We start from the raw sequence: 71,626 nt of genomic DNA, 5'->3' as shown, positions 1-71,626 counted from the left end.
AAATACTAATTCTCTCGATAAATATTAAACCCATTTATATTTGGACCGAGACTATTAATTATAATATATTTTTAAAATATTTTCTTAGCTAATAGATATGTTAAGTTATTAATATGCTCCTATAAGTCCACCGGCCTTGATTATAAGTAGCAGTTGTATTATCTAAAAAAATAAGGTTAGATTTTTTAAAAAGCAAAATAATGATCAAGAATATTTATAATTTAAATGTAGAAAATAATAATGTATGCAGAAGATCAACAATGGAAACAGTGAGTATCTAATATAACTAGATAAAAGAATGAAGAAATGAAATTTTTAATTGCAATAGTGTCTATCTTTAGTCCATCAATCATGGTACAATGAATCCATCATAATTTATTACTTTCTCGACATTTGACACTAGCAATCATATGTCATTACTTACATACTCTATATTGCAGTTTTGCAGATAATAAACAAAAATATCCAACTTTTGGACTTAACAATTTCCAACAGTCTCGGCGACCTGTACTTTATTATCGAATATACAGTATATTTTTCTCTCGTACGGTGTATAGGATATTAGGATAGCCAATAATTAAATAATTAAAATTTTGGAGGTTGTGCAGTAAAATAACTCCACTTTTAAATCATTCTAAGTAGGTATGTCAATCGGGCTAACCCGTTCGGGTTCGGGCCAGCCCACTCGGGTCGCCGGGCTATTTGGGTGCGGGCCATTCGGGTTATGGATTTTTCGGGTCATAAATTTTCAACCCTCACCCTAACCCGTCGGGTTTCGTATCAAAATTTTGTTCTATAAAATGATTTTAAATTTTAGATACTTTTTCCTTTTTAGTTTAGAATCATATAAAATATTCAAATTTTCATAATTTTCTTCAGTAATACTTGAAAAGAAGCCTTTCATCTCAATCAACTACAATATAAATTAAAGCTTGTGTTCGTGTCATATCTTACATGAATCATTATTAAAATGATAAATATATTAAGATTTTGATAGGTTAGTTCTTAATTTTGTCTTGATTGGCTTTGGTGGTGGTAAGACACTAGTGGCAGATGATGGGACGGTGCAATGATGAGTTGAGATGGAACTTGAAAGCTGATATTGTGGGATCGAGTGGAAAAGTGCAGAATGAAGATTGAATAAGTCTAATGATTATGTATTAAAAAATATAAAAAACCCCTAAAACTTAATATTTTATAATTAAAACTCACAACCCATTGGGCCGACCCACAACCCGTTCGGGCCAACCCGTTTAACCCGCCAACCCATTCGGGACAATCCGTTTAGCCCGTTTTGTATTCGGGTCATAAAATTACAGCCCTAACCCGCTTATATTACCGAGTTGTTCGGGCCGGCCCACAGATTTCGGATTGAATTGATATCCCTAATTCCAAGCATTAGTACAGAAAATGAAAAGTTTTGGAAGAGGCTCCTATTATTCTATTTTTTGGACTATAAATATCCACTAACTTCTTTTTTTTCCATTATATTCTTCACTATCTTTTTCCATTACTCTCCAACAACATGGTTTAAATATGAAATCATTTTGCATGGTGTTTTCACCTTTTGTCTATTATTAAAGTTTGTTTTGCGTCCAAAATTCGCTCAGATCAGTTTATGCACTCCATTTTTTTCATGATTGTGTTAATATATTTGTTGTTGTTGAGGATTTTGATCTTACGTCTTTTGATATATATTTATTACATTAGTAAATGCCTCTTCTTTTTGGTTGTGAATCACTCATGATTACTAGTTTAAATGAAACATTTGATGGATGAAGAATGCAAAATTAGGGCTGGGGAATTATACCGAAATACCGAAATATCGGACTTATCGTACCGAAAAAAATACCGAAAATACCGTTTTTTCGGTATACCGTAGTTTTCGGTACGGTATGATACCTTACCGATAGAGATCGGTACGGTAACGGTATAAGATTTCCCATACCGCGGTATACCGAAGATTCGGTATGCCGGTATATACCGGTATACTGAAGATTCGGTATATACCGATGCTTCATATATACCGAAGATTCGGTATATATATTTATATATATATAATATAAATATATATTTATATATGTTATATTTAAACTAAATTTTAAAAATAAGAATTTTTATTATACAAAAAATAAAAGAATCAAAATTGGGAACCCTATTTTTTGAAGTAGTTGAAAACTAAATTTTTTAAAATATTTTGGATATAATAGATTTTTTCACGGTATAATGGTATAACGGTATGCCGTACCGCAAAACACGGTATAACGGTATATCGGAATACCATATCGCAGTTCGGTATACCGCAAAAGTACGATATACCGAAATGCGGTACGGTATTCCAATAACACGGTATGGTAACGGTATGGAAAACTGCCATACCGAATTTCCGGTATACCGAACTCCGGTATACCGAAACTTATGGTACGGTATCGGTATGATTTTTGTCATACCGTAACTTTCGGTACGGTATACGGTATGGCACTCCCGGTACGGTATACCATACCGAACCACCCCTATGCAAAATGAGCTAAGGTAAAGGCGACAGTATGTCAAATTATATGTTTGCTTACTTTTTTCCTATGTAAACTTTATACATCTATTTTCATTTTAGGTGAGAGAATGTAAGTCAGTTTTAATGAAGTTTTTTCATCATACGATACAAGATTGAAAGTGATCAAGAGATAACCTCCCCAACTCATCTCCTACAATTTCAAATGAGTATTTTAAAGATTTGGTGTCTTCTTGGAAAAGTGGTGGCAATCATTTCCATTTATTTTACGTTACAGAAAATATTTTACAAAATATTTTTTTTCATTCTTTTTATTTTAGGTGAGTGAATGTAGATCAATTTCAATAAAATATTTTTTTTTGTGCTTAGCATAATTCTGATTCTATAGTAATATTATCATTTATTTTGCACCACTTTATGCACTTTATGATAATCAATCATCACTTTTAAATGAGAGTGGCCCGTGTTTATAAAATTTATGAATGTATTTATTGTAACTTTTGTTTATAATGCATGATAATCGTAGTAATTACTGTTTTTAAGTTATTTTAATTGATTAAATTTGTACTTTTGTAGCATTTTATAGTTTTTCATTCTTTTTATGTATGGATTTTTATATTTTAATTTAAAATTTTATTTAGGATTAAATCAAATATAAAAAATTAAATGGTAGTAGTATTTAACATGAAATTTTATTTAATTTTTAATATTCATCTAAATTAAATTTTAGTAGTAATAATAATAATTTAATTTGTACTTTATAAATATTAAGTTTTATACAATTTTATTTGTGATTTATAAACTCTGTGTAGCTTAATATTTTACTATCATTTTATTTATTTAAATAAAATGCATTTTATAGAAACCCAAGCCCTATGGAGGATTTGAATAAATATAAATATTCTAGCAAATCTTACCATTATTTAAATTAGGATTTAAATTTATTTTCTTGTGGGATAATATATAAAATCGCCTACTTCCTATTTGATTGGGAGAAATTATTATTTTATTATGCTCCGTGATATTTTATTCTACTCCGTGAAATACCAAATTAAGTCATAGGCTAATTAAATAGGCTAGATTTCGAAATTTTTCCTTATTTCTCCCCAAAAATCACGCCAACTCTCTCTTCCATATCTTCTCAAATCTTTCATTTATTCTTCCATATCTTCTCAAATCTTTAATTTATTTAATTAAAAATATTATATATTGCACTCTATAAATGCACGAGAAACCCTAAACCTAAATTACAAATCACACGCCTCCCTCACTCTCTCAATTTTTCTTGAGAATTCAAGTTGAATCCCTTGAATTCCAATTTGATTACGTCTTGTGTTGCGCCCACTTGTGGAAGTCGAACATTCCAAAGTCATAGTCAAATTGGAATTCATGGGGTCCAATTTGAACATGCATCTGCTCCGAAAAAATGGCCATGCAGTCGGTGCAGCCTGACATTGACCGCAACCCTCACACTCTGAGATGATTCGGAGTTGTTCATCTTCAGTCAGAAGCTGCCTAGAGCGGAAGGGGCGTGTAGGGGGACTTCCATATCCAATTGGTTCTTCAGTCTACTAACATATTCCTTATAAACAGTTTCATATTAAGATAAGCTACACAAAAACACATACTGTAGTCATGCAAAACACATTCCAATCATATACCCTTTTATTTTTATTTACGCCAAATAAAAATACATGTACACACTCAACTTTGATGGCTGATGAAGGTATGGAAGATTGCTGAGCACTTAGCAACAAGGACGGAGACAGCCGGCGCCGGACCCATTTATGTTTACGAAAGATTTAATTTTTTATTTGTATTATGAGATTAGAGAAAGAAAGGAGGAAGAGGATGCGGCGCTCGTTTTTAGGTTTTGATCAATTGGGCCTTTTAAATGGGTTTTGAATTTTGATTAATTTAGTCAAATCACCCCAATATTAAATGATTTGAAAAGTTAATGAACCAAATTGGTTTTGAGATTAATTACTTTATTTTACTAAAATAATTAAATGGTTTTATTTAATTAATGTCTTATAATATTTAATTGGATTCACCTAAATTATACTAACATCAAAATTAAAACAATTATTCGAATAACTTACTATTTGAAATACATAACATCAAATTAAAAACCAAATAACAAAATTTCAACAAATAAATTAGTTTTTATGCTAATACCTCTTTTTATAAATGTATTTCTGTCTAATACCTCATTCAACTTAATTTTTGATTTCTCAACATTTATGGTTGCTTGTTTTCATATTTCAAACAAAATAGGGTATCATTTTCTTCTAAATTTGATTGCATATTATTTACAAATCTATCAGAATAATAAATCAAATTAATTATAATATATATAATACGAAGTATTAAATATTAATAATTATTTCAGCACCGGCTAATTTGTATTTCTGGTTCCGCCCCTGCTTAGCAATATGAATGGTTCCATGGTATCAACATTCTTTCTGTAGCAAGAAGCAAAAATGAATAACAAAGATAAATTAAAAGCTTCATCTGTCGAATGAGAGTACTATAACATTTAGATTAAGTGAAACTGACCTAGAGTGCAATCTTTGATCTTCTAATGTACAGTAAAACCTTCAGCTGTCAAATGAGAGGTGGAGTGTATAACTAAACATTTAAGATTAGGAGTGTGATATGTGATTTTCTGATGTGCAGCTTTCCTACTGATATAGATTTTATTAGTTTCCTCATTCTTTTACTTCCAACTCAATATCCACAATGAGTTTTATTGTGCATATTTAGTGTTTTTTATCAAAACAATAAATCTACGTGACTAAATTTTGTAAAACAAAAAATTAATTTATTTGAAAAAAATAGGCTTATTTATGGATTTAATTAAAGTATATGAATGCATATATAGTACATAGAAAGTGTATAATATTGTGGTCATATATTTATGATTTGTGTATAATTTTTTTTATTTTTTTGGAATCATAAATGTAATTAGTGCATATTTTTTTTCAAATTTTAAAAAAATAGGAAGGAAATTCAAATAAAAAAATAAAAAAATATGATTAAAGACTAATAAGTCTTTTTAACTTGTCCACTTACTATATTTATTATTTTAATATATAATTAATACATCAAATTTTTAATATAGCCTTATTTTAGTTGTACAAAATTTAATTGTTTATCATCACTCTTTTAAAAAAGTGGAACCACCTTATATATAAAATGAAAACCAAAATTCAGTTGACATTGACAGTTCACTACGAAAAAAATAAATATGTTTATTATACCGAAAACTAACATGTAAAAAGACAATTCAAGTATGCTTAGCGTATGTAATGACTAATGACAACACCAAAATAATAAATAAAACCGTGCCTTCTTAAAGAATATAGTGATTGTACAGTGGACTAAGTCACTGACCGTTTCTCCACAAATACATCCGTAAACATAAAATACATAAATACTGTATATTATTACTCTAGTATTTGAAATATGTGATCCACCGCGAAATCCATAAATGGCCACAATAGAAAACTAATTTCCCTGAAAAACAGTAGAAAACAAATACTACTACTCCAGTACTATTAAACAGAAAATAGTACCATGTCCTATTTTGGGTGAAAAGTAAAATAAAAAAAAGGATATGTATTTAAAATGCGGTAAAAGTACTAAATTTTTTGTAAAATTTAAGCTTCATAACACATTTTTGACTTTGTTTCTTTTCCCATTGCAGCCCAGTGCCCACGGTGTTTACAACTTTAGTTTTTGCTAAAGCACTTTTATTTCATCTTTAAAATATACTTTTATAAGCAAAGAAAAGGAAATCAGGGGTTATAAATACGGATATCGTTTTAATCATAAATTAGCACAATGATCTGAATATCATAAATTTCCACCTAAAATGAAACTCGATTAGTCTTTGGTTACGCAAAAGGATAGACTGTAATGCGATGCTCATTCTCACATAACAAAGACTTCCCATTCAACTGATTATATCCACTTTTTATAATTATATAGTGGTAGTACTTATATAGTTATGTTCTTCATTTTCTTTTAGGAAGTTTAATTCTGGTTACCATTAATATATGTCATCGTCAGCTCATGTGGCTTTAATCCACCATTTTCCCAGATCTAGATTGGGTTTGGTCATCTTGAAATTGGATAGCTTGTGTTTTGAGATGCTATTTTTTCTTACTTCGTCCCTTTGTTCCTCATTATGTGTCATGGCGTATTTTTTTAGAGATTGTCTCAGTTTATTTTTACTAATTTCACTCACACTTTATTAATACTCCATGAAAGTTCATATAAAAATGGAATTTATATTTTTATTATTTCACCACCTATTACAGTCTTTAAAAATTCACGTCGAATGAAATTATGAAATGATTAAGGAAATATACGTGAAAACGAAGCAATTTCAAGTTGAAAGTTGAAACAGTCAATGAAAACTTAAAGAGTAAACATGTGCCAGGTCAAATGAGACATATAATAAGACTATTGACATTTTTGAAAGAAATTAAATTCAATTTTTGTACTATTGATTTTACTTTTTAAGTGAATGGAGTATTATAGAATATAGAGGAATGATCTCATTTGCAATAATTTGGTGAGGAAATAGGGATTAAATTTTACTTACTGTAGTGTGTAGTTGTTGCAGGACTCAGCGGTCCATCTCCAATCCATCCACACCAATTAGTCATACAGTAAAAGACTGAGCCCTGGTCTCTGTTTGGCATCATCCTTTTTCCATTCGCTGTTTCGCGATTCTCCTGTCTTATTTGACGCTCTCTCCATACATGACGCTATTCCTCCTCTATATTAATCACTTCCCCTCTCAACCGTTCGCCAATCCTATCCCATTCCACTTCATATTTCCAAATCACTCTCTGCAACACGCATATTTTCTTCCTATTTCTCACTCTCAAACTCTCCAATTCCAATGGAAGCGCTAAATCTTCTCAAGTTCTGGACCCGAGCTGACGTCACAGACGGCGAGGACTCCCTATTCGACTTAGATTTCAAGTCGCCGGACGGCGGTTCAGATTCGAGGAAGGATATTCAGTTCATTGAATCTCCGACCGATGTTCATCTTCCGCAAAGCAAAAACAATCCTTTCTCTAAATCGAAGCCGTTGTCACCTGTGACTATCCTCCGATCAGCTCCTAAGTTTCAGGTCTTCATGTTAGGTTTCAGGAAATCGTCGAGAAGCGATACCAAGGCGAAATCGTCGAAGCTCGACCGGAGCAACAGTTTGAGAAGCAAAATGATGAGACAAAACTTCGATTACGAGGAGAAGTCCGTACCTAAGTATCTCAAGTTGATTAGGCCGTTCTACGTGAAGATCTCAAATAAGGTGAAATCGACCGATTCCGCAACTCCGTCGTCTTCTCCGGTTAACTTGATCGGAAGCTTTAAGATTGTGACGCGGAATTTAGGAAAGAGTCGATCGGCTTCGGTTGGAGTTGCGCCGCCGTCGATCCGCCGGAGAGACGATTCCTTGCTGGAACAGAACGACGGAATCCAAGGCGCCATTCTCCATTGCAAAAAATCCTTCAATTCTTCATCCCAAGGTACCTTCATTTTTCATTTCACTTCAATTTCCTCTTTTTCAAAAATAATCTGGTACGAATTCAAATTGCTAATCATTATTCGATTAATTTTATTTCAGATTATTCGCGATTATTTAGAGCTACGAGCGATCCATCACACGAGAAACTAAGAGCAGCGTCGAGAAATTCATTCGAGGAGCAAAAACGGTGCAGCATTTGAATCGCAGTACAGTAGCGGAAAACAGAAGCAGCGGGAAGATAGTTTTTGAAAAGTGAAAAAGTGAAAAAGAAAAAAAATTGAAATCGGGCAGTCCAATTAGTATACCAATGCATAGTTGTTGTTCTGTAACAACTAGTAGTAAAACTAAAAAGTAACTGATGGCCAAATATTAGAGATGCTTAGTGTGGCTAAACTTTTAAAAGAATTTTAAATGTCATGTCCTGCAATGTAATTTTATGGACTTTTCTACTTAGATCACGATCGCTTCATCGTTTGTGTTTTTGGTTTCACGTTACAAAATGTCACTTTATTTTAGCGCATAAACTTCAACTTTTGGCGCTAGTTTTAACTCCTTGTTTTGACGATGAATTCATAAAACGAAACCCATGGATTGAAAAACCGTTGTTAATCAAAAAGTAGAGGAGATTCATGGCTATCACTAGCAATGGACCGGGAATAAAGAACGAAAATAAATTCCAACCAAAGTTGGAGCAGAGTAGTCGCACAGTTTAGTTAGTCGGTCACACCTGCTAAGGGTCGAATTTAATGCAGTTTTACTTGCTCCAATTGACATTGGATTAGGTTAGTTGAGTTCTCAACGACATCCAAATCTATCTTCGTGATTTTAGAACATGTATGAGAATGTTAAAATTAAATTATTAGTGTAAACTGAAGTACAATTTTAATTTTAATGTTATGTGAATATTAAATATTGATAAAACAGGTGATGTTGGTTCATGGATCCCATAAGCAGTGTACAATTTTAATTTGTTGGTGCTCTATAGAATTCTAACAACGAGTCAACGACCCACATTAGTCCATTACTAAAAACAAGCAATTGATTTACAGTAATGTAGTAGCGTAGACTGAGGGTCGTTGAAAATGGGTTATGCTTAAAGTCAAACAAAATGTATTAAAGGTCATATTAAATTATCACGTTCCTCGATGACTCTTTGTAATACAATATTTTTTTATTCATTTATTCAAATTTATAATAGGAGTATCAGCTAGTACTATATTTCCCAACTAATCAGACCGTGTTAGTGGGCTTCTCAGATTGAAATTATTTGAGGGTTTCTTTTAGTTAATGAGGCCCAACAAACTATTTTGAACTATGTTACCACTTACCATCAATGTCTGTAATAACCAAATTGGTTAATCATCATCTCACCGAATTAGCGAAAGAATGAATATAAGAAAGCCTTCTCGACCCATGGCAATTAGCTCTGATGCATTGATGCTTAACTCGTAAAAAAACAAAGAAATCATGGGGACTTAATTTGGAGAGTACCCTAAAATAAAATTATTCATGGGGACTTAATTTGTATCCGAAATTAAATTTGTAGTGTGTTTGGTTCATGAGATTCAACCCCACAACTCAATCCTAGATGAATAATCATGTGATAATTAGTCATAACTACTCTTGTGACTAAAATGATATCACAACTCAATTTTAGATTGTATCTTAGTATTATTTTATCTTACAAACCGAATACCACCTAAGAATATAAAATTAAGAGCATAAAACAAGGTAAATGAAAAGTTAGTTAAAGAAAAGAATTAAACTGAAATGATGTCCAGTAACGGCCCAAAAACCATGCCATGCAACAGGCCCACTTGGGAGGGCCCACTACAGTCTGATAAGGCATGTGGTGGCCACCACTCACCTGCTTCCACGTCACGTCAAGAACTTTATGATTTGTAAGCACGTTCAGTTCAAAGTTTGAACTGCGACGTGACGCCGTATCATATCACTCACTCTCTCTCTCCTCCACCTCAAGATTCCTATATACTCACCGCCCATATCTTATTACACAATATTTTAATCACTAAATTGGATTTTTCAGCCTAAACAAATCTATAATTTGGGTTTTTTTCCAGTCAAAAGTCTATATAGATTTAATTTTGGGTGATTTGTAAAAAAAAAAAAAAATTATAAAATTTGGTCGAATTCTGATTAATTCTACTCTGCCGTTCATAAAAACAGATTCAATTGTGGAACATATTCTAATGAGAAATGATATGGTAAGAGAGAATGATAAAGAGAAAGTACTAAAACACAGGAGAGAGGAAAAAAAGTGGATAAAATATGAGAGATTTTTTTTTTTCATTTTTAGAAACGGGTCTCGTGAATATCTCAAATAGCAAAATGAGACTATTTTTCGTAGAGAGGGTGAGTATAATTTTAGAAAATTGTCGATTACTATATCATAACTTCAACATTTTTTCAATTATCACATAATCTCATATTTTAAAGAAAATATGAGATTATGACAAATACACCGTAAAAAATACTACGTGCACAAAACGTTGTAACTGCACGTCTTTATTTTTACACATATATATGTTACGTCAATAGGTTTAGACACATGTAATATGCCGAATTTTTTGTCATTAGACTATTAGAAATATGATAAATTTATAATATGGAGTAAAGATATTATTTTAAAGTTATCAAATCGATGAGAATTTGACTGAACGTGAGTAATTTTTTTTTTTTTTTACAATTTACTTTTTTTTTTCATATATAACATTTTGTAGAGTAATTTATCAATGCAATGTTTGTGTGTATAATAAATTAATAATGGTCTTGAAATGTACTCCATACGATTAAATTGTTTCAATATGATTAAATTAACGAGATTACTCGAGCAATCACATAACACAATCTTATATAATCCATCAAATCTTAAATTGTTTCAATATGATTAAATTAACGAGATTACTCGAGCAATCACATAACACAATCTTATATAATCCATCAAATCTTCTGTACATGTAAATATCTTGTCTATATTTTAAATGAGAGGAACGAAGTTTGTTCAAATATTCAATTCATGTCAATGTCAAATTAATGTATTTGCGGTTTGAATTTAACTAGAACTAGAATTCGCTACATTCTACGGATATACATGCCTTTTTCACTTTTCATTCTATTTAGTTGAAATTTCATTAATCTATTTTTACTTTAAAAAAAAAGGTAAATCGGTCGTGATCTACTATGAGGAAAAAACAATTGACTACAGGTGCATAAGAAAAAGAGGTTCGGAATGTAACGTCCGTTAAAGTCGTCGCAGATTTGGAATTTCTGTTCTCGATTTCCGTTACTCCGAAGCAAGCGGCTCGGATTAGCCTCAGCAATCCCAAATCCAATACCTTTCTTAAAACCCTTGCATTTCTCATTCTCCTTCTCTCTCACATTTGAAGTGAAAATAGTGGGAGCGCAGTGTATCTAGCGACTGAAGCCCTACTTTTCCGCGGCGGGGATTTGAGATCGAAGTTTGGAATCAATGGCCGATCACGACGCTGAGCACGAGAAGCACGTATCTGCTGCTGAATCACTGATCGACAAGATCACGGACAAATTTCACGGCAGCGGCTCGTCGTCATCTGACTCCGACGATGACGGTGACCTCAAATCCAAGGCATCTGCCATGAAGGCTAAGATCTACCGTTTGTTCGGCCGCGAGAAGCCAGTGCACAAGGTTTTGGGCGGCGGAAAGCGTATGTTGTTGCCTTTCCTTTTGTTATTTTTCATTGTCAAATGTTTCTATTGGTTGATGGATGCGCAATCTCGGTGTGTTCAGATTTGATGGCTCTGCTAATGTTGTTAAGTATGAGATTTGTGAATGTAATATATGTGCTTATATGAACCTGAAATTCAATTAGGGATGATGAAGATTTGCTTTGAACTTGTTATGAGTGGAATTTAGTTTATATTGATTTGTTAGATTGTGATCTCTTAGGTTATTTGATGATTTGGATTGTATTTTCGGTTAATCTGTTATATTGTGTTATGATCTTCAGAAAATGATCATGGATATCTGTCTGATCTGCTATAACATTTGTTTAAAAATTCAGGCGTTTGAGAATGTAGAAAATAAAGCATTGCTTGCATACTACAATTACTGATCTATTATTGATGCACCTATTTTTACTGGTGGCAGCTGCTGACATTTTCCTATGGAGGGACAAGAAAGTTACTGGTGGTGTGTTAGGTCTTGCTACTGCAATTTGGGTGCTTTTTGAATTGCTTGAGTATCACCTGCTCACGCTAGTTTGCCACATCCTGATTCTTGGTTTGGCAGTCGTTTTCTTGTGGTCAAATGCATCAACCTTCATCAACAAGTATGGTTATTTATGATCCCTGGTTAAAAGTTCTATTCATTTTAAGTGTTCTTATGTCTTACTTCCTATGTAACTTCTCAGGTCCCCGCCAAAGATCCCTGAAGTTGTTCTTCCTCAGGATGTTGTCCTCGGTGTAGCATCAGCCCTTAGGACAGAAATCAACTCACTTTTTGCCTTGCTTCGAGTTGTAGCATCTGGGAGAGATTTGAAGAAATTCCTTGCTGTATGTATCTGAACGCTCTTGCTATAGAGCATAAGTTTTCTGTTTTGGTTAATCACCTGTGTATTGGCCAGCTGTGACCAGAATATACCTCATGGCTTCTTAGTTTGTTATGATTGTGTTACTGGAGTAGTTTTTTAAGGCTAATTCTGTTTCTTTGTTTTGGTTTTCTTCTAAAGTTCACAATTTTTACCATCAATCTCTTGCTGATTAGTGTATTGCATTCTGTCATAATAGGTGATTGCTGGCCTTTGGACTGTGTCAATTCTTGGATCCTGCTTCAACTCCCTTACCCTGTTCTACATATGTAAGTACCTGGCTGTCGTTTATCTCAGTTACTGATACTTTCCAAGTATAGTGATCCAGCCAACATCTGCACTACCTCATTTTGTTTTCTTCTCATACAGGTTTCGTTTTGCTGCACACGGTTCCAGTTCTTTATGAAAAGTACGAAGATCAGGTTGATGCTTTTGCTGAGAAGGCTGAGGCCGAGTTCAAAAAACAATATGCTGTGTTTGATGCCAAGGTTTTGAGTAAAATTCCAAAAGGCCCTCTTAAAGATAAGAAGTTCGCTTAGAAGATTCCTTTGTGTGAGGTGGTGCTACTAGGTCTGTCTTGAAAGGCTTTGTATTTCCATTTCCTTTCTTGTTGTTGTGGCTAAGTTGTCTGATGCCTGATGGAACCCGTGTTTGGTCGTTTGCTTTTTTTTTTTTACATCCGGGTTCATAGTTTAAAATTTGATTTAGGCGGTTTTGAGCTTGTCTTGCTCCAGTGTTTGGAATTATATTACTTACAATTATGGATAGTCCAAATTTAATTGCCATGATGATTGATGAGTAGCAGAACTGTCTTTACTTAGAAAACCAAGAAATACTTTTACATCGCCTCTTTGCTAAATACAGTAGTACTACTATTTTGGTTACCAATATATAACTGTGTTGAATTCTCCAAGAAACTGAATTGGTTTTGTTCTAATATCATACTCGTGACTCGTGAGGAAAGGGCGTCGGTGTGCATTTTCCCCAAACACAAATTTCATATATATAATCAACAACATACGGAGCTTATGATAAAAGTATAAATGTATTCATTTAACAATGATAAATTAGTTTATTGAATTCGTCTGTGACTGTCAACTAACTACTTGTCTTCTACTATATTAACATAGCTGAGAGCTTAAGAGGAGACAATGGATGGCAGAAGCCTACTCTTTCACAACATAAAATCTCCTGTGATAAATTAACCCTTAACCCAGACAATGCGAAAAATACCATTGAATGAGATGCTGGCCTCTCCAAAAACCTAAAAACACAATTTACAACATTTCATAACATGGTGTTTATCAGCTAATATTGTCTAGGATAGGCCCATAGCCTCAAGGCAAACTCATCATCGGTATCACTGTCACTATCTGAGGAAGACTCAGATGACACAAAGCCATTTAAAATGAAGTCATCAATCTGAGATTCCCATAAAAACATTTAGTTAGATTTGGTTTTGTGACAAAAGTTGAAGTTAGAAGATGAAAGAGTGAAGCATGTGAAGAAACAAAATAGCTCAACTGAAGTTAGAATTTGGAATAGAGAGTGTTTTTGAAGTCACCTTTTCTATAGATATAGGCATGATTTGGTGCTCTACTTCATTTCTTCTACCGGTCTGATTGGAACATCTGTTGCGATTAAGCCACACGATTGAATGGCAACTTGAACAGTATCCTGTACAACATCCCAGTTTTTCATCTGAAATAAATAAAAAAAAAGTTCAGTATTAGAATGCGATATAAATGGATAAGACATCGTTACATTGAAATAGGACCACGAACAATCCATATAAACACACAGAGGCATGTGTGGGTTGGTGCACATACCAAAACAACAAGACTGAAATTCCCATGTAGGACAATTTCCACATGTACGAAAGGAAAAGAAAAACTTCTATTGATAGATACCGGTCATGTTCACGATTGAATCTCATGGAAATATATTCAATTCTTACAGTACTTGGAGTCGAATATTTAGTAGTAAAAGCATTTGAATTGGATCGACAATGTTCACGTTTTCTGTCTAATTCATTGTTTTTTGTTAGATTAATCTTCTCAAGGACCTCTGGATATTTTTAAAATCTTCATCTAATCGGATACTTTTATCAGTAGAGTCAGTCACTATCGTTGGTTGCCACCCTTTGTAATTAATATTATGAACTTGCTTCCCATGCAACTATTGTCAAAAGGACCAAAACAGACCAAGGAATCACATACCTTTATAGGCCGCTTCAAATGCAAATCTATAGTTAACACCAAATGATGTAATGCTTTCAATCTGACGCATCTCATTTTTACTCGTTCCAACTGTTTCAAGTCCCTTGTTCTTCACAATATTCTCACAATTGCTAAAGTAAGTGTCATACAACAATTTCCATAGACAGTTGTCACCAGCAGCACCATTCCATGACCTGTAAATTGACCCTCATATGAGAAGCCACTTCCAACATGCATGACCATCGTGATGAGGGTAAAAGACGAACATAAAAAACACCTTGAGTGATGAGTAAAGGAAGTACCGGCAGACTGCAGAAGCAGAAAGTAGAGATTTCACATCTAAGAAGCCAAATATGTGTACAAGAACATCCTGAGGAAGCTGATCTATAACTGGAACACAAGGAGACAACTCAAATACAATCTGGAAAACGGAAAACCATACAAACAAAGGACTGATAGTTGATGCCCATTATACCGTAACGCTACAATCAAGAATGTTGCACAGTAGCTACATTAAAGGTTAACTCTTCTCTTGGCCCAATACGTGAAACAAATCACAGGTTAATATTTTACGAGAAGGCCAAAACTAAGCTAGTGCATCAAGTGAGGAGGCCTTAGGATCAAATAAATGAATTTATGCCTTTCGACTCGAAGTGCACACGATTACTGCATTCTAATGCCTAGAGAGGGATCAATGGATCAAACTCAACAGTGTATCTACACATACATCGATCAGTTCAACCTAAAGATTGAAGTAATTAATTCACAACCCTAGATCATTCTTTTAAAATCATTAACCAAAAAGGAATTAATTTCCACACCAAAAACAAGATCACAATTTACAATACAGTGCAAACAGCAACAAAGCATTTATCCCAAATAAGTCGAAGTAAAGTGAAAAAGCACCTTCTTCTTTATTTGTCTTGGATTTTCTCTTACTTGCAACAACTGCATGCTTGTGTTCCGTGACAGCCAATGCTCTCTTTTGCCTCGGCAAAGCAAATTCCGCACTTTGCAGAAGAGAATTAGCAGCTGAAATTGCTGACTGCGTCTGCATCCTGGATTTTCAATCAATAAATAATCCAAATAAAACAAAAAAATGCACAATTCATAAACCTAAATATCACAAAATCTATTCCCCCCATATTTAGGCTTACTCGGGGAGAAGGCGGAAAGCGAAAATTGTATCCTGAAAAATGAGCGATTGAAGATTTTTGGGGAACTTAGAGTAGGCATTTTTAAGAAGGAAGCTCAATTGTTTAGATGCGAAGAAATATTGGGAGGGTTTGGAGAGGCATTCTTTGATTGATAAAGATTGGTATCGATCAATTGGGTTGTTGAATCTCCCAGCTGCACAAGCATTGATTTTTCGATTCCGGATAACCATCTCAAAACTGCAGATCTCCAGATTGGGAGAAATTGACAAAAACAAATAATTCACAGCCGTTTACTGAGGAATGGACGATTTAAATGGGCTTAATTTAGAAGATATATTATTTCTTCTTCATTTTCTCATACTCTGCTATTCATGGAAAATAAACCGATTTTTGAGTTTTTTTTTTCATTTTTTAAAATATTGTTTCAAAATTTCTGCTATTTATGGAAAATAAACCGATTTTTGAATTTTGCTTGGACTTGAACACATAATATCAACTCCTTTTCCACTTCACTCCGTATTATTATTTTAAAATATTGTGAGCATTAATTATTATTATATATTAAATCAATTTTTTTCCACCAAACTAATAATTCATTTTAATTCTATATTTCTTATATTTTAATTATACTTTTACAATCACTTTACAATATAGGAGTTTATAATTATACAGAGTTTAATAGTTTTTAATATTGACTCTGTATAACTAATCATTTATAAATTTAATTTTATTTATCTAACCAATTTTATTATTTATGAAATTCTAATATTTTTACTTACAACTAATTATATATAAGGTTAACGTTTTTTAATATACAATTAGTCATATGTAAATTTAATATATTTTATATTTAAAATAGTATAACAGTTCGACCAGTGATTAAACCGGTTGGACTGATTGAACCGTGAACAAGTAGCTTCTCCGCTTCGTTCACCAATCCGATTTGTAAAACATTGGTTGGAAGTATTAATAATGTCTACTATTAATATTTTTTATGTATGCTACAAATCTGTACTTGAAAGTTGAAACTAATACAGAGATGACATTTACTATGCAACTTTTCCTTAAAAGGAAAATATACAATTCTTCTAAAATTTCTCCATGACTCGAACTTTGATGCGAAAAAATGTTGTATGATCTAAGTTATGCTTCATCGGTAGAAGAAACATCTTATTAATTAAATTATACTTAATTGGTTAAAATAGTGTAATTTTTGTTTGGTAATAAACATCACCAAAATGGATTATTCACGTTTTTAAATTTGAAAATAGTGATTATTCACATTGCTAAATAGCAGAAAATATTATTCACATTCACATTGCTAAATAGCAGATAATATCATTCACATTCACGTTCACATCTGATGTTAATTCGGGTTCTGTATTCAAAATCTATATATATAAATGTGATCTTGGCGGTTGCTGGTTGGTGCTAAGTGTTGAGCCAGAGTTTTGGGGCTGACTCGAAGCAGAGAGAAGTCGCATGAGCCTGACTACGTTTTATAGCTGAAGTGTAAGGATTAGTTGTCACCGTTAGATCCTTTAAGTAAGATGGATTAGATCTCGGCCGTTCATTGTTTTTCCCTTTCTCGCTAAGCTGATCTTTAGAACAAGGGTTTTCATTCCCAATTTTTGATTGTCTCTGTATCTCTCAATAAAACAAGATTCCTCTTCCTTCCATTTTAGATTTTGTTCTTGATTTCACTTGTTGCTCAATCGATTCCAAACGTTCTCGCCAACAATAAATGTACTACTCCAAATTATTTAAGGAAGAAAGGGCTGAAAGATTTGGTAAGTACATGTTGTAAGCTACGCATGGAAGAAAGGGCTGAAAGATGGAATTGCATGGCTTTGGATTTACACGTGCTTTACTAGGTGTATGTGAATTAGCCCTTTTACTAAGCAGGGCTACACCTTGTCTTATGATTTTCACACTAATAGTATTTTTTTTGTGTGTGTTGCAGAAAAATGATTTTGGTGACTAATAACGTAGCTTCAGTAGATTACTCTGTTTCACTCCAATTAGTAGTAGCACTCATACTTCATCTCATTAATTCCATGTGGCTATTAAAGACAATAAGAAAAGAAAAAAACTAAACACAACATTAATAAAAATAACTCTATTAAAAGTTAACAATTTTGATACAACAAATAAAAACAACTTAAATCAAAGAGTAAAATCAACGTAAATCAACAAAAGTAATGAAACCCTATACAATAATACATCTCAACGCGAATTCAAATTTATCAAAGGCGACCCAAGAATCTCTTAAATTTCTCAAACCAAGGCAAGAACTGTGGTTGCTCTAGTCCCGAAGTTGGAATGCGAAGAAGAGACATTGCACAATTATGCAAATTAATCAAGAATAGGACACTAAATAATTATGGAAATAAAAAATCCTAAACAATTTTGCGAAACTCTGGATCAGGAATACTTCCTCCGTCCGCGAATAGGAGTCCCGTTTTTTCATTTTGGTCCATCCGCGAATAAGAGTCTCGGTTCATAATTACCATAAATGGTAAAGAGACCTACATTCCACCAACTCATTCTACTCACATATCATTTAAAACTAATATAAATAAGTGAGATCCATATTCCACTAACTTTTTTCCACCCACTTTTTTCAACATTTATTAAAACCCGTCCCGGTTCCATAAATGGTAAAACGAATGGGACTGCTATTCGCGGACGGAGGGAGTAACACGCTAATCCATTTTGGGCTTTTAGTATGTTGGGCTTCGAATGTAATAAAAATAGTAACATATAATTTGGGCTTTATTATGTGCAGTATATTTTATTACCTTATCACACTCATACACATAATAATGTTTTTTTTAGTTAAAACATATGAAGGCCTGCTTTATTTTTATTATTTTTTTACATAATAGATAGTATATTTAATTGTCAAAATGAAATTTAGGCAAATTTTGGAATTGTATATATTGCGTAAAAAAATCTATGGAAATATACAAGAGTAGTATAAAATGCTGATGTGTTTTTATTGCATCAAATGTGGAGTATCATTTTCAAAATAATAATTAGGAATAAATAATACTATAAATAATGCAATTAGGGTGTTTCCTTTTTTAGACAACGTTTAATTCAGGAGTGCTTTTGTAAATATCCCATAAAGATATGCACTTTCTAATTTTAGAAAGTATATAAAAGATGAGAATCATTCTCCACTAATAATATTTTAATTACTTTTTCTCTCTATCTCTCTTTTACTTTATCAATTTTGCATTAAAATCCGTGTCAAATCCAAAGTGCATATTTTTTGGGGACGGAAGGAGTATTACACAAATTGTTTGGATTGGATATAAACAAGCAATCAATTAACATAAGTATGTGTTTGAATTGAAGTTTACCTTTCATTTAGATAAGAACACAATCATTATGTAGAAATGCTTTTCTTATTTTTTGATTTCTACTTGTGGCGTTTGAATTAATGGTATGTTATATACGGTCCTTAATATCATATGTTTAGTTTGTTATTTAAAGTCACACTATAATAGAAAATTCCAAAACTATTCTCTGACTTTTCTATATTTCTAAGACTGAAGGCTGTATTAGTAAATTTCACATAAATTTAAGATTGATATAGTGTTGCTCATATTATTATCACTCAATTTTTCATGATAATAAAACACCCTTTTTCAGCGGAAGGGATTACCTCATACTTTGTATGCTACATTTCTTAATACACTACTAATAATTTGACAAATGGATCTTATTTTATAGAAAGAAAAATGATTTCCAATACAACACACATATTTCCTTCACGGTTCTCCATCTCTATCTCTCTTCTATATTTAATTGAAATAATTGTCTTAACATTTGTTAACAAAAAAATATAAATTGAAATAATTATCTTTAACGTTTGTTAATAAAAAATGTAGTAATAGGTTAAATTTTACTTATTTCAAAAGATTATATAAAAGAGTTAAATTCTTTCAATATTTTTTTACTTTATTAAAATAACTTAGGAAAAATTAATATTTAAAAATAGACTAATCTTTATGATATAACTCTCTATTATCTTTCTCCTCTACTTTCTCTGATATTTTAAATCTAACTACTTATATTATCTTTTCTCAATAAAATAAAAATATAATAGAGTCAACTAATTATTTCAATTTTTTAACTAATTAAAGTTTTACAATACTTTTATGGAAATTTTATAAATATTTATAGTACTGTTTATTGAGATAATAGTTATTTAAATCTAAGAAGTTTTGTCAAATTCTAATTAATTGCAATCAAAGTTTTTTTAGTGATATTACAAACCAAATTATTTCAATAAAATAAAAAAAGAAAAAAGAAAAAATCATCTTTTTATAACTTTTTGAAATACGTAAAGATTTGACTCTTTTTATAATTTTTTTGAAATAAGTAAAATTTGACTATTTATATTTTTTGTTTACAAGAGTTAACATAATTAAATATAGTAGGGAGATAGTGCAGGAAATAAATTCTGAAAATAATTTTTCTTTCTATAAAATAAGATTCATTTGTCAAGTTATTAGCAGTGTATTAAGAAATGTAGCATACAAAGTATGAGGTGATCCCTTCCGCTTTTTCAGCCTTAGTTCAACGGACCCTTGCCCATTGAGCGGGTCTCACAGAAAATTTAACCAACATATCAAACACTAGATTGGACCATTATATGCACCTTAAATGTACCTCAATATGATTTATTGATTTATGTTTGGAGTTAAATTCTTTGAAAAATAATACTCTTTCCGTCCCACAATAATTGTCACTTTTATTGTGGGCACGAGTTTTAAGAAATGTATAAAAAAGTTGGTTGGAAAAGTTAGTGGAAGTGAGACCTCTTTTTTATATATTTTTTTAATAAAATGTGAGTGGAGTGAGTTAGTGGAATGTGGGACCTACTTACTATTTATAGTAAAAATGAAGTGTGACAATTATTGTGAGATAGACCGAAATAGAAAAGAGTGACAATTATTGTGGGAAGAAGAAAATAATAAAGTTAAAATGAAAAGAAAGTAAAGTAAGAGAGATAATAACGTAGAGAAATCTAAAAGAGTTAACACTTTTAACTCAAAAAGAAACGCCTCGTGTAATAATGTTTTTTATTTAATTTAGTGATTATATGAAATTAATAATGTGAACAACTTTTAATCGCGAGGACTAACAATAGTTGGGTGACAAATGAATCTTCACTAAAAACTGAGTCTTTTTTCAGGACGATTTAGAGTATCAAACATATTTACCAAATCTTTACCTACATTAATTGTCTTGACCAAATATTTAATCACGTTGTAATCGCGGTCACTATTTCTATTTGTGTCCATGTTTGAGGTCATGCATTGCTTATAATCCCAATCGCGACCATGTTTGGCAATTACTAAATGGACCATTAATATGGTCAACCCCATTAACTAAGAATGAATTCACACCTCATTTATCTATATCTCAAAATCTCTTTATGTTGTGTGTTTGTGTGTAGTTTATTCTTTAGCAGAAATTTATTTTGTTAATTCTATTGACGCGAAAGCGAAAGTCTATGGGGTCGCTTCTGCAACTGGATAACCAGTACCGAAAACCGTCTTTACATTGGATGGTTTGGTGTTTTGATGATCCCTACCTTATTGACCGCAACTTTTGTATTTATTATTGCCTTCATTGCTGCTCCTCCAGTAGATATTTTTACAATAACAATTTTATCCATACAGGAGTATAGATTTATTTTATGATCTGAACCGTTAGAAAATGTCAACAGATAACAAAATAATAGCTATAGAAAATGTCAACACAACATCAACCTTTGACATTTTTTGTTGCTATTATTTTATCATCATTTTCTAATGATCCAAATCATAGATTGGAGTTTATATAAAAGTTTGCATATTTTATATATTCTATTATAATAAATAAATTTAATCTATTTTTTAATGAAATGTATAATTATTCTTATCAACCAGACATATAATCTAAGCAAACAAAGATCTGATTTTAATTGTATTACTATTATAAACACATTAATATTATTTGCATTGACAAAAATGCTAGTACACAAATAGAGTAGATAATCAAAACCGATAAATGCATGCGCCTATAAATTAGCGTCGACTTGTGAAAGACACACTCCCTCTATCTCTGATTCTCTGCAATAAAAGGGAAAACCAAATCCTTTTGTTAATGGAGCAAGAGCAAGTGATTATCGTAGGCGCCGGGCCGTCGGCCTCTCCGCCGCCGCGTGCCTCCACCAAAGCGGCATCCGCGTTCTCCTCCTGGAGCGCAGGGACTGCATCGCATCTCTGTGGCAGCAGCGCAGCTACGATCGTCTCAAGCTCCATCTTCCCCGCCAGTTCTGCCAGCTCCCATTCCTCAATTTCCCTAATCATTTCCCTAAATACCCTTCCAAACATCAATTCGTCTCCTACCTGGAGGACTACGCCCGCCATTTCTCAATCCACCCCCAATTCAATCAGACCGTTCTCTCGGCCCGCTTTGATCCAGCGGTCGCCCTTTGGACCCTCCAAACAATGGGTTCAACCTACGTGTCGCGCTGGCTCATCGTGGCAACTGGGGAGAATGCGGAGCCCGTGATTCCTGAGATCCACGGGCTGCACACGTTTCAAGGGCCCATCATACACTCGAGCGCGTATAGGTCGGGCTCTGAGTTTGCCAACCAGAAGGTGCTCGTTGTCGGCTGTGGGAATTCCGGCATGGAAGTCAGCTTGGATCTCTGCCGCCACCACGCTTCTCCCTCCATGGCCGTCAGAGATTCTGTCAGTAATTATTCCTACCAACTTATCATTACCTTTTATGGAGTATATTCACATTTTTCTTTTATTTTTATTACTACTTGTTTAGGTTCACATTTTGCCGAGGGAAGTGTTGGGAGTTTCGACGTTTACAATGGCGATGGTGTTGCTGAAATGGCTGCCGTTGAAGCTTGTTGACAAGTTTCTCGTCCTCGTTGCGAATTTCACCATGGGAAGCACCGCTAGATTGGGCCTCCGCCGTCCCAAAACCGGCCCTCTTGAGCTCAAGAACGCCACCAGAAAATCACCCGTGCTCGACGTTGGCGCCTTCTCTCTTATCAAATCCGGACATATTGAGGTATATACATATATATAGTCGAGTCGAGTGTCTAGAAATATCATTCACCTTCTATATCTCTCATAACTTTTTAATAGATAGTGGAAGGAGTGAAGGAGATTACAAAAAATGGTGCAAGATTTAATGAAGGCCAAGAACGTGAATTCAATTCTATCATTCTTGCAACGGGGTATAAGAGCAATGTGCCCACTTGGCTAAAGGTTGTTCTATTTATTTATTTCAAAACGTTTCGGCAAAATAGTTTTTTTTGTCATGTCTTACTGTCACTACTAAATATACACATTTTTATTTTAATTTTAATTTTTATCCATATTCAATATGGAATTTTTTTGCGTATTTAAGAAACAATAATTGTTGCTACTTAATTTAATTGTTTTGGTGATAGGGTGAGGATTTCTTCACAAAAGATGGAATGCCCAAGACACCATTCCCATATAGTTGGAAGGGAGAGAACGGATTATATGCAGTCGGGTTCACGGGAAGGGGGCTTTTCGGAATATCATCAGATGCCATTAAAGTTGCTAAAGATATAGCTGATACATATGATACCAAGAAATATTCAGCCAAAGAAATTAAGTTTGGATATGGAGTATTTTGATAAAATCTCTAGTGTGGAGAATTTTCTTTTATTCTTTTGTTTAGGTTTCGTATTTTGCCGACGGAAATGTTGGGAGTTTCGACGTTTACAATGGCGATGGCGTTTCTAAATTTTAAATTCAATCAAAATAAATTATAAATCAATTTTATTTTATTAATTAAATTGTCGCAGAATGATATATTAGTATGCAATGTATTTTAAATTAACTATAAGTAGAATATTAATATGAAATATCGATAAAATTTAATCATGTATGTAGGAGTACACAGTTTCTAAACGTTTAACAATCTATAGATAATTGGTTTGCAAGGCGAAGGACAAGATGATATCCATATTTTGAATCTTAGGTCAGGTTCAGTTTGCAAAACAAAATAATATTGAGATTGAATATGTGATAGGTCAAGATTGAATATTAGATAAAAAAAGATGTTTGGTTGGCCTGACAATCTTTCTATGATTAAAAATATATTTAATTTATAATATTCTTAAGTATATACTAATAATACACTCTTAATATTTAATAAATCTTCTATTATACTCCCTCCGTCCCAGATTTGTAGTAACATTTTTGCCATAAAAGTCCGTTCCACATTTGGAGTAACATTTAGAATTTACCATATTTACACATAAAATTTTACCCTATTATTCACTAAAATTACACCCAAATGCCATTATCTTTATTAAAATAAATCAAAACAAAAATAAAAAAAACCAAAAAGTCAAAGAGGGACCCACCTTCAACTAACTCACTTCATTTATTACACACCCCATCATCTCACTTCATTTATTACACATTCCATCATCTCACTCCACTATCTCATTTCATTTATTACACACTCTACCTCTCACTTCATTAATTACACACTCCACCAATTCCTTAAAACCCGTGCCATAACTAAATGTTACTACAAATATGGGACGGAGGGAGTATTATTTAATTTAATTTAAGATATTGACAAAGTGCCATGGGTTAGTGTGTAATTTAGATAAAATATAGAGGTATGATTGAAAAGTATAAAAAGTTAGTGGGTGAAGAATATTCTTTTGGGTTTAAGTTTAGTGTAAATGGTTGGAGCATAATCAATATTTAGTGTGAGATTTACACTAAAATAGGTTTGAGTTTAGTGGAATGGTTGGAGATTGATGCACTAAGTATATAAGGTAGATCTAGTATAGCTAAGGGTCAGTATCGGGATATCGAACACTGGGAATAAGATTGCAACTGTCTATCATATACTAAGCATCATATACTATTTAGAGACACGGATTTTCAGTTGGATTATTTAAACTAGACAGAAATAAATAAACAAGTAAAAGCAAACATAAAAACAAATATAATACAAAACAGGTTAAGGAATGCAGAATTTTAGGAACCACAATCAAAAGCTAATATCCAAAGGACTTCCTTGAATTACGGTCTCTAGAGTTACTAAGCTATCACGTATGTAAAACTATATTTTCTCTTGAAGCATACAATTTGTAGATTGCTACCTAGAACCGAAGTGTCCTTCCTAGAACTAAGGCAACAACTCCTAAAAGCTCCTAAGATAAATTTGCTTCATTCAAAGGCTCAAATCTCTCGATTATATTGGCAAAGACATCAATTTCTCCTCTTTCAAATTAGACTACTCACTTCTCAGTTCTTGTTGTAAAATCCACATGCATTCATAAGATGGCCAATCAAACAAATGTATAAGCACAAGAGAAATTGAAATAACTACAAGAGCTAACAAGGAAAAACAATTGAATAAATAACTTATAATCATAGCATGTTACCAAAAATTCTACAAAATATGTTTAATACTCATAGACAAGTAAAACAACAAAAAGTACTAGACATGAAGTTCTCTTGCCTGAAGCTTTCTGCAAAGCTCCGCTCCAATGGAAGAATAATATGTGGAATATGGGATGGAAGAAGTATAGGGATGGAGAGGATTGAAGGCTCTGAGATGAATATTATGAATTAGGTTATGTGGTATATATAGGCTTGAAAAGGATTTATAATTGGTAAAAAGTATCCTCCAAGTAATAGAAAAGATAGTAATTTCGAATCCTACAATTAATAGGAGAGATTTGATATCACAAGGCAACAATTTCTTTCCTTTCTTCAATTTTCGCCTAATTTTGACTGCACTGCGCAACGTTCGTAAAATGGCCATAACTTTCTCCACAGAACTTCGATTTAGATGTTCAAGGTACCCACGCGAAGCTCTTTCGAAGATGAAGAGAATGGTACTCCCTCCGTCCCAGAGAAGATGTCACACTTGGGAAATAAAATGGGATTTTAGGAGATATTATTTTGTGTGTTAAGTGGTGAGAGAAAATATAATTTTATAATTGATGTGAGAAGGAACTTTTTCCAAAAGAGGAAATGTGACATCTTTTGTGGGACAAACTAAAAAGGAAAGTGTGACATCTTTTGTGGGACGGAGGGAGTATGTATTAAGAACTGATTGGACTTCAAACTCGTTGGCAGATGGGCTCGAACAGAGGCTGCTGAACCTTGACACCTTTTTTTGCACATTTTTCTATCTTTTTCTATCATTTATCAACAAACACATCAAAATACCAAAATATATAATATGTGCAATTTAAGAACATAATTTGCAAGATTAACATTTAAAATGACTCAAATCTAGGCCTTAAAAACATGCAAATCCCATGTTTATTAGAGATGGTCTTAGGCCCTCTCGTAACAAATTTTCAGTGTTTGGTTTTCCTTTGTGGGGCTTATGTCGGCCTCAGACAAAACAAATTCAAACATCGCGGTACATTATTAATTAGTGTCTTGGTATTAATCTAAAGAACTCAATAAATCTTTCAATCAATTGCGAGACACACATTTATGATTAATTTAGTCAACTTCATAATATTTTTAGTCAAATTCTCCTATACATTAGATGCATATTTATTTCGAAATAAATCGTGTTATATGATCTATTTATGATTAAAACTATTAAATATTGATTAAATCTAAGGTGTCGTCGTACCTTATTGATTAAATATTAGACACTATCAAATATTGATTAAAACTATTAAGTTGTTATTTAATAGTAATTTTAATAATAAAAAAAAAATATTGATATTTAAAAATTAAATTTTAAAATTTAATTTTATAAATTAAATCTAATATTGAAATAAAGAAACAAAGTGAAGGATGACAAAAGGGAAGAAGAATGATAATTTTGAAATAATATCAAATTTAGTACATTACTGAAATAATATCAGATTTAAAATGTAAAAAGACCAAACCCTCCAAACCCTCCAAAACCCCCCTAAAAGAGTATTTTCATCACGAAACAATGAAAAAAGACCATTTTCGAGATAAACGCTTAATCCAGAGTTGTCTGGGGATATTTTAAAAGTCCAAGGTTTATTGGCAAGATAAACGCATAGTCCAGAGACTATTTTTGTAGTTCACTCTAAAATTCCTAGCCAGTAACCATTTAAAAAGATCTTTTAGAAAAAAGTGTCATCAGGTCAGCTGATTTCTTTTTTCCCTTGCATTTCAAGATAAAAAAATTCCAAGTTTCTATTAAGCTTCACGTGATTGAATACCTTGGGGAATTGTAGGCAAGAAATACATGGCACCGACAAAAATTGTTTGGAATACTAGTGGAGTACTATTTTTCATAATCAACTAGAACTGTCTTTTATGTGTCTATACCTTGTCTCTTTTATTCGGTGGGTGATTGGTTCGCCACCATAACATCACTCATTATTTTCCAAAAATGTAGTAATATATAAAGATCCGATTGGGAGTGCGGAGAGAGCGTGTCATGCATATTCCAGAATCCTGTGATTGCGATTACTAAAAAGCGTTGTGTACCTTTTAATGTGGGTCACCTATATATCTTGATATTATATATTTTTAAAATGTTATACCTAAAGCTAGTCATTTTTATTTCTGTCAATCTTTTTTCTTTATTATTTAAAGTTACTGTAATTTTTAACTATTTAATTTTCTTTATATATTTAAAACTTATAATTTTATAGTAGAAACTTTTATTAAGTTAATAGAATTCGAACTCTGATGCATCCGTCAAAAATATTCATGATTCTAATTGGAAACAATTTTCATTCTTATTTTTAAGGAGTTCTGATAATAGCAGTTCAAGATGATCATGAACAAAGTGGAAAAAGGTGGGAATCGAAGCATGTGTTGGCTCTAGAGAGTTCAAGTCCATAGTGTAGTGATGGTTTGGAGTGGTTAGGGGTCAATCAACAATTAAATGCTAATCGAGTTTAGTTATATATATAACACTTGGTGGCCCATTCGTTCCCACAAGCTCAAACCATGCTACCCTACTAATCACTTATCACGGTGCTCAACATCCCACTTCAATCACACTATTTATATAATGGGAATTGGACATCCAAAGTTGATGCATTGCTCATCGACACAATGTTGTGCCTAAAGAGTGAAACGCTGTCGCACTACGACGACTTTCCTACGTATTTCATATCATGCGCATCAAGGGAGATACATGATAGGTGAGGCTTGACATTCACCGAGTCGGCGATCTCCATTCGCTTGCGTCTCATAAATATGCGACGATGATAAGGCTAATTTCATGCATTGGTTATGTAGTGAAAAAACATCACATTTCTGCTGGATCTAACAAGTTTTGTTAAGCCAGGTGTGTGTGTAGCGCTAGATCCAGGAGATGCTGGAGGAGGATATCTAGCGAGGAGCAGGAACGGAATCACGAGGAAAAGCTAGAGGAAGGAAGCCAAAAGCTGAGGGCAATCAAGTCAATCAATACCTCGCTGGGCCCCACCTCGAAGCTTATAAATAAAGGAGTGCGCAACAAGAATGGCAGATCGGTTACACTCCACACACAGTCACGCTCTTAGCACACACACTAGGGATATGGGAAATTTGGGGTGGTTTTCGTTTTCAGGAGTCTCGTATCAGTGCATCACCGTCCCTTGAGGGCGAAGAAACAATTGTTCTTTTAAAATTTCTGTTTGGTACTCAGTTCAGTCTCGAACTTCACGTTTGGAAGTCGAGCTTGTTGTTTTGTTGCTGAATCAGTTTATCCGTTCTATTTACATTTGATTTGCTTTGATGAAGTTAGATTTCGTGTTGATTATTATGATGCTTGCTATTTTGGTTTGTTTATTTGAGATGTTCTCTTGAATTTGTTGCTGAATATTTTAGGAGATTCGAGAATCGTGGTATTGAAGTTGTGTTCGGTTGGATTTTTGTTCTGATGCTTGGATCCGGAGTGGATTTAGCATCCGAAGTGTGGATCTGAACAGGGGAGGTGAAATTTGTGCATGAGATTATGGGGATTTTGTTCTGCTTGGTTTGCTTCGTCTAGCAGTTTAATTTCCGTCGTTGTTTAGTTTTCTGTTAAGATTATGCCTCCGATCTACATCTGAGTTTGTTTTTCTTGATCTCTGCATTTATTTGTGTTCGTTGAAGAAGATGAAGTCATTTTCAGTTGATGCTTTAGTTAGTTAGGCTGCAGATTCGATTCTGTCCGTACTTACCTTTTTCAGAGTTTGGTCCCCACTTGTTTTAATCTCCTTGGTCTAGAGATGTTCGTAGAAGTCCCAGATCTAGTAGTTGATTTGATTTAGTTCTTATACATAATTCATTTTTTGCCTAGATCTAGCAGTTAGCATAGCATACTTTATTTCCAAATTCACTTAGTTAAATTCCTCAACCCAAAATATGCGTGGCAGCAGCCAACCCAAAAATAGTTTCCAATTCTCTACGCATGTATTTTACGAGTCCATCTCTGTGGGATCGATCCCTACTTCCCTGTGCTAGTTTAGTATCTGTGGTTGAGGGTTTTGAAGGTTTGCTTGCGTACCAACGACCAGACTTCCAGTCTTGTGAGTCTCTAGACCTTGTGATCTAGTTGATTTACTGGATCTAGGAAGTGTGTAATTAGAAATTGATAGGATACAGCAAGCAAGAAAATCAACTCTTCAAATGGCGCCGTTGCCGGGGATGGATGGCGTAGTTTGTTTATGTGTTTAGAGATTTGGTGTAAATAGTTTTAATCTTTTGAATTTCGCTTTTGGCAGTTTATGAGCAAGGGCTCAAGGTCAGGAATCTGGAGCAACCCATCTTGGTCAAGGAACGTGCAGTTGAAGTGGCAAGTCAGGGAATCAACATCCGCCATAACTACCAGATCGGGGTTGTCAACTGTAGATCCATTTCCGTTTGAATCAGGGAGTGAAGAAGAGTGGAATTCATCGGGGAAAGAGGATTCACGGTCGTCGTCAGAAACTGAGCATTCGGAAAGGGAGGAAGAGGAGTCTGTAATGGCAAACTTAGTGGACCTAGACCCAGAGATTGGTTCGCTAACTGCACATCTCGACGGAGAGCCAGCTCATGCCATAGTGTCAAATCAACGTCAGCGGTCTATTGAGATCAAGACGAATGTGCTGGGCGTTTTACCTACATTCTCTGGACGGAGGAATGAGTGTCCTTATGAGTTTTTGAACGAGTTTAGTAAGCTATGTAGCATCCAGAAAAGGCCTAACGAAACTACCGAGGAGGACTATCGCCTGCGAGCGATTCCATTTGCATTGAAAGGAGAGGCAAACACTTGGTTGCTGAGGCTTCCACCTGACTCGATCACCACATGGAGGGATTTCAAATTGGAGTTCCTGGACTATTTCTTTCCGTCCAATAAGACAAACGCTTTGAAAAAAGAAATTCAAGAGTGTAAGCAGGACTACGATGAATCTTTAAGCCAATATTGGTCTCGGTTTAAAGGCCTGCTTGACGCTTGCCCAAATCACAGGATGACGGAGGCTGAAACATTTTATCTATTCTACGAAGGGGCAAATCCTGAGTCCAAGGACTTAATGAATTCCTCGAGCGGGGGGAATTTCACCAAGAATAAGGCAAGCGAGGCACGCGAGATTCTGGGAAGATTAATCGACGCGAAGAAGGCGTATGACTGCCCGCGTGCTATCATGAGGAGAAGCTCCGCGAACACAGTTAAGGAACGAGAAGGAGAAGAGGTTAGAGACAGAATAGATCGACTGGAGAAGGCACTGCTAAATGCCATTGAAAAGAAAAATACCCCTGGGTCGACTGATAAGGAAAAAAACCCAGGTCAAGAGGAACATCAGCTTCAATTTTACAATAATCCCTCACTCGATGGAGATTTCCAAGCTCAAGTGAATGCAATGGGGAATTGGAATCAAAGTAATCAAAATACCAACTGGAACCAGTGGAAGATTAAGGAGGCACCATGGAGGGACAATCCTTGTTTCAGATGGGCTGAAGGGAACCAACAACCACAGTCACAACACCCAGGTCCAGCGGAGAACCAGCAGACATGGCCCAGCCGGAATCAGGAAGGACCACAGCATAATTCTAACTGGGCAGGGAAGCAGCAAGAGGGGCTGAACAACTGGAATTTCCGTAACCAAGGGGATCAGCATAACTGGAACAACAGGAACCAGAGCAACCAAGGGAATTCTTATGTGCCACCGCATCAGAGGAACAATTCAGGAAACAATCAAAATTTCCAACAGAGTCACCCAGGTCCAGCAACCCAGTACAACAATAATCAAGGAGGTCAGGGAAATTTTCGCCAGAACCAGGTGGTTGGAACCAATCAAAATCAAGGATTTAATCCCAGTTCAATTCAAGGTTTCCGACCACAGCGGAATCTTGATGACATGGTGCATGACCTGGTAAATTTCCAACAACACATGCAGAATAACATGCAGGCTAATAATGACGTGGTGCACAAAATTCAAGATGCCCAGCAGGAGCAGAAGTCTGCCATGGACATGTTGGCAAAGCAGATGTCCCAGTTGGCCACGTCGCTGAACGAAATGCGGGGAAATGAAGGGAAATTGCCTGCCACTGTCAAACCACCAGACCGAGCAAATATTAGTCAAATTACCTTGAGATCGGGGAAAGGCTATGAAGGACCGAAGCAAGTGATAAACGAGGAGACACCCTCACAGATGAACGGAGAAAAGGGGAATCAGAAGTCTCGAGGAGATGATCCTGGACTCAGAGAAATTCCTATACAGGATGACCTCCAGGAGGGAGATTTAAGGGGATCTATGCCTCGACTAAGTGACCCATTTTTCCTTGATCCAGAACCTGAGTTGGAACTTAAAGAGGGAAGCAGGGAGACAGGTGCAGCCCCAGCAGGGAGTTCCACGAATGCAGTAAAGCGACCCAAACCATTCCCATATCGAGGAGAAGCCAAGAAAAAGAAAGATGATACTGAGGACCTTGTGGAAATATTTAGTAAGCTGGAGATTAACCTACCCTTTTTGCAGGCTCTGAAAATACCCACCTTCAGCAAGTTCATCAAGGAATTCATAGCAGGAAAAACCAAACCTGATGGGAAGATTGTTATAGGAGAAAATGTATCCGCCGTGATACAAAAGAGGAGGATGCCGTCAAAGTGTACAGATCCAGGTATGTTCACTCTTCCTATTTCTATAGGTGATATTAAAATTGAGCATGCCATGTGTGATCTAGGTGCTTCGATAAATGTCCTACCGCTGTCAATATATAAAAAATTGGTGGGAGTCAGTTTGGTTGATACTAAAGTAGTGATTCAGTTGGCCGATAGAACATGCATCTCTCCTGAGGGAGTATTGGAAAATGTTATAGTTAGAGTGCATGATTTCCTATACCCAGCTGATTTTCATGTGATAAAAATGAGGGGAAATGAATCTACTGAGTCTAGTGGGGTGTTACTGGGGAGACCTTTCCTTCGCACCGCGAAGACTGTTATTGATGTGTTTGATGGAACCATATGCCTGGACTATCATGGGGAGAAATACACCTTCAACATTGAAGAAGCTATGAAAAAACCGCTTGATGTTGAAAACTTGCATGTTGTAGATGTAATTAACCCCCTAGTCCAAGAATATCTTGAGACTGAACTAATGCAGGAACAGTTTGACAATTCGGAGCTGAGCCAGACTGTAGAAAAGGAGGTGACAGGATGGTGTGAAACTTTTTTCACACAGGACTTGACAGATGATCAGATCAATGAAGCGATCATGGCATTCTGCCACCAGCCACTATCATTCCAATCAGCCAGATCTGTTCAGGAGAAGAGCCCAGACGAGGGAGCGAATCTAGAGGAAATGGCGCCAAGAAGTAAGGCGGAGAACCCTTTACCTCAGGAAGCCATCACACCGAAGAAGGAGTTGAAAACTTTGCCTGAAAATTTAAAGTATGCATACCTGGAGGAAGGAGAAACTTGTCCAGTGATAATTAACAGCCGCTTGACTGAAGACCAAGAGAGTGCGCTGCTGGAAGTAATAAGGAGGAACAAGAAGGCCATAGGGTGGACACTTTCTGACCTAGTTGGAATTAGCCCTGATCTTTGCATGCACCACATCAGACTAGAGGAAGGGGCAAAGGCTCGGCGTGATCCACAAAGGAAACTGAATCCAAACATGAGGGAGGAAGTGCTCAAGGAAGTTCTGAAACTACTGTCCCTTGGAATCATATACTCTATTCCAGATAGCGAGTGGGTCAGTCCGGTTCACATGGTACCGAAGAAATCTGGAATACAAGTGGTGAAGAATGACAAGAACGAGTTGGTGCCTACTCGACTGGTCACTGGATGGAGGATGTGCATCGACTATAGGAAACTAAATGAAGCCACCAAAAAGGATCATTTTCCTTTACCATTCATTGACCAGATGCTAGAGAGGCTGGCTGGCAAACAGTATTTCTGTTTCCTCGACGGATATAGCGGTTATTTCCAGATTTTCGTGAACCCAGAGGACCAGGAAAAGACCACATTTACATGCCCTTTTGGAACTTATGCCTACCGAAGGATGCCATTTGGTCTATGTAATGCACCAGGGACATTCCAACGTTGTATGATGAGTATTTTTTCGGATCTACTAGAGGTGTGCATCGAGATATTCATGGATGATTTCACTGTATATGGAGGCTCATTTGACACTTGTTTAGCCAGCCTTGACCTAGTGCTGCAAAGATGTCAAGAGAAACATCTAGTTCTGAATTTTGAAAAATGTCACTTCATGGTAACTGAGGGGATTGTTTTAGGTCATGTGGTCTCTGAAAGAGGAATACAAGTGGACAAGGCAAAGGTGGAAGTGATTGCAAAGCTACCTTACCCTACAAATCAAAAGGAAGTTAGAGGATTCCTCGGTCACGCAGGGTTTTATCGAAGGTTTATCAAGGACTTTGCAAAAATTGCGCAACCACTCACTCATTTGCTGCACAACGATGTGGAGTTCGAGTTTGATGAGGGATGCAAGAGGGCATTTCAATTGCTCAAGGAGAGACTAGTGTCCGCACCAATTATCAGGGCACCGGACTGGAATCACCCTTTTGAGATAATGTGCGACGCGAGCGATTTCGCTGTGGGAGCCGTCCTAGGGCAGAAGATAGATGGGAAAAACTACGTAATTTTCTATGCGTCCAAGACACTAAATCAAGCTCAGAAGAATTACGATACTACGGAGAAGGAAATGTTGGCTGTCGTCTACTCGTTCGAAAAATTCCGCCCTTATCTTCTTGGGTCAAAGGAGTTTGATTGGGAAGTAAGAGACAAAAGAGGAACAGAGAATCGAGTGGCTGACCACTTGAGTAGAATTCATCAAGGAGATACGGACGAGGCTATTCCCGATGTTTTTCCCGAAGAGCATTTGTACTATATGGACGAACCACCTAGACCGATAAGCTGGGAATCTGTCTTAGTTTTAACCGGTCCAGGAGAATCTGATCGAGGAAAGCGCGTACGTAACGCAGAACCATGGTACGCAGACCTGGCAAATTACTTGGTCACGGGAGAGGTGCCAAGTTCAGAGGAAGCCTCCCGGGCCCAGAAGATGAAGCTTAAAAGCGAAGCCAAATATTACTTCTGGGATGATCCTTATCTTTGGAAGATGTGTGCAGATCAGATAATTCGACGTTGCATTCCTGAATGGGAACAAAGAGATGTACTCCATCATTGTCACTCCTTGGCGTGTGGAGGGCATTTCGGACCAAGGAGAACCGCAAGGAAAGTTCTAGACAGTGGATTCTACTGGCCTACATTGAACAAGGATGCCTTTGAATACTGTCAATGCTGCGAAAGGTGTCAACAGACAGGGGGAATCTCGAGACGAGATGAGATGCCCCAAGTGCCCATAGTGATCTGCGAAATTTTCGATGTTTGGGGGATGGATTTTATGGGCCCATTTCCGTCGTCGTACGGAAATGCTTACATATTGGTCGCTGTAGACTACGTTTCCAAATGGATAGAGGCGAAGGCTACGCCCACTTGTGAGTCTAAAGAGGTGGCCAAGTTTCTGAAGTCAAACATTTTCAGCAGATATGGAGTTCCTAGAGCGATTATCTCAGATCAAGGAACACACTTCTGCAACCGCACTATAGAAGCGCTCATGAGGAAATACGGCGTGCATCATAGATTGTCTACACCATATCACCCCCAATCGAATGGGCAAGCTGAAGTCTCTAATAGGGAGATAAAGAGTATTTTGGAAAAATCAGTTAACACCACAAGGAAGGATTGGAGTAAACGCCTTGACGATGCTTTGTGGGCGTATAGAACTGCTTACAAGACACCAATCGGGATGTCACCTTATAGGTTGGTGTTTGGGAAAATGTGTCACTTACCCGTGGAAGTGGAGCACAAGGCATACTGGGCCATTAAGGAAATGAATATGAAGTCTGTGGCATGTGAAGAAGAAAGGAAGCTGCAATTACAGGAGCTGGAGGAACTACGGCTAGAGGCATTCGATTCAGCAATGTGGTACAAGGAAAGAACGAAGCTCTGGCACGACAAGAACCTCCGGGTCAAGGAACTTCAGGTGGGGCAGAAAGTACTTCTATTTCAGTCCAGACTCAAGCTAATGCCAGGGAAGTTGAAGTCAAAGTGGGTAGGTCCATATACCATCGTTGGCCTCCGCGCACACGGAGCAGTGGAAATCCAGGGAAGTGCTCCTAACTCGGTCCCTTTTCTTGTTAATGGCCATAGATTGAAAGTCTATAGGGATAATTCTGAGCTATGCGTAGTGGAGGAAATACCACTACGTGCGCTCTCAGTTATCACTTAGCCAGACAAAGGAATATTCTCGATGAACTCCTGGGTCAAGGGAAATGTTATGTTTTTACACACTGATCCAGGGGATTCGAGAATATTCAAAGGTAATTGTACATAGTTTAATTGCTTTAGAAGACAAAGAAAATCCAAACAAAATAAAAATTCAAAAATTTCCAAAAATATTTTCGAAGACCCAAACTCAAAGGGGATTTATGTCTCGTACTTTAACCTTGACCCAGGAGTCTGGGGTCTTCATATTTTTTTAGGTCGCGGTCAAGGGAATCAATTAGAGGAAGAGTGCATGAAGGAGCAGTTGAGGAGGGAAGTTATAATTTGAAATTCAAAATGCCGACAATTATGGAGGAGTACGGTCGCTGATGTCATGCCTGCAACCGTCTCTCTCTTCTGTGTAAAAGATGCGAACCGACCTTCTCTCTCCACATAATAATTTCACAACTTGCTCCTCCCTCTCTCTACTGTCATTCTCTCTCTAAGCTTACAAACCCTAACCAAATCGGCCGAAGTGGCGAGGCACAGAAGATCATCCACAGCAGTCCCTCGATCAAGCCATTCCAGCAGTTGACCACCCCGACTATTCCCGAGAAAGTTCCAAATCCACCGAGGACGAAAATGCTAATGAGGAAACCAGGACTCGATCAAGCTGCAGAAGGAAAGGAAGAGCTGGAGCAACCAGCGAAGAAGAAAGTGAAAACAAACCGCCCCAGTGTTCCACCACCGTCTGGCTCTCGCGGGAGCCAGCCCCAGAAATGAGCAATTTCCCCAGACCAAGTAAATTTTAGTTTTTGTGTTTCTTTTTCTGTGTTTTATTTCCATGCGTTGCTGTGTTTTATGCTATCTTCTCCCACTTAGCCCAATGCTTGGTCTAAGTGTGAGAAGTTCTATGTTTTCTGTTGGTTTGTTCTTCTCCCACTTAGCCCGTTGCTCGGTCTAAGTGTGAGAAGTTTTTTTTTTTTTTTAGAATTGTTGTTTATTTCTGCATTGAATTCTCTTTTTCCCCCCTTCACGACGATGGCTTGAGGCCAAGCTTGAGTGAAGCGGGAGGGGGAGAGGAGTCAATGCAGTGTTATTATGCTTTGAGGAGTCGTAGGTCTAGGGGTGTGTCGCATGAACTAGTGGATATAATACGGCAGATTCCCTTAGGGAGAGCAATTGAAAATAGGAGGTATTCCAACTTAGAAGCCTGATTCTTTAGTAAGCCGAACCAATCTGAATGAAGCGAGAACGATAGTAAATGCCTTTACTTGCCTAGTTGTGAAGCCCTACTCTAGAGGTGAGTTATAAGCCTGTGATAACACTTAGAGCTAACACATGTCAAAAGTCTGCCACTGAATGCTGAAGGAAAAGAGAAAAGAAAAAAATAATAAAAAAAAGGGAAAGGAGAAAATATATAATCGCAAAAATTTGGAGGTATAAGCTGGACGAAGTCCAGAGGAGGAAATAAAAAAAAAAAAAAAAAAAAAAAAAAAAAAAAAGGGAAAAAATCAAGGAGGTATAAGCTGGACGAAGTCCAGGAAATCAAGGAGGTATAAGCTGGACGAAGTCCAGAAAAAGAAAAAAAAAAAAAAAAGGGGGGGATAGTGACGGAGGATAGAAGGAGGAAATTCTCATAACCCGAGGCTTCAGTGGTTTGGCAATAACTTAAGAGAGAATCGGTCCTAACATCCCTGGTAAGGAATGAGCGATCGAGTGAATCTAACAATTGGGGAAGTAACAGGCTATCTTGACGAGCTGACAGGTTGGCTAGGTAGAGGGGAGAAAAAGGCCTATTTGGAGGAGTGCAGCCTGTTGGATTGACCTTAATCTTGTGGGGACGGTTGTCTAAAAGTTGAAACCAGTTCATGCATATGTGTTTATATGTTTTCATCCTATGTGATTATGTACTCTTTGTTTTAGTGTCTAGCTTTGCCTCAGTTGTGTCTAGGTGTAGGAGTTTTGTCTAGAGTCTGTAGAGTCGGTCAAGGGGATAACCATGCTTGAAATTCGCCTTATTCTTCTTTTCTTCTTGTCTTTATACTTGAGGACAAGTATGGTTTAAGTGTGAGCAGTTTGATAAGGCTAATTTCATGCATTGGTTATGTAGTGAAAAACATCACATTTCTGCTGGATCTAACAAGTTTTGTTAAGCCAGGTGTGTGTGTAGCGCTAGATCCAGGAGATGCTGGAGGAGGATATCTAGCGAGGAGCAGGAACGGAATCACGAGGAAAAGCTAGAGGAAGGAAGCCAAAAGCTGAGGGCAATCAAGTCAATCAATACCTCGCTGGGCCCCACCTCGAAGCTTATAAATAAAGGAGTGCGCAACAAGAATGGCAGATCGGTTACACTCCACACACAGTCACGCTCTTAGCACACACACTAGGGATATGGGAAATTTGGGGTGGTTTTCGTTTTCAGGAGTCTCGTATCAGTGCATCACCGTCCCTTGAGGGCGAAGAAACAATTGTTCTTTTAAAATTTCTGTTTGGTACTCAGTTCAGTCTCGAACTTCACGTTTGGAAGTCGAGCTTGTTGTTTTGTTGCTGAATCAGTTTATCCGTTCTATTTACATTTGATTTGCTTTGATGAAGTTAGATTTCGTGTTGATTATTATGATGCTTGCTATTTTGGTTTGTTTATTTGAGATGTTCTCTTGAATTTGTTGCTGAATATTTTAGGAGATTCGAGAATCGTGGTATTGAAGTTGTGTTCGGTTGGATTTTTGTTCTGATGCTTGGATCCGGAGTGGATTTAGCATCCGAAGTGTGGATCTGAACAGGGGAGGTGAAATTTGTGCATGAGATTATGGGGATTTTGTTCTGCTTGGTTTGCTTCGTCTAGCAGTTTAATTTCCGTCGTTGTTTAGTTTTCTGTTAAGATTATGCCTCCGATCTACATCTGAGTTTGTTTTTCTTGATCTCTGCATTTATTTGTGTTCGTTGAAGAAGATGAAGTCATTTTCAGTTGATGCTTTAGTTAGTTAGGCTGCAGATTCGATTCTGTCCGTACTTACCTTTTTCAGAGTTTGGTCCCCACTTGTTTTAATCTCCTTGGTCTAGAGATGTTCGTAGAAGTCCCAGATCTAGTAGTTGATTTGATTTAGTTCTTATACATAATTCATTTTTTGCCTAGATCTAGCAGTTAGCATAGCATACTTTATTTCCAAATTCACTTAGTTAAATTCCTCAACCCAAAATATGCGTGGCAGCAGCCAACCCAAAAATAGTTTCCAATTCTCTACGCATGTATTTTACGAGTCCATCTCTGTGGGATCGATCCCTACTTCCCTGTGCTAGTTTAGTATCTGTGGTTGAGGGTTTTGAAGGTTTGCTTGCGTACCAACGACCAGACTTCCAGTCTTGTGAGTCTCTAGACCTTGTGATCTAGTTGATTTACTGGATCTAGGAAGTGTGTAATTAGAAATTGATAGGATACAGCAAGCAAGAAAATCAACTCTTCAGACGACAAACCTTCAACGAGATCATTACGTCAAAGGGGACATATTGGGATAGGGTAGACAACTTTGTGCACGCCACCTACTCGGTATGGGCATCGATCATGAAGGTGAGAATACATCCATAAACCCTATGTTTGAGACTCGTGTTTCTTCGTTATTAGAATAATACTATTGATACTAAACAATGGTTGTCGTTGACATGCAGAACAACCCGTAGAATACATAGAGAGTTAACCCTCCTCTAATAGAGCCAGAAGGTAGCCAAGTCGAGCGGGTGCTGACATTCCCATGAAAACCTCAAGGTTCTGTGGTTTATCTCTCAATATGTTGCACAGCCGGTACCTCTGGGCTATGGTGATTCCCTCTACATCACCAAGCTTCTCAAACACAGCTTGTCGGGCCTGACCAAGATAAACTCGTACCCGATTCTTCAGGAAATAACTTCCAACCTTGAGTTAGTCTCTGCATGCAAATTGGCCAAAAAGTCCATAAGTAATTCGTCTGAATGGGCTGCCTTGCGCTTTTCTCCGATGGATTTGGCATTCGCAGTTTGCTTGCCGCTATTCCCAGAGCTAATCTGATCTGCAGTAGGTTCCTCCTCCGGCTGTTCAGAATCATTAGTTGGGACTGCACCGAATGGGCTGGGAGTCACTCTCATTACAATGACTGTCTCCACCACCCGAATCGCGTAGTCTAGCAGCAGCTACGGATATATTCTCAGCTCCGGCGCCAGTTGCGCGGTCTTTGCCAAATATGAGTTTCCAAGTCTCCCATTGTGTGTATATAAATATGTAATGTTATTTGGAAGTTATTGATTAATGAATGTACTGTTTTATCCCCATCTATTTTGAGCAATCGAACCATTCTACTTTCTTGAATATGAGTTCTTGTGTTTCTTTTCACTCTACAGGCCAGCCTCCTTGAACGTCTTCATGTGCTTCAATGCTTGGTATTTTAGTATAGTACTTCCTCCGTTTCATAGTAGATGTCACATTTGGAGATTGACACGAGATTTTAGGAGCATATTGTTTTGTATGTTAAGTGGAAAGAGAAAATAATATATTTATATTAATGAGAGAGAACTTTTTCCAAAAAAGAAAATGTGACATTTTTTGTAGCACAAACTGAAAAGGAAAGTGTGAGATCTATTATGGGACATAGGGAGTAGTTTATTAGTAGGAATTTGATCATGTAGTAGTGGAAGTCGGTTACTTTTATAACGAAGAACATAGAGTCAAAAGATTTATAATGAAAAGTTTATACAAGTATTTTGGTGCATGTGATAATAAATAGGAGTGATAGCAAGGTTTGTGTTAAAATGACAACCCCTCTTAAAATGACAACGTGACACTGCTTATACAGCAATATTATAAACGCTACACAGCAATATTACAAACACTACACAGCAATCTATAGATTGCTGTATAGTGTGTCGATATTGCTGTTCAAGAAAAATTGTTGTTTAAAGACCAGCACATTGCTGCCCGTCTTTTTCCAGATTTTTTTTTGCCACGTGGCAGCTTATTATTCGCCCACATGTACAAATGATTGGCTAGAAATTATGGTATGGTGTTATTTTAAGGGGTGGTGGCACCCTAACATGCCCCGTGATAGCAATGACAATGTCGTAATTAAGTTTTATATTTGAAGTTGAAACTACCGGATGGAAAGTTTCCCTTTTATATAATTATAGATAGATTATTATTATTGGATCAAGAAAAATTGAATTGACACATACATGTATATAAAATTATTTTATATTTAGATGGAAATGGTGTAATCAAGCACCAAAGTTTACGAGACTCTTAAACTGCACCAAAGTTTATATATATATAGGATGGGTAGTGATAAAATGAAAACTCATATATTGTACAAACTCTAAACTTTTTCAACATAATATCAACATGATGTCAACACAGTATAAAATTTTCAAATTTTGATGTCAACACAATATCAATACAATGTCAACACAATTTCAACACAACATCAACCGTTGACATTGTGTTGACATTTTTTGTTGCTATTATTTCATGATCTGTTGATATTTTCTAACGGTCCAGATCATAGTTTGGAGTTTGTACAATATTTAGAGTTTGCATTTGATCACATCCCTATATAGGATTGTGATCAATTGAAATTTTTTATGCTAATTGAGAAATGAGATGCAATATCAGTCACTCATTTTTATTAAATGAGTGGTCCAGATTTTTCCACATGAAAAATATCTTTAGATTAATTAATTATGAAAGGGTAGAATGGTAATATCATGATACATTTTATTCAATAAATATTTTTTTTAATTTTTAATTTATTTTATTAAATTTTTTTTAATTTTAAAAAAAAATTATTTTTTTTAATTTTTTTTTTAATTTTTTTAATTTTTCAACTACATATACAATTCATGTCAACTACACACATATAATGTCAACTATGTGTACAATCCATGTCAACCACACACACAATTCATGTCAACTACACACATATAATGTCAACTATGTGTGCAATCCATGTCAACTACTTATACAATTCATGTCAACTACACAATATAATGTCAACTACATGTACAATTCATGTCAAAAAGTATTTATTGAATAAAGTTGTTGACGTTTGATGTGTAGTTGACATGAATTATATATGTAGTTGACATGGATTGTACATGTAGTTGACAAAAAAAATGGAATTTATTTTAAAAAAATAAAATAAATTAAAATAAATTAAAATAAATCAAATAAAAAAGTATTTATTGAATAAAGTTGTTGACATTTGATGTGCAGGCTATTACGATAATATCCCTAGTTGACATAAATTACATGCTGTTGACATTTCACAAATATTCTGAATGAGTGGCTGAGCTTGCATCTCAATTCTCGATTAGGTTCAAAAATTTCAACCTAATAAGACCCTATATATATATATATAGGGTCTATTTACTTCTTAATCTCATCCATTAAATTAGAGTAGTGGACGGTCAAGATCAATCTTGTTTAATGCATCCTGTTTTGCATTATTGGGACTATTTTGTGCATTATAAGGGCATAATAGTAATCATATAATGGCTGGAAAACGTTTCAAAATGGAAGGTCCAATAATTAAGCAGGATTTTCTTAGTCCTTCCATCTTCTCACTCTCTCTCTCACTCCATCCCATCAAACCACAATCAAACAATCTCTCCCCTCATTCAAACCGCTTAAAACCCTAGCCGCCTCCCAAAAAACGATAGAAACCACCGCGACAAGCATTAATCTCCGTCGAAAGAGGCTCCGTTCGGCAATTCGGAGTCACAGAAGTCAGGGGTCTGTTCGCTCGATCCGTGGGAAGTCGATTCTCGCCGCAGTATTCAACGTTGGTCGCCGATTAACACAGTCAACGGTGGGTATAAAAAACTTGTAAAAGTGGTTTTTGGTCATTTTATGGAGTATTGCACAAATCTGTGTGGGTTAATTTTGATGAAAAAACTAAAATTAGTAACTTTTGAACTAGGGTTCTTTCCATTATTTATTGTTTTTAGTTTTTTCCTGAGTTATATTTGGTTTATGTTCGATTATGCTTGGGATTATATGTTCGATTTTTGTGGTTTGTTTTTGGTTTCTGGAAAGTTTCGATTGTGTGTTTATTTGTGTTGTCAATACTGTCGATTTCTGTTTTTTTGGCTGATTATTGAGTTATGTCTCTGATTTTGGTCGATGTGGATGAACGAATATCACTGATTTCGTTGGTGTGTATTACAAAGCATCAATGACGAAGAGAGGCAGACCCGACAGCAGTCAACCAACACCGGCTGAAGGTTTTGTAATTATTTCCCCTGTTTTGATGCATTATTCGTTGTCTTTACCACATTATTGATTAGTAGTGTTGCATTTGTGCCATTTATTCATGGATTAATTATGCATTATTGGCATTATTGTGTGTTTCATGAATTGTTTTGACTATGAAACGATTGAGTCACTATTAGAGGAAGCGTTATTTGTTGGCTGTGTGACATTATTGACTGTTGGCTGTGTGTTGACGTATGCGGTAGTGTGCGTGTAAGCTGAAGCGAATATTGCTCTCTTTGATGCATTTCCTGCAGTAACCACTGATATATGATGCATTATGTATGCTTTGTTGTACATTATTGTCCACATTATTGCATTTGATTTGTGTATCATTGGAAAATTTTTGTTGGATGTATGTGAGGAGGGTCTTGACATTAGCACATTTTTGTTTCTGTTTAATTGTTGCATTATTGGGATTGTGGTGAACATTAGTCATGTCTTTGGTAATGGCTATTTTCTGGTTTGTTAAGATATCATAGATGCACATTATTAGTGTTGATTTTATGCATTACTGTGAACTGTATGTACATTATTATAACATCAGCTTTGTACATTATACAGTTATGTTTATGCATTAATGCAATAAGTTACTGTTATTTTTTTCCAGCATCGAAGCAGCCAAGGATGGCTATAGACGAGTCAGTGGATGATGTTCTTCCACTTGCAATTGCACAAAACTTCAGCTTCGTGAAGTGGGTCGAGAATTATGGGATCGAGTGATCGGCTGGAGGGTGTTTGGAAACGATTTTTATTTTGTTATGAACTTCATGTTTTTTTTTATAACTCATGGTGGAATGGGGATTAGACGATTTGTAGCGGGGGAAGAACATATATTATGATGCAACTGTTGCAAGACTTTAAATATTTGGAACAATATATATTATGCTGTCAATAGCACCAAAACTTAATAATGTAAATTATGTACAAACTAATGTAGAACAACAGTAGTGAATATCATAATATTGTTAAAAAAACTCAATATATTTTGTGCCGGGAGCTATGCCATCATGGTCTTGCAAAAAGTAATGTATGTAAGTCAATAAATAATGTAATTAATATGTGTAGTAATGAACTTTACTCGAATAATAATGCACAGTGAGTTAACTGCGTATGAACAATAATGTACTACTTCTCCAATGATAATGGATATTAACATTTGAACAATGCATGACTTTTTACATTACTGTAATTATGGTTTCGAATAATGCCCTTTGTTTTCTAATGAGGGTACTACAACCGAGCCCCATGGATTGCTAAACCCAAAGGGCATGAATTCAATTTCCTTTTAGCATTGTTCTCTTCAATCTGTGCATAATTCACTGATCCGTGCACATTATTAGATACTATTGGTACATTATTTACTATATCAAATCTTAAATGCATTAAAAAATAAAATTTAATTCATGTTGTGGTGATATAACCAAACCCCATGGGTTGTCAAATCCAATGAGAATGATTCAAACTCTATGCTCTCTGTGAGTGGGTACTACAACCTAGCCCCATGAATTATTAAACCCAAAGAACATAAATTCAATTTCCTTTCAACATTATTCTCTTCAATTTGTGCATTACTCACTCCTTTGAAACATTGAAACTGCCGCTGTTAATGATACTCCCTCGGTCAATACACAATAAAGATGGAACATAATAATATGGCGATTACAAATATTGTAACTAATGTAACCGCTAATTCCATGAAATTATATACTCCTATTATATGTACATTGTGTCATTCCAAGCTGAATGATATTGTGCTTATGGCAATAAATTTCAATTACTCCTATTATTTTAACGTATAAAGAAGCTTTAGCATGTAGCAATGATAAATTTACATTAAATTATTTTTAACACAAATCTTAATAATGAGCAGTTACAATTTTATGGTGAGTTTACCTTTTTTAAGGAAAATTGTTTAATTAAAATTTATTTTTAAAAATGCTTATATTAGAAGAGTTCACAATTCACCTTTTATAATTGGTTAAATTAATGCTCAAAACTCATGTGTGGATTGAAAACTTCCAGAAAGTTTTGTAATGTTTTACTCTCTCCGTCCCGCTTTAGCAGTTCCATTGACTTTTCTGCCATCTTTTTGTAAAAATAATAAAAAATAGTTAAAGATGAGAAATAGTAAATTAAGAGAGAGACTAATATAGAGAAGAGTCTTATCTACAATATTATTGTCTCTCTTACTTTACCATTTCTCCACTTTAACTATTTTTTATCATTTTTACAAAAAGAGGGTAGAAAAGTCAATGGGACTGCTAAAGCGGAACGGAGGGAGTATTACCTAAAAGTATTCAAAATAAAAAATTGTAATGTAACATTAACTTAAATTTATTTAAAAAAAATGGTTAAATTAGGTGCTCAAAACTCATGTTTTATTATAGATAGTACTGTGTCAACAATTCATATTTTTCAATATGTATGTTAGTTGGTAAAAGTATAACTAAGCTTAAGTGCATAACTAGAGAACTCGAATTTAGTTCATTGTAAGAACGATTTTAGTTCACTACAAGAGTGATTTAGTTCAACCGTTCTCATTACAATCACATTCTATTGTAGAACCAATATATAAAATGAACACTCCACTAAATTTTTCAATCGCACTTTTCTTCACATTTCTTAAAACGCGCCGAGTCAAAGTGGGATTTTAAATTGTGGACTACTAAAATCTAAAATACAGATGCCTTTTTGGGTTCTAAAAAGAATTGAAGAAATAAGTGAAGGACTTTATTCGTGATTAAAGTTTACGTCCAGGATCAGTGGATCACTGGTGACATTTCCCCCGAGATCGCATTATTCAAACAAAATAATTCAGACACTATCTTGTTAATGGAGAAGGAAATTGAAACTGCAAATCTCAACTTTATCAGCATTCACACTTACAAATTAATGATTACAATAACTTCCTGTGATTCTAGTTAATCTAATTAAGAATGGGTCAACTATTTCCCTTGTTAAAAACCAATCTAGATAGAATTTTCATTAAAAAAAAAGAGACGGAGAAATGGTGAGCACTAAAACCGCAGTTGTGATCCAAAGATCTATCCCTTCACCTGCCGCTGAGGTTGAAGCAGTTAAAACTATTGAGTCCATGCTCGTTAACCTTGACCGTCAATCCATTCACATTCTAGATTTTGATAAGTATGCATTGTTTTTATTTTTGCTTTTTTTTTTGTTTTATATTGCATGCAGTGTGCATTGTGTGTGTTTCTCCATTTGTTGTTCTTTCTCTCCTGCAGCCTGCATATGTTTTTCGATCAATTCATTGCGTGAACACTGTCGATTTTTCACCAATTTTTAATGTGTGTTTTCACATAACCTACTATCTTTAGTGTGTGTTAAGTGTGTTTTGTTGGTTGCATGTGTGTATTTTAGCTTTGTCTCTAAAGAAATTCAAGAATGTGGAATAATAATATCTCAGGGGTGATCCCACCATGTACGAGGCCTATTGGAAATCAATTGGCCAAGACTTCAAAGTCACCATCTCAGCTTCCGAAGCCCTAAGCTACTTCGTCAATCCCAATAGTATCAGTTGGTTTATGCTACCTAAACTCGAGCAAGAAATCAGGAGTCTTCACAATTTGGTGGGAAACGCCCTCGTCGAAGATCGCCACATCGTGGTGGGGAACGGCTCAAGCCAGCTCATCCAAGCCGCGCTTTATGCCCTCGCAGACCCCCTCGACCCCCCAAGCCCCATTAGCGTTGTGTCCGCGGCTCCCTTCTACTCCGTGAGTCTTAAAATCCTTATGCATTGACATGTTTCATATTACTAGCTATTGTTTGGATCTAATTAACTAAGTCATTTGTTTGTTGTAGTGCTATGCACAAATAGCTGACTATGTTAAATCTGGGTTGTTCAAGTGGGGTGGTGATGCTCATGCTTACCACCATGATGATCAACCTTACATAGAGATGGTCACTTCCCCAAACAATCCTGATAGAGAACTAAGGGGACCTGTAGTAAATAAGGCCAAAGGCATGCTTGTTCATGACCTTGCCTACTATTGGCCTCAGTATACAGCCATCACAGCGCCTGCTGATCACGACGCCATGCTCTTTACCATCTCCAAATGCACTGGACACGCAGGCTCGCGAATCGGGTAGAGGAAGTGTCCTTGTTGATGATGTGTTTTTATGTGTGCTTGGTTTCATTTTCTTTTTTTGGTGTATGTGAGTGAAGATGGGCGATAGTGAAAGACCTGGATGTGGCGAAGCGGATGGTGAAGTTCATAGAGATCAGCACCATTGGGGTGTCCAAGGAAGCTCAACTTAGAGCTATCAGCATCTTGGAGATGATCTCCACCAACAGCTACAATTGTTCCACTAATTTCTTCAAGTTGGAGCAGTTTGTCATGGCTGAACGCTGGAAGAAACTAAGAGAAGCTCTCCATGGAACTGATGTCTTGCAGGTCCCTAGCTTCCCTCTTCAACTCTGTAACTTCAAAAGAGACTTGTTTCATTGCACTCCAGGTCGACTAGTGATTTTTTGACTTTCAACTTTCGCATTGGTGAACGATATTGTTTGACATTTTCCGTTTTGAACAGCTTACGCGTGGATGAAGGCCCAAGAGGGCATCAATTTGGAAGAGGTGATGAAGGAGGAGAGCATTCGAGTACGTGGAGGCAAGACTTTTGGTTGCCCCGACAACTATGCTAGGCTTAGTATGCTAGGCAGAGATAATGACTTTGAAATGTTCTTGAAGAGGCTTTCAACTATTCTTAAACGTCTAGCTCATTGAACCCTTTGTTTATCACTGGCATCTCCTTCAGCCATGTGGTGTAGTGCAATCTCGGTACTTAATTTCATGTTTGTAATTGACAAAATAATTGGTTTTGTACTCGTCTGTCTCAGCAATGACTAGTGCATAATATTTGCGTGATTCGGCCGTCCTCTAGATACAATTTAATATTACTCATGCACATCACATATTCAATGAATTGCACCAATAGTATTTCCTCCGTTCCATGTTAATATTTGCGTGACTCGGCCGTCCTCTAGATACAATTTAATACTACTGGCGTGTGGGAGCTTTCATTTCTTAGGCACAAGTGTGAGGCCTTGGGAGATGGGCTCCTGTCAGGACAGTGGATTGAAGGCATCCTCTCTAACGGGCCACTGTGTACCCTGATTGAACCCCCTCACAAACTTTCGGGCCGGGGTGTGGGGGCGCCAGGGTGAACGCATCACCTTTTTGCTACAAGAGTCCTTTTTCTATTTTGGAAAGTTCCAAGTTAATTGAGTCATTTCTATTTTTGGCAAAAAAAGATAATTCTCCATTTTACTTTATTTTCTCCTCATTTCACTTACTTTATTTTCTCCTACTTTCTCCACCATCCATTTAACACACTATTCTTAAACTCCGCATAAAAAAGAAATGCCTCAGTTATCACAATTTTGCTTTCATAGTACGTACTACTTGGTAGAATATCACAATGAAATCGAAAGTACTAACGAAAAAGTTTGATGTCATATATGCATTCCAAACTATGGAATCTCACGCAATAGTACCTCCATCAACAAATGAGTGATATTAATTGAAAAAAATCAAAGCTTTACCCCAAATAAAATTTGGAGAAGATAAAACATACTTTATACCTAGGAAATTTGTGAGATGTACTCCCTCCGTCCCGCTTTAGAAGTCCTAAGAACATACATAAGGTGCATGACATGAAATGATCCTACATGGAGTATGCATTCTTTTTTTGAGGTTCCATTTAGATAACTTTATTCCTTTAAACTTATGGATCTCTAAATTTTTATAGACTTTAAAAGAAATTGGTAATTTATTTGGAAGATAGATTATTGAGCTCATACATTAATTAAGTAAGGAGGATAAGGTATTAATTAATCATAAGATTAATTATTTAAAAGCTTCAAACAATTCAAGCAACATTGACCCAAAATTAAGAGACGGGGTCCATTTCCTCACTTAGACTTCAAAGCCCAAATTTCGTCTTTCTTCTAACTGTTCGGCCCATACTAGAAAATTAAGAGACCATACTACTACTCCTATTAAATTATTTAGCCCAAAGGAGGCCCAAATCCTAGTCAAAGAAACCCTAATAAAAATACTCCAGGTCAGATTTTTGGGCAAAAGGGCGCCTCCTTCTTCCTCCTTCACCTCACGTCCTCACTCTCTCTCTCTCTCTACTGCCGCGCCGGCCATGGCGTCGCTGGCAAGGACGCCAGACGGCCTACCTGCCTCTAGTCTCTCTCTCAAACTCTCCATCCAACCGTCCCCCTATCTCGCGGCTTCTCCCTCTCTCTCGGCTTCACTCTCGGCCGGCGGCATTCGGCCTCCGATGCCGTTGCCGGTTGCTATTCCAGGTACATCTTCTTCTCCCTCTCATCTTCTTCTCCTTTTATTGCGCACGTCACAACACATCCCACATCTCTCTCTCCCCCTCCCTTCCTTTTGAAACTAGGTGGCGGGGTGCCGTCGGGCTTGCCGGCATGCGCGAGACTAGCCGCTGTGACACTTTGGCTGTTGGGCAGTGACCGCACTCGAGCAACGGTGGCGTACGGGGCAGCGGCTTCGTGAGCAGGTGAAAGGCGCGCGTGCGTGGCTGCCGGAAACGACAGCAGCGGCGTGCGTGTGTGTGTGGCTGCCGAGAGGGCAGCAAGGTGTGTGTGGGTGCGTGGCTGTCGGAGACAGCAGCAGCGGCTGCCCGGAAGTGGTGGTGGCTTCCTCAAGTCTAATCTACGCTCTCGTCTTAAGGTTTCAAACTTAACATGATCTTCTTGGTTATTATGTGTTATGCCTTGTTATCTTTGAAAAAGAAGAAATATAATGGCTTTAACAAGAGTAATTGACATGAAATTTGCTTTTTCTTCAAAGTTGGTTCAAGAGGGAGAGCCGTTTTAATGTATGAGAAGAGTATTGCAAGAGTATTGACTAGGAGTCATATGTTCAAAGTTTATGATGAGCATGAACTCGTGAGAGAAGTTTGGTCTATTGATATTGATAAGGATGAGAATAATTGGAAAGAAATTTACTATCATGGTGTGCTGAAATAAGTAAAATGTGATGTAATAAAACTATGAAATCAAAACGGTTTAAAGATAAATACTTTGATGAATAGAGAAAAGAAAGGTAGTGTTTAGAAACATCCATTTGGAAAGTCAATCACTTTGAGATAAACATTGTTTCGGTGATTTTGGTGGTGGAACAAAAGAGTGATGAAAGGAGGTGTAGCATTATATATAGGGAAATGGATCATATGGTTTTACATGGATAATTCTATGTTTCATGGGAGTAAATTATTATTCAAGAGTTAGAGACCTTTTACTAAATGGGGCAAGTTGTCTTGTCAATCATCTCTCTTGCCTAAAATGGCAAGAATATTATGTCTTGTCGCTTAAAAAGACATGAGCCGTCGTTTGATAAGCGTGTATGATGTGATGTGATTTCGTCGATCGTCTTGTTTTGATTTAACATGCTTCTTATCCTTTTGTGTAGGTATCGGGGTCCAAAAAGTGACTATAGAGCAAGATCCGGAGGGCATGGAGAGTATTTTTTTTTAGTTTTACTCTAATGTTTAACTTGATGTAGAACGTGTACGAACTTTTATTTGAAGCTCGGTCTTCACAAACGGACTTTTATTGGGGAAACTACGTCTATTTTAATAATACTATTTTCATTCACTTAATCAAAATTTATTTCGCTATGATTAACTCATAACAAGAAGTAAAAGAAATTAGGCGCCAAATCTATATATGTATGCCCTCCGTCCCAAGGAAGATGACCCATTCCTTGGGCAATATGGGATTTTATGCAATTTTATTTTGTGTGTTAAGTGGAGAGAGTAAAGTAAGAAAGAGAATAAAGTAGAGATAAAGTGATTTCCATTTTAAGTAATGAGTCACTTGATTAGGACAAACCAAAAAGAAAAGTGGATCATTTTCAATGAGACGGAGGGAGTATATAATAATAGGTTGATTTCTTAAAGTCTTAAAATAATAGGGCGGAGTGTTACAATTAAATTGACGTATGATTGCCAGTGTTAAATGTCGAGAAAGTAATAAAATTATGATGGATTCATTGAATTGTAATTGTACCATGATTGATGGACTAATGATAGACACTATTGAATTAAAAATCTCATTTCTTCATTTTTATTATCTAGGTATATTAGATACTCACTGTTCCCATTGTTGAACTTCTGCATACATTATTATTTTTCTAAATTTAAATTATAAATATTCTTGATCATTATTTTGCGTTTTTTAAAAATCTAACCTTATGTTTTTTAGATAATCAAGGGTGGACTTATAGGAGCATATTAGTAATTTAACATATCTATTAGTTAAAAAAATATTTTAAAAATATATTATACAGTTTATACACATTTAAATATTGCTCCAACCAAAGTGAAGAATGTATGAATAGACAACGAAACATTGGAGATGAGTGTGCGAATTTGTGGAGAAAAAGATGAATATTTATGGAGTTTTTGAACTTGGGGGTCAAAAGTGAGGAAAAACGGAGCTCAAATTGCGTCTTTCGGCATTTTCAGCAGACCGCTAACTCCATTGGTGTGGAGTAATGGGGATCCTTGGAACCTCAAACTATTTTCCATTTTATGTATACTAAATACTAATATTATTTGTTGATTATCATTAGCTGACCAGTAATTTATTAGTTAATTTATTTATGAATAGTTAGTTTATACTATATTTTCACTTTACTAATTTTTATTTACTTCTCCGTCTATACAATATATAAAAGGGGAGTTTTGGGGTATCTAGGGAAATAAGAAGAGTTTTGGGGTATTTAGAGAAATGCCCTTTTGATATAGATATTACTATTATTTAAATATAACTGTTTTTTTTTGTTGACGTATTAAATCGGAGAGTGGAGTGGTGGGAGGCTATTCCTGATGTTAATGTTGAACATCTTTAAGTGAGAATGAGGATGGATTCGTATTGGGAGGTGGTTAATAGGAGGATGGTGGAAAGTCTGGTGTTTGCACTTGCTGTTTAGTGTACAGAGGATCGTGGACAAGGAGATCATCGATGAGGTGATGGGGCCGCAAGGGAATAGGCTCGAGAGGAGGCGCCATCGCTGTCAGAGAAGAGGAGCAAGTTAGTTGCATAGCAGCATTGCCTTGCTCAAGCAGTCAAAGGATATCGTTGCTACGATGATGGATAACATTTCTGCCTAACTTCACTACCTCTGCTTATTTAGCCTCATTTCAGCTCTAAGTTTGTTTTGAATCATGCATCTAATATGTTACATACGTCTTTTTATTTAGCAGTCACTTTCTTTTCTCTCTTTTGTAATTGTGGCTTTATATATGGAGTTTGTTTTCTAGATATTTAAATCATTCAAATTATTAAATTCATGGTTTTAGCTAGAGTAAATAGTGCAATACAAATAAAAGTGAAAACAATCAGCACAAGCACAATACATAAAAAGAAGTACCTGTATATACTTTCATGGGTCTCATCTTATGCTTTGCTCTATAGATTTGTGCATTGCAAATCTATTTTATTTCTTATTTTATTGTATTTTTAGGTGAGACGGATGTCTTTAAAGATGACAAATTAGCTTCCTACTCCATGATTTAATGTTCAAATATTATATTATGTGATTTGTTTCAAATTTATTACACTAATTGCTCATGTTTAAATTTATGCTGTCAAATTTATTAATCTGATATTAAGCTGTGCATAGCACATGCGTGATACTAGTTTGTATAAATATTAAGTAACGATGTTCATAATTTAAAATAAAAATAATAGTAATATTTTAGCTCAATTAAGTAAGGAACAGAAATGATGAATTGAGTGCTATTTTCATTAAATATTTAATTTACAACATCATAATTCATAGGCAATTAAACAAACACAGCGTTTGATTGCTACAGATTGGAGTGGAAAACACTTGTATATCCATCCGGTTCTAACAGAACGTCCAATTCCCCCTGCTTAAATAATGCATGTACAAAATGCATCCATCTTGAACTACTTACAGGCTAACATTCAAGCTTTTAAAAAATTGAAATGGATGATGAATTTGATACGAGAAGAAGATGGACGAGCTTTCCATCGCGTCCCAAGATTCCGCCCAACTATCTTTCTTGTCTCAAGAAATCTAATGGTGCGTGTCTAAAGGAAGTAAGATAACTGCTTCTTCTTCCTTGAGCCCCCTTCTCCGTATAGCTCGTTCCATTGCTTTAGCTCGCCCATTATGGCTCCCTCCGAGGCAAAACTTGCAGCAACCTACATTGCCCACCAAAATATGTTCTGTAAGAATAAGTGGTACAGTGCAGCTACAATCGAACTTAAACATCTTTCGTCGATGTATGACCTACTGACCTACATTCAAGAGTTACGAAGGATGTTAGAAAAGGAATACCTGATTCTTTGCTTGCCTCAAGTCTTCCATGTTTAAGGCCCTTAAAGAAATTACTTTTTCTTCTTTACTTTCATCTGATGTTGAAGATGCATCTTCAGAGCTTTCACCTTCTTTCTCTGTCTGTTTCTTTGCCTGAAATAGGAAAAGTGATCAACACCGCAAGTTATATCTTGTGAAAGAATGTAAAAGATAGTAACCAAAATCCAAGTTTTAGTATTACCATATCCTTCTCTCTCTCTTGTTGTATGAGTTCTCTCACGGGGCGGTAAGCTGCTGTCACACACAGATTCTGCTTGCCATAGTGATTACACAAGTCAGAGTCAGATTAATCATAATCAAAGTTGACCGACGTTGTAAATAAACCATTCAAACCTTGAGATCACTTCCACTATATCCTTCTGTCATTGTTGCAAGTTCTTTAAAGTCTAGAGCTTCCGCCTTTTCTTTTGACAGCAGTGTTTTCAAGATCTTTTCTCTGTTCTCGGTAGAAGGCAGATCAACCATGATTCTGTTTGAAATAAACCAAAAACAAGCATTATGTGTGGAGATCTTTCAAACAAACAGTAGACTTCTGCGAGTGCCTATTACCACGGAACTAGAATGATAAATATTATGTACCTGCGCTCAAAACGCCTAATGATGGCTTCATCTAGGTCGAAAGGTCTGTTTGTTGCTGCAAGAACAAGAATCCGCTCTCCAGGTTTTGTTAATAGCCCGTCCCAGTGTGTCATGAACTCATTTTTAATTTTTCGCATTGCCTCATGCTCGCCTACTCTTGTCCGCTGCCCAAGCATACTATCGACCTCATCTACAAAAATGATTGTGGGAGAAACCTTTGCTGCAAGTGTGAAAAGAGCTCGGACATTCTTCTCATCTTCTCCGAACCATTTTGAAGTGATGGTTGACATTGATACATTTATGAAGCTAGCCCCGGCCTCATTGGCAATGGCCTTGGCAAGCATTGTTTTTCCAGTACCAGGAGGACCAAAGAGTAATATGCCTCGGCAAGGCTTCAGAAGCCCACCGTTAAAGAGGTCTGGCCTTCTGAGAGGAAGCATAACCAGCTCCTGAAGTGATTCTTTAGTCTCGTCTAGAGCCCCAATATCTGCAAATGTCACTCCAATCTCACTCGCGGGGATGACTTCTGGCCTGATGCGTTTCTCAAATTCATTGTCCGGAGGAATTTCCTGGATTATATAGAGAGAGTCAATCAAGACTGAAAGAAAAAGTGTGTAGCTATATCATCGGAACAGAAGGTAGCACAAGAAAGGGCCTTTTCGACCATTTTATATGAAGAATCCAGGCATCAACGTTTCAATCCAAGTATAGTTCTGGATTGGATTGGTAAATGCAGGACTTACTGGCTTTGATGTTGATGCATTATCGCCATCTGCCTTTGTTGAAGTCGGCTTTTCTGTCTCGTTCTTGTTCCCGGATTTTGTTTCAAACTTTGACCCAGGTTTTGATACACCACTCTCTTTTGCTTTGGGATCCTAGTATTGATTCAAACAAGAAAATTAAGTAGAACAGCGGTGGTGTGCCAGGAAAGGAAAGAAAAAATTAAAGCTAGATTGTTGGAACTTGAAACAAACCTTGCAACCTTCAGCATTAGTCTCCATCTTAAGGGTATCTTTGCTACCACTTTTACCCTCTTGGAATATGCTTAATCCGTGGCACAAACTTCACCAAAATACATTCAAGTTTAGAGATTAACAGTTGCACCGTGAGTGCGATATATGAAAATAAGAAGAAACAATATTAAACGAAAGAAAGAATGACTTGGTATGTACCTCTTAGATGATATGACAAGCTTCCCGTTACGATACTCTGGATCCTTATTATTCATCAAATGATATGATAGAGCAGAAACGACAATTTCCTCGATGAAGTGACTCAGGATCATTGTGTCAGCATGGCATATTGCTGCGAGATCATCACACTCGATATCATTTGCTGCAAGTACCTCAGCAATGTGATTCTTGTTGTCCTGAAACTGCATCTTTCTCATATCCTCTTCCAGTTGACTATTCCAGCTGACAAGAGTATTTTCATCTTCCGGTGGACTGATGTCAATGTTGTAAGGAAATAAAATACTTAGTTTCTCATCTACTTCACCCGAAGTGTCATCAAGACCCAACATCCGAGAACCAAGAACTAAAATGGATCCTGTTAATTTCTTCAACATCCTGTCGAATAATTTGTATAGTCTTGGGGATTGTAAAAAAAGTCTCTCAACATCCCGGATGTAAAGAATGATGCTATTTGTTTGAGAAACCGAAACCAACACCTGAAAGCCACAATTTACTTTATTAATATCATAGAGAATCTACAAGGCCTGACCATCAGCACAATTAAGGACACTATAGTAAGAAAATCAAAATAAATCTGCACTTATGTGATGAACATTCATATGAATCGTCATAATGATGCCATTACCTTATACAGCGACTGCAGGAGAACTTTCTCATCAAAAGGCCAGCTGCTAACGCGCTTGGAACGAGCTGAAAAAGTGAAAAAAATTCAATAGATGCATATTATTTCTTTCTCCAAGGATATACACGGTGCAAACTTTGTCTCAAAACAAAAGCACGTTTACAGTAGGTCACACTGGGTAGTGGAAACCTTGACTATCAGGATATGGAGCATTAACTTTATCTCATTCATGATTAAAAGTAGGAAGGCAATCAGATACAATTGAAGAAAACATATGCAAAACCTGGATTTGAAGAGGATGAGAGGGTGCTTATGCTACTCATATCTGAAGAGACCGAAGAACTTCTGCAAGGCCTTAGGGAGTTGCTGACTCCTTCAGAATTCCTAAATGAAGCAGTCTTAACACATAAAGCCTTTCAATGCATATTGACACTTTAAACTTATGAAAAGAAACTAGCTAAGCATACTTTAATGTAAATTATGAGAAATGTCAATTCAACATTGAGAACAAGTTTGATTTCCAGCTTATCAAAAAACGATGTGAAATGTGTTTCTCTCTCTATGAAAATTTCTGGCTTGTTGATTGATAAGGGGAGCCAGTGTTTCAAATGCCCAAATGGCTATGAAACTTATTTTTTCAACTCTTGTGTATAAAAACAACTATTAAGTGAAATGGATAGAGAACATGCTATCTCCATACCTTGTTGTGGCATCCAGCACACTTCTTTGCCCAGATGATGTGCCTTCATTAAAATTTTATAAAAGCCTCATTAAAAATTGGCTTAAATAGATTGAGAGAAATTGAACATATACTATACCCATATAATTTTATAATAACACTCTCTGGATTGACAGCCAAGCATAAAGTGAGAGAGAAAGCTCAAACATTCTTTTCTGATATCAGGCAGGTTTAAATTATGTCGTTTCTTTAAATTCTAAAAGGTAGAGTATCCTACTACATGTTGTCAAAACATAATCGAGAGTTCCAACAAAGGATGGCCAGTTATTTGGTTACAAGAATATCCCATTCAGTTCGAACTTTCTCCCTTTGCACTCACTTTAGATCTCTTGGAAAAAAAGCATGCTGGGAGATGCATTTTGAGTGGGGTTGGCCAATGAGTGGTCGATTAAAATGGAATTACACTTAGATGAGGTGTCAGAAAACACAAATGTGATGCCCCTTTGTTATAACAACACATTTTGTTATACTACCATTTTTGAACTGTAGATGTCTTTTTCATATAGAAAGTGCCTAGTTAGTGATGTCCAATCAAGTTTCTTTTGCTGTACAATTTCTAAACTTCAAAAAGCTATTCAAGCATAGCCTATAATATCAAACTTTGAGCTTGTAAACAGTTAAATTCACCTCCATAGGTGCACAATTCTGGCTTAAGAGATGCCGGGGAGGAAAGGAGGTTTGTTAGACTAAATTTTCAAATCCCTAATATATTCAGTAGATAACACAAGTTAAGCATCAAATTTATGTAAGGTGGCATACACAGAAGTGGAGAAATATGATGCGGTTTATGTAACTATACCTCTGTCTTTCGGGGGAAGAGCAGAGAAGGAACCTAGAAAACTGGACATTCTTTCCAAAGTCGTTTCTGAGATAGACCTTGGTAGAGACTACAGCATAAAGAAAAGGAAAATTAATGTACTCTTCATTGTATGCAAGTTGGTTTATTTTAAGTCGCAAAAAACGATATCATGATTCATGAAGTGAAAATAGCGCTTACAGAGTCTTTCTTTATGATGTTATACTTGCCCTGCATCTGTAACCATGAACACCATGTAAATGAAACAAATAAGCACGGAACTACATAGTTTTATAAAAAGAGATGATGACAACAAAGGCACCAACCTTCAATGAAAACTCATGTAAATCCAGTAATAGCAACTTTGCCTCAAAATGCTGCGCCAGAGCCCTGGCAAGTGCTTGCTGGTATGACTCTAACAGAATGGAACAAATATGATAAGAGTAATCAGAAAGAAATTGTAAATGAACAATTAGCTATGTGTTCGGTTATGTAATGAAAAATACCTGCTGGCCCAGAAAGCAATATAGCCCTGCTGACTGGCGAAAGAGTACGAGCGTGCTTAGATACATCTAAGTGTTTTAGATGAACATACGCTGCACTTGTCAACGCTATACGTGTCGGCTCACTGGGAAAGCAATAAAAAAGTAGAGAAAGTATGTTAATCCTTAGATAAATCTCATTCAACTTAGTATCTAAGTGTTGAATCTGTCTATGAGAACAGTAGTTTTACACATTGAGGCATTTTGCATGGAATCAATGGAATAAGCTGTAAAGATACTAAACCTTACACATCAATTTACTAAACACAAACAATTATCACAATTCCCAGCAAAAACAACAATAAGGCACAATATGAATCTCACATTTTTCGCTCAAAAACAAAATAATCAGATCAATATGGTTGCAATTAATCATTGGTAGCCATTAACAAAAAAATCACACAAAAAGAAGAAGACGAAATCCGCTTACTCCCCCTTTCTGCCTCAAATAATCACCTGACATAATACGGAAATTCCTCAAAGGAAACCCCGCTCTCCTTGCCATCAACAACTACTCTAAGAAGCTCCGTCTCAATCTGCTGAGCGGAGACGCCGTCCGCCGCGGCGCAGGTGGCATTCGCCGTCCATCTCCCGACGGTCGAGCCGGACACCAATCCCAGCCCCACACCTACCCCAACCCCCACTCCCAATGCCGACAGAATCACGTGCTTCTGCTCCATCACCTCATCACCGCGCGCGACGCACAACGAAAAATCCTCCCCGCGAAGATCTGCTGGTGAAAATAGGGGCGGATTCTCGTTGATATTTGCAATTGATGATTTATCGAGATGGTGAAATGTGAATTCGTTGATTCTGTTTGGTTTTGTTTTTAGTTAAGAGGAAATGATGAGCAGGAGAGAGCTGGTGGGGGCTGTATATATTGGCGTGCAAAGCCTCACTGTGAGAAAATGGAGTAGTGAAGGAGAGAGAGAGAGGACTGGCTTGACTTGTATTTTACCTACAATTTTGGAAAGAGGTTTAATCACACTTCTAAAATTGAGTCTACATATCTAATTAATATCAAATCCACATCTGTACATAATGTGAAAGTACATTATTGATTTCAGTGAAAAATCTGTTGAATTACATCAAAATCATCTTCTTTCTTCATAAAGAAGATTTTTATGTACAATTCTAGACTGTGATTAATGAGATATGTGAAAAAGTAGGGATGATAACCATTTAAATCATGGATTTTAGTCAAATTATGGTAATTTTGAAATTGAATTATTAAATCATGATGTTTCAAGTTTTTTCTATTATCTCATCCATATACAAATTTGACATCTTTTTTTTGGTTAAAAATGATAATATTTTAATAAAATAAGTAGAAAATGAGGAAATAAAGGAATATAAAAGAAAAAAATATTTATTTTAATGAAACACGCAGTTTTTTAATATCATTAAAAGACGACATTTTGTGCATGGATATGGATGAATATTGAATTTTTTTTTTTAAACTTAATGATTTAATATTCCAATTTTTAAGTTAATAGGACGTACCAAAATTTGATCAAACCTCATGATTTAAATGGCTATTAACTCCAAAATATAAAAAATATATATATAATAAAATAATATTTCTTTTATAATATTATGCGTAAAATGTTTTTTTAACCCAAAAAAACATTTATATTCTGATTCCTACACTAAAAAAAAAGGATTAAATAATCTATTTGTTGTTGAAAATGCATACACAATCAAGTGAATTACCTCCGTTTTTGTCAGTTGCCCAACAATCTGAATTCATTGGCTGGCATCTTCTTTATATTATTATTTTATTGCTTTTGTCGTTATTACTTTTTCATTTCCATTTTTCCTCTATAATGTTGCTTTGTGTTCAAGTATTTTGGGACTTCGGTTAAGATTGAAATAACTTTATTTTTTTGTTGTAAGTTAGAAAAGTCTCTTGAAAGAGATCTTTAGATATCGTTATATAACTATATAGGCCGTGTTTGAGACTTCATTGTTTCTATTTCTATTCATACGATTAATATTTACTATAAAAAAATGTTTCTACTATGGTATTGACTCATTGATTGAAACTTTGAAATAAATATCAAATTATTAGAAACTGAACAAAACTGGCATGTTCACCAATCAATAATTTACACAATCTCATGAATGAGTAGTTGTAAAGGTGCTATTAAAATAATTGCAACTTGCTGGACTGTCGACAAAAACATTTTATAATGCAATTCGTCTTTATATGCCATTAAATATGGAATTTAATAAAATATTATTTATTTTGTAAAGTTAAAAAAATTAATTAAACTCTACATGTTGCTGCCCACTTCTATTGCAGTACAAGAAATCCAAAGGCGGCTGTAGTAAAAACATTACTTGTACAAAATTATTATTTTCTCACCTTTTTCCTTTTTTTAAAAAAAAGTTAATGCAATATTTTTGCAATCATCATTGCAAATTTAGATCAAATATTCAATTTCATCGTTTCCTGGATTGTGTTAAACCTTATATGGTAGAATATGATTGCAACATGAAATTGTAAATGCAACAATTAATTAAACATTTGATCCTTTTATCCTTTTATTTATTTTTATCTCTACTGATGAACCTGACCTAACATATGCATGTGAAAACATTCTTTTTATATTTATATGATCACATGCAATGAAATAGTAATGTGTAGTATATAAACATATATTATACTCCATAACTAAGCAACTTGGAAGTTAAGAAAGAAGAGAACCAATGAAACAGACATTCATTCTCACTTATGCTAAAGTTGAATAATCAAAAAAATTTAGAGCAGCCAAAGCAAAATAAAGTCCCTTTCTATGTAATTAATTAGGTCCACCAACTTGGGTATATTGTGTGTGTATGTGCATGCACAAATTGTTTGTTGTTTTCACTCAAACTTTCCCCATAACCAAAAGCACAAAATTTAAAAAATGAAAGAAAATAATGATGGGGTTTTTTAATTTATTGAAAAGACCACAAGACTGTATGTGCCTGGGGTAGCAAATTAAAGGACGGTTGTTATTTCATACAACCCCCTCACATTTTTAACTTTTAGTAACTTTATAAAAACAAAGACCTTCTTCACAATTTTAATCATTTTATCTATTACTCCATTTATATCAAGAATGAATACCCTCATTTAATTTGAGCTTTTTAAGTCAAATACTTAGGAAAATGAGTCTCACTTACTAAAAATAGTAAAAATAAAATATAACGGGGACCAAAGCGCCCAAAGTCATATAAGTCTACGATGAGCCAAATGTCCAACAGTAAAAAAAATACTGAACTAGATGATGCTGGAAAGCGCACGCAGAGAGAAAACAACAAAGAAACGACAAGAGGAAGCACTCTGCGGCGGCCTAGAAAGAATTTGTGTGTATCCATTTCAAAGTGTATCGAATTAACAGAAGCTTAGGAACGGTACATGTTTCAACTTATTGGGAGAATTGTAACATCCAATTACTTGGATTGATTTCAACGCCATAACTCATTGCCATTTTGAGACAGAATTTCATTGGAGGGGTGAATAATGTGTTTGGGAGAATGCATAGTATTTTGTCATTTGTGGGAATATATATTCCATTGAATCTTGGTTGTGATGGGTGAGTGGGGGTCTATGCGTTGCCTCTGTGTTCGTTAGCATGTGGATATCTCTTTTGAGAAAAGGAAATTTCACTACACTTTAGACTTTTATGCCTTTTGGTCTTTCCTTAATTGATCACCTTTGGAAATTATGTAAAAAGCTTTTCAACAATCAACTTTTTATGTCCTCTCCACTCCACCATTTCCACCTAAGGGTCAAAATGCAAAAATAACTTTTCTATTCTACCAAAATGATAGCTTCAAAAATTCCCATGCATATTAATAGAATTGATCTAGATCTAGTGATGAAGTGTGTATTCTTGACTCCAAATGTCCCGGTTAGGATTCCATGATCGTCTTCTAGCTTGGTTTGGCATATAGCACCCTTGGTTTTGCAAGTACAGTTTTTCTGTCGTATATGATTCGTATGCTATTGCACATAAGTCAGGTCAGATTGCAAAAAATTTCATAATTTAAAATGCTAAATAGTTGATACCTAGTAATTTGTTAAGACATTCATGTATGAGTATATGTGCAATGGGCTTAGTTTAAGGGACAAAGTTGAGAAAAAAATTCTAAGTAGTTGGTTTAATGTCTTGGTTCAATTCCACTAGGATGCAGGTGAATTTTTATTTTTTTATTTTTTAATATGATACTTTATAGAGTACTAGTTTGGTCATTGATTTGGATACGAATTTATAGAAATTTGATTAATTTTTGTGGTATAGTATATCAGAAAAAGAAATATTCTATTTGTATTTTTATGGGGTTGGCATGTAGGCGTGCCCATGGAAGGGACGCATGGACATTTATTTGGATGTTGAAAAGACTAAATATATATCTCTATCAAATAGTTCATTAATTTCTCCACTTGACCTAATTCCAAATTCTCTGAGTGTGGACTGTGGAGTGAATAGTAATAATAGTTGATGGCCTCGATTAATGAGAAAGCTATGTAAAACCAATATAAAAGGGTTGAGGAATTAGTATGGAATAATAGAGCATATACTTGTAATTAAGTAGCCTAGCTAGTTTGGACAATTAATAGAATGTGACAAAAGTCATTTAAAAATATCTTTCAAGGTTGTGATCCATATTTCATTCAGCCTAAACATACCATATTGTAATGTCTCTTAATTTAAAATAAGAAAACAAACGGCTTAGTAAAGGGGAAAAGAAAGAAACAAACTTATGCAAATTGGAAAAGAAAAAAGAAGGTAATGACACATGAATTGAATTTTTCCACATCAGATTCACTATGATTTGTGGGATTACACGCAAACACCACTTTCCTTTTGCCGACTTCTTACACGTGTCATTCTTCCAACTAACCCAAACGGCCAAACGTGACTAAAATAAAAGTTCCAAAATATAGTACTCCACATAAACTTTACTGCCTACACCAGAATTTTATAAAATAAGAATACTTTGGGTGGTCATTTATTTGTTAATGTTAGATTATTATTATTATTATTATTATTATTATTATTATTATTATTATTAAATACAAGGGTAATAATGATCTCACAATAAAGGGATTTTTAAAAATATTTTTTAAAAATAAAATGATTACCATCTATTTTTTAGATGATCCAACTTACTAATTGGATGTTAAGGGATATATTTACACGCATGATAAAAGTGAAATATTTTGAAGAGGCAAAAACCTCGTTTCTCTTTCATTCCTTTTAGGACTAGTGACACTAGATTTATTTTTACAATGGAGGATTAAATTAATAAAATGTGTGGATCTCCAAGGATATGACATGAACAGAGTTTTTCCACTACATCTCCATTTAATTACTGCTCTAGATTTGGGAAATCCAAGCTTCCACTACGTTTTTGAAGACCGATAAAGCATCACTGCTTGAAAATAAAAATAATGTCAAAGTTAGTGTGTTGGCAGTTAACGTCTGATATCAAAGATCTTGGATTCGAGATCACTGTAACGCGCCTTTTAATTTTCTGTTCATTTATTGATAAGAAAATGTCTAATTATCTTTTTGGCATGGTTTCAAAATTATTTATCTATAGTATATAAATCTCCATGTGCAATCACTTGCAAATCACACGTGTTAGATGGAGCATAACAGAGAAATTGAAAAATAATCATGGTTGGAATATGAACTAAAATATTTAACCTTAGAAATAACACATGTAATCCCTAGTGCATTAGCACTCTTATTTTAACATAGCCACCCTACACAAACAATGATGAATTCAGGTATTCAGAGGAGGTCATCAACACTGACCCATGAAAAAAGTAGCAATGCTTCCCAACCCTTCAGGATTGGGTTTATTCTCGTGCTTCATTCATCATCTACTGCTAATAACGACCTTCTTCACTTTGTCCAACTCTACGAGTTCAGTATCCTGCATCCGTTACTGTACACGTATAAGCGGGCTCTCAACACATTATTGAACATGAAATTTAGGTCCAGCAGAATGGTCCATTAAATAAGTAGGTGCCAAGCTTGGCAAAGCATATAAAAAAACAACATTGGTTAATGCTTTAGACCGAATAGTGGTCCAAAAAAGTAGTATTACAAATAACGAAAAGGTATAAAGGCCACATGAAATTTATAATTTTGAATGAAAATGACAGCTATCTTTGGGCCAAGTTTTCTTAATCGTAATTATGCATCTTAAACTGTGCTAAGTTTGACTTGTTAATTAATTATGTGCAAATCTGATAAGGACTCGTCATTCTTGAAAACTCAATGTCACTTTACTTTTCTTTCATGGTTAGTTGGGGTTTTGTTGGCATTCAAATATAAGTGACATTTCCTGTCTAGTTTCAATTTCTGTCAAGGAAAATGAATTTAATATCACTAGGACCTGCTCCCTGGCCAACCCTCACTTTTGAAAAATCGACTTTTGCAAAATCAAATTTGGTCGGATTATGGACCCAAATTTATACAAAAATTATGTAAGATACTTGCAAATTCAATAATATGTGTAATGCATGACCCCCAGAAATCTTGGATTGTTAACAATGTCCATGACGAGCTATGTAACGATATATGTTTGTATTCCATCATTGAATTATTCAATGATCCGGGATATTCCATTTGAGCGATGGGTCAATTTTCCCCTTTTCCGTTCAAATTCATCACAACATTACTAGAGGTACTGAAGTTAATTTTTCAATGTTTTCCATCCTAGAAACAAATGCATGAATTAAAAATGTGATTATAAAGCAAATATTATGTGGTATAAATATTTGCTTTATATTCTTATCCATAATATTCTTATGACAAATTTGCAACCAAAGAAAACACTTACTCAAATTACAAGAGTATATTCTCCGCGGCTGTAAATTTATCATGAGAAGTGCTATACAACCATTCACACTAGTAACGTTATCCCTTCTTGAATAACTTCTCCAATTTTTTTCCATGGGGTAACGTTATCCCTTCTTGAATTGAATACGGATGAATATGAAATAGTGAAATCCCTTTTTATAGATAATAATGTAAAAGAAATAAGGAATTTAAAGGATGAGAATTTCCATATTTTTATGATAAATTCACACTCGAAAAACACACCCCAATTCAATTGATTCTATTTCTTAGGGTAACATTTTTGACTTAGAGCGTCTCCAATGGCGGACGTCGCGGTAGGACGTCGCCGACGTCCGACCGGACGTCCGCCGTAGTGGCGATGAAGGGCGGACACGCCCGTCCCATATGCCCGTCGGATGAGCTCGGACGTCGGACCCACGGGCGGGCGGACGTCCGCCACTGTGGCGACAGTCGGACGTCCGAGTTTTAAATTTATTTTTTTTAAAAAAAAAACTCTATAAATAGGGCTCGTTGAACTTCATTTCATTCACACCACTTGTGTTGACAAATTTCTCTCTCTAAACTCTATTTTCAAGTATATCTAGAATGGAGGGTGGTCGTGCGGGTGGTAGTGGCGGAGGCGCTAGTGATAGTGATAGTGATAGTGAATTGGATCTCGCTGTGGAAGAGACGATTGATCGATTGCTCCGGCAGAGGTAGCAGCAGCGGCGGCAGCAGGCGGCGGCGGCGGTACCTTGGCCGATCCATCGCCGACGTCATGTACCCCGGGACCACATTGCTGCACATATTCAGTTGTACGAGAACTACTTTGCTCCGCAACCGCGTTTTGGGGATGTCTTATTCCGGCGACGTTTTAGGATGCATCGTCCGCTGTTTATGCATATCGTGAGTGCTTTAGAGAGAAGATACGAGTTTTTCAGGATCAGGGAGGATGCGGCTGACAAACTCGGACACACGCCCTTACAGAAGTGCACTACCGCAATCAGGCAACTGGCGTACGGAGGTCCGTCCGACATGTTCGACGAGTACCTCCACATTGGCGAGTCTTCAGCCGTCGAGTGTCTGCTGAATTTTTGTGCGGGCGTTAGATCGATATTCGGGGATCAGTACCTTCGGCGTCCGAGCCCCGAAGACTGCCAGCGGCTGATAAATATGCACGGGTCGGTGCACGGGTTCCCTGGGATGTTGAGCAGCATAAATTGTATGCATTAGGGGTGGAGGAACTGCCCCGTCGCCTGGAAGGAGATACACACTTCCTGCTTCAAAGCCAAGCATCCCACGATGATCCTTGAAGCTGTAGCTGACTACCGGCTGTGGATATGGCATGCTTATTTTGGAGTCGCCGGGTCGAACAACGACCTCAACGTCCTTCAGTCGTCGCCCTTGTTCAACGATCAGTGCAATGGCGTTGGTCCCGCCATTAGTTTCGTCGCCAACGGCAACCAGCACAATATGGGATACTATTTGGCGGATGGGATATACCCAAATTGGCCCGTCTTTGTGAAGACGATCAAGCATGCGATCGGACCAAAGAAGTCCTACTTTGCGAGCCGTCAGGAGGGAGCGCGCAAGGATGTTGATCGCGCATTTGGTGTGCTCCAGAGTCAATGGGGGATGGTGAAGGGTCCGACACGGCTGTGGTATATTCCCAACATCGGCGACATCATGTACGCATGTATCATTTTGCACAACATGATTGTCGAAAGTGAAGGGGACGAACTGACTCAGTGGACCAACGAAGATGATACGGGTGCCGGTCCAAGCCACGGCGTGGCCAGCGCGAATGTGAACATGGGGGTACCTCATGGAGAGGTTGAGCGGTTGCACGCATTTGCCGACATGCGGCAAAGAGATTCTCATATTCGACTTCAGGAAGATATCATCGAAGAGGTTTGGACGCGGAGGGGTGGACATTGATGTGGTTGCTTTTTTTTATCTACTGTATACTACTTTTTTTTTTTGCTTTTATGATGTATGTTTTTTTTTTTAACGAAATATTCGCATTTCCCCGTTCGTATTCGTGTCGAATTTTAATTCCGTAAATTTTAATTTTAATTATGAATTTAATTTTATTGCGGGAAGTCCTAGTGCAATTGGAAGTCCTAATGATAACATGGCAGGAAGTTTTTGTGGGAAGTCCTAGTTGGAGGGGTGCCACCGGAGACGCTCTTAGATGAGCTCTTAGCATTGAAAAATCCCTATCATTTCCACGGCATTATAGCAATATAAATGGGCATGAAGATTGAGTTATAAGTAGTAGTTGGGCTTAAGCCCACCAAGATACGGCTTTCAGAATGCAATAAATAGGCTCTTACATTTCCCTACAAAAAGTATTTGGGTCTATAGTGATCGTCTCCGTACTCTCATTTAGGCCCACGATGAATGTAAAAGTATACTTAATTATAATACAGCTTACATTTTTCTCTTTATAGCTCCCTAATTTTATAAAATACCAACGAGTATTTTTTAAACGAAACATCATGCTAATTGGTAATTGGTGTTTCAACGAAGTTGATGATTTTGGTTGTTGTGTCCCTAAATTGGCTGCATATTCATCTAATATTACCTCATAAATTATTTAGTGGAGGCTATGCAGATGGTGTTATAATTAGCTAGGGGAATATACACATGATCATCCTTTTAAATTTATTTGGATAAATTTATTAATTAATTTCAACTTTAAACGAGGGGTTACAATCATAATTATTTTGATTATTCTTGCAATGGAATTTCTGTACTTATTGTTTGATTTCTTTTTATCATTTCGGAAAAAAGGCTAATAATTCATTTTCTCTTACCCTTTCCATTTAACTCGAAATTCATTCTTTGAATAAGAGAAATTGTGGCCACTATTATAACTTAATTTATTTTCCTTTTTTTAAAAAAAACAGGCAGCATTGGAATGTTTGACTAGTCTGGAAGAATAAAATCCTTAGGCTGCTGGATCTAACCTTTTTTTGGCATCAAACCACATTAAACCCTAAATACCAAAATACACAAAAAAATTTAGCGGTGCAGTACGGACTCAGCCGACATTTTCCTCCACCAATTACCAATTAAATTTAGCTGGTCAAAGATAAGACAAGAATCACCAAACTTGTCTCCTAAAACTCACTACTATAACTAAAATATATAGTAGAACAGTATTATATTAGTAATAGTAGGCACTAAGCAACACTTTTAGATGCAACTTGCAAAGTGATCAACCAAATTCTGAAAATTCAATAAATTCTTAAAGCATCCTTTATTGATTCCTTTTCACACATATATATACTAGTAATAAAATAATGTTTTATAATGTACCATGTAATATTTTCATGACTTCATCATCCTTTATAAATGGAAATCCAGTTCACGTTAGATTTGGTTACCTTTTTGGCATATACGCATGCGAGTTGCGTTATTTCTTTAGGTGTTAATTCGTTCATGATATAAAAAGAGTGCACTTTTGCATCACTCACACACCACAAGGCCAATTTTTGTGTTTATTACTACAATCTCACTTTTCTTTTCCATTTCTTTTCGTTTTTGTTTTGGTACAGACGCTCGAGTCAAGAAAATGGCGAGCTACAACAGCAGCAATATAGAACAAAACATTGACGAATTTTTGTGTTTATTAAAATTCCAAACGAGATTTAGTTTCGTAGCTCACAACAACAGTATCAGTACAGAATAAAAACATCAACAAATTTTTGTGTAAGTATTAAAATTCTAAGGGGATTTAGTTTCGTGGCTAGCATTAACAGTACATAATAAAAACATTGACAAATTTTTGTGTTGTCATATATAATTAAAATTCCAAACCAGATTTAGTCTAATGAAGTGAACTTTGATAAGGCCCATTTTTATGTAAGTCATGAAGAAGAAAAAACAAAATTCTCTTTGTATTGCTGAGCTGAACTTCATCTATTACAGTTGTAATGTGGTAAGGACAGTACAATTGGTCCCAAATGATGACTGCCTTCATTGAATCATCAATTGGTTCATTTTATTAATTCAAAACACAATTTTTTGGAATAAAATATCAAGAATTATAATAGTGGACGTGTAAAAGGAAATAATATGTACCACGATGTTGAGTTCTTTTTGTTAGTTTAGAAATCTAGATAGGATATCATTATGTGGGTGCGGAAGCGACTAGATTTGCTAAACATAGGAGTGTCTATTTTAACCTTTCAAAATTTTTCTAAAGTTTATCCAAAGTTTTCGAAATATTAATTTTATTCATCTTTAAAATAGTATCAATCTATCCCCGAATTAAATTTTTGTGCTATATTATTGACTTGACATGCCCAATGTATATGTAAAAGTTATTCTTTTAAATGAAATAGTAGTAGTATGAATCTGGATTTATTATTATGTCACACATGTTTTTCAAGTCTCATATGTGGCTATTCGGGTTAGTTAACTTAATTTTGTATATGTATGTTAATTCAAGTGTAGCTTTCATAGGATTTACTATTAAATGATCTTAGATACGATGAGATTTTATCATTTATATATTTCTTAATAGTCCTACTTGTTACGCGGAAAATAATTTCTTTTTGTCGATATCAAAGGGAATTAAAGAATATTATAGAGAATATAGAATTTGGTTTGGTATCATCCCCATGTGTATGCATGGATTCACACACTTAAATCATGTTTTATCGATACTCTTAATCAATCATAAAATTGTTTTATATTACTTCGCATAATTTGTTAGGAAAAACATTTTGATAATTTTTGTTGTTATGAGTTGAAAAGGAATTACTACTAATTAATAGCCTAGATCCTTTACTCTTCATTGCAATTGCACTAGAATACGGAATATTACAAAAGTAAAAAATGTTTCAAATTTCATCTAAAAATAAATAAATTACAACTGTATTTGTATGTAATCTGTCTAACCTTTTTCTTCATAATTATTGTGGTGTTTATTACAATTCAAATGTAATCTGTCTCTCGTTTCTTCATAATTATGGTGCTTATCATAAGTCAAATGGTTCGGCGCAGACTGATAATGAATTGGAACCTTATCACGCCGTACATATCATTAGTTTGGTTCTCTCATTTACTTTTGACTCTTAATGAACTATTTTTTGAAATTAATTTCTCCAACAATTCTTCTGCATTCTACTTATAAATTTGTAGGTTTTCAAATTTAGAGATGTTAAAGAATGATGCAAGCTAATACTATGTCACTAAAAAATATACTCCCTCCTTTCCCACACTAAAATTATACTCCTACTACTCTACTTTCACTTTGACTATAAATAGTATGGAAATTATAATTTCCATAACTCATTTCTCACATATCATTATAAAACTAATTATATATAAAAGTGAGACCATATTCCATTAATTTTTCCAAGCTCCACTTTCCTCATGTCGAGTCGAACGTAGATTCTTATTGCAGGATAGAGGGAATAGTATATACCATAATGTCCCTTTTTTGTGGGATAGAAATAGAGTTGTGGGGCAATTATTTGAATATCTTGAGGGACAGCAGCTTCCAAGAAGATTGCCTCTCAATCTAAAAAATTCTATAAATACGGCCTCATTTCTTTACGGCTTCACTACAACATTTGCTTCCTTGTCTGCGACTGCTTTTCAGTATTCGCCGCGTATATATGCTTTCTTGTCTGCAAAAGAGATCAAAGGTAAGCTTCTAACATTTTGCAGATATCGTAGATGTTTAACTGATTTAATTTGTTAATATAAGCCTTGCATTAATGTGATATTGTATTTTGTAAATCAAGGGCTTTAAATGTCTGCGAAGGAAGATTGCCGTCACCACACACTACCACCGTTGATCAAAGCCATCGCTGCAAATGAAGTGGACGGTTTTGATGAACCCAAACCATCAGTTTTCGTAAGTAGTAAATGCTTCGCAATGGTATGTGTTAAGTCAAGTGGGAACTTTTTATAAGTGAGATTAAGTTTCCGTTAATTTTCAATCTCAGATGATCGAAGCAGCAAACGTGGATACTGGAGATCGTTCGATCTCCATCAGTATGCCACCTTCTCCACTAGGTGAGGCCAAAGGGGCTAAATTTCATTCTCAGCCGATGCCCAAACCTTCGGCAGTGCATCCGGTTTATGACAAAAGATTTAACTCTTTCAAGACATGGTCTGGCAAACTCGAAAGACAAATCTCAAATCTACGTGGCATTCACCTAGAAACCGAGCCATCGCCTCCACAAGAGTGCTTTGAAAATGTTGCCGTACACAGATATTTCGACGCTTTGGAGGGCCCAGAATTGGACACTTTACGGGTATATCTTCCTCAAATAGTAGGAGTGCTAATTAATTAAGAATGTTTAATGATAAATTCAACATGAGATATTCACACGTGAGTGAGATGTATCTATTGATAAATTCAATATGATATATTCGCATGTAAATTGTGTTTATTGATAAATTCAATATGATATTTACGTGTGAATAGTCTCACTTTGTAAAATGTGAAGTGAAAAGAAATCTTGAGTTCTTTTATGGTTACAAATTAATGTTACGATGAAATCTCATGGGGTGATTGGTATCTCACTTTAAAACAAATGAGATCGTACTTGCTCCCGTAAAATAACAAGTAATGTTGACTATTGCAGGCCTCCGAGGAAATCATTCTACCAGAAGACAAGCAATGGCCATTCCTCCTCCGCTTCCCCATCTCCACCTTCGGTATCTGCCTCGGCCTCGGGAGCCAAGCCATAATGTGGAAGAGCCTCTCGTCCTCCCCCGCCACCGCCTTCCTCGACATCACACCTCACATCAACCTAACAATATGGCTCATCACCGCAGCCCTAACCCTCGTCATAGCCATCATCTACGCCCTAAAACTCATCTTCTACTTCGAGGCCGTCCACCGCGAGTACTGCCACCCGGTCCGC

The 71,626-nt window shown here is 35.8% G+C and overlaps 6 protein-coding genes, 1 long non-coding RNA gene and 1 pseudogene across 8 annotated transcripts in view; 6 read left to right on the top strand and 2 right to left on the bottom strand.

The window, feature by feature from the left end:
* The first annotated feature begins 7,348 nt into the window (after positions 1-7,348).
* MAKR5 (membrane-associated kinase regulator) lies at positions 7,349-8,487 on the top strand. Its single transcript, XM_048117165.2, has 2 exons — positions 7,349-8,055; positions 8,154-8,487. The coding sequence occupies exons 1-2, from the start codon at positions 7,425-7,427 to the stop codon at positions 8,252-8,254; spliced, it is 732 nt and encodes a 243-aa protein (XP_047973122.2). The 5' UTR covers positions 7,349-7,424; the 3' UTR covers positions 8,255-8,487.
* A 2,901-nt stretch (positions 8,488-11,388) lies between these two features.
* LOC125199330 (reticulon-like protein B1) lies at positions 11,389-13,441 on the top strand. The gene is made up of 5 exons (XM_048097384.2): positions 11,389-11,758; positions 12,202-12,382; positions 12,464-12,605; positions 12,840-12,909; positions 13,010-13,441. Exons 1-5 carry the CDS (start codon positions 11,545-11,547, stop codon positions 13,177-13,179), a joined length of 777 nt encoding a protein of 258 aa, XP_047953341.2. The 5' UTR covers positions 11,389-11,544; the 3' UTR covers positions 13,180-13,441.
* Positions 13,442-13,666: 225 nt separating this feature from the next.
* Positions 13,667-16,383, bottom strand: LOC125214056 (F-box family protein). Of its 2 annotated transcripts, none has more exons than XM_048114920.2 (6): positions 16,017-16,383; positions 15,766-15,917; positions 15,162-15,243; positions 14,860-15,053; positions 14,205-14,341; positions 13,667-14,062 (listed from the first exon to the last, which is right to left on the bottom strand). In XM_048114920.2, exons 1-6 carry the CDS (start codon positions 16,244-16,246, stop codon positions 13,949-13,951), a joined length of 909 nt encoding a protein of 302 aa, XP_047970877.1. In that variant the 5' UTR covers positions 16,247-16,383; the 3' UTR covers positions 13,667-13,948. The 2 variants fall into 2 exon arrangements, with proteins under 2 accessions (XP_047970877.1, XP_047970876.1); XM_048114919.2 differs by having other exon boundaries at positions 15,162-15,249; positions 16,017-16,382.
* A 5,798-nt stretch (positions 16,384-22,181) lies between these two features.
* Positions 22,182-23,815, top strand: LOC125215657 (putative indole-3-pyruvate monooxygenase YUCCA4; annotated as a pseudogene).
* A 22,329-nt stretch (positions 23,816-46,144) lies between these two features.
* Positions 46,145-47,753, top strand: LOC148930011 (tryptophan aminotransferase-related protein 2-like). The gene is made up of 5 exons (XM_089068523.1): positions 46,145-46,155; positions 46,436-46,742; positions 46,831-47,114; positions 47,195-47,484; positions 47,560-47,753. Exons 2-5 carry the CDS (start codon positions 46,449-46,451, stop codon positions 47,751-47,753), a joined length of 1,062 nt encoding a protein of 353 aa, XP_088924649.1. The 5' UTR covers positions 46,145-46,155; positions 46,436-46,448.
* Positions 47,754-49,093: 1,340 nt separating this feature from the next.
* LOC148930010 (uncharacterized) lies at positions 49,094-50,644 on the top strand. The gene is made up of 3 exons (XR_016136889.1): positions 49,094-49,342; positions 49,441-49,733; positions 50,475-50,644. It is a non-coding gene; the product is annotated as an uncharacterized LOC148930010 (long non-coding RNA).
* Positions 50,645-52,793: 2,149 nt separating this feature from the next.
* Positions 52,794-58,846, bottom strand: LOC125214749 (P-loop containing nucleoside triphosphate hydrolases superfamily protein). Its single transcript, XM_048115885.2, has 16 exons — positions 58,342-58,846; positions 57,850-57,971; positions 57,670-57,758; positions 57,545-57,580; positions 57,347-57,434; positions 56,509-56,551; positions 56,092-56,192; positions 55,812-55,876; positions 55,166-55,662; positions 54,968-55,055; positions 54,737-54,868; positions 53,994-54,562; positions 53,748-53,883; positions 53,596-53,664; positions 53,376-53,507; positions 52,794-53,239 (listed from the first exon to the last, which is right to left on the bottom strand). The coding sequence occupies exons 1-16, from the start codon at positions 58,563-58,565 to the stop codon at positions 53,126-53,128; spliced, it is 2,505 nt and encodes an 834-aa protein (XP_047971842.1). The 5' UTR covers positions 58,566-58,846; the 3' UTR covers positions 52,794-53,125.
* Positions 58,847-70,252: 11,406 nt separating this feature from the next.
* LOC125212539 (S-type anion channel SLAH3-like) overlaps positions 70,253-71,626 on the top strand; it is a 2,597-nt gene continuing 1,223 nt past the window's right edge. Inside the window, exons 1-4 of the mRNA XM_048112739.2 lie at positions 70,253-70,396; positions 70,496-70,608; positions 70,700-71,011; positions 71,345-71,626. The exon at positions 71,345-71,626 is cut by the window's right edge and continues 489 nt beyond it. Coding sequence (XP_047968696.2) covers positions 70,504-70,608; positions 70,700-71,011; positions 71,345-71,626 — 699 coding nt within the window. The 5' untranslated portion in view covers positions 70,253-70,396; positions 70,496-70,503. The remainder of the gene's footprint in view (positions 70,397-70,495; positions 70,609-70,699; positions 71,012-71,344) is intronic.

The sequence above is a fragment of the Salvia hispanica genome, chromosome 3 (assembly GCF_029641045.1).
Source record: "Salvia hispanica isolate PSC_SH4W2 chromosome 3, Shi_PSC_v1, whole genome shotgun sequence".
Taxonomy (NCBI): domain Eukaryota; kingdom Viridiplantae; phylum Streptophyta; class Magnoliopsida; order Lamiales; family Lamiaceae; genus Salvia; species Salvia hispanica.
This window is presented reverse-complemented; position numbering and strand designations above follow the sequence as displayed.

Coding starts and splice junctions, on each gene's coding strand:
- MAKR5 (XM_048117165.2), top strand. CDS start 7,425: ATGGAAGCGCTAAATCTTCTCAAGTTCTGGACCCGAGCTGACGTCACA. Junction 8,056..8,153: donor CTTCAATTCTTCATCCCAAG/GTACCTTCATTT, acceptor ATTTTATTTCAG/ATTATTCGCGATTATTTAGA.
- LOC125199330 (XM_048097384.2), top strand. CDS start 11,545: ATGGCCGATCACGACGCTGAGCACGAGAAGCACGTATCTGCTGCTGAA. Junction 12,606..12,839: donor ATTTGAAGAAATTCCTTGCT/GTATGTATCTGA, acceptor CTGTCATAATAG/GTGATTGCTGGCCTTTGGAC. Junction 12,910..13,009: donor CCTTACCCTGTTCTACATAT/GTAAGTACCTGG, acceptor CTTCTCATACAG/GTTTCGTTTTGCTGCACACG.
- LOC125214056 (XM_048114919.2), bottom strand. CDS start 16,246: ATGGTTATCCGGAATCGAAAAATCAATGCTTGTGCAGCTGGGAGATTC. Junction 15,918..16,016: donor GCTTTCCGCCTTCTCCCCGA/GTAAGCCTAAAT, acceptor TTGAAAATCCAG/GATGCAGACGCAGTCAGCAA. Junction 14,063..14,204: donor TGCCTATATCTATAGAAAAG/GTGACTTCAAAA, acceptor TGGGAATCTCAG/ATTGATGACTTCATTTTAAA.
- LOC148930011 (XM_089068523.1), top strand. CDS start 46,449: ATGTACGAGGCCTATTGGAAATCAATTGGCCAAGACTTCAAAGTCACC. Junction 47,115..47,194: donor CACGCAGGCTCGCGAATCGG/GTAGAGGAAGTG, acceptor ATGTGAGTGAAG/ATGGGCGATAGTGAAAGACC. Junction 47,485..47,559: donor CTTGTTTCATTGCACTCCAG/GTCGACTAGTGA, acceptor CGTTTTGAACAG/CTTACGCGTGGATGAAGGCC.
- LOC125214749 (XM_048115885.2), bottom strand. CDS start 58,565: ATGGAGCAGAAGCACGTGATTCTGTCGGCATTGGGAGTGGGGGTTGGG. Junction 56,193..56,508: donor GTGCTGGATGCCACAACAAG/GTATGGAGATAG, acceptor TGCTTCATTTAG/GAATTCTGAAGGAGTCAGCA. Junction 54,869..54,967: donor CTAATGCTGAAGGTTGCAAG/GTTTGTTTCAAG, acceptor AATCAATACTAG/GATCCCAAAGCAAAAGAGAG.